The sequence below is a fragment of the Somniosus microcephalus genome, unplaced genomic scaffold (assembly GCF_052327205.1).
Source record: "Somniosus microcephalus isolate GS21.2 unplaced genomic scaffold, FLI_Smic_1.0 unresolved_chr1, whole genome shotgun sequence".
In the NCBI taxonomy this organism is placed as follows: Eukaryota; Metazoa; Chordata; class Chondrichthyes; order Squaliformes; family Somniosidae; genus Somniosus; species Somniosus microcephalus.
The window spans coordinates 4656733-4717680 of NW_028225179.1; the positions used below are offsets into that span (position 1 = coordinate 4656733).

At 48.7% G+C, this 60948-nt stretch overlaps 1 protein-coding gene across 1 annotated transcript; it reads left to right on the top strand.

Moving 5' to 3' along the window:
* The first annotated feature begins 48789 nt into the window (after window positions 1-48789).
* LOC147093329 (uncharacterized) lies at window positions 48790-52345 on the top strand. Its single transcript, XM_085974265.1, has one exon. The coding sequence runs from the start codon at window positions 49029-49031 to the stop codon at window positions 50571-50573; it is 1545 nt and encodes a 514-aa protein (XP_085830391.1). The 5' UTR covers window positions 48790-49028; the 3' UTR covers window positions 50574-52345.
* The last annotated feature ends 8603 nt before the right edge of the window (window positions 52346-60948 follow it).

The following is a 60948-nucleotide window of genomic DNA, read 5'->3' on the forward strand; positions in this document are numbered from 1 at the left end:
CCATGATCTCATTGAATGGCGGAGCAGGCTCGAGGGGCCGAATGGCCTACTCCTGCTCCTATCTTCTATGTTTCTAAGTTTCTATGTAATTTTACATTAAGTTTGAGAGTGATGTAGTACAATCTGAAACTCAGGTCTTCAATCTAAACAGAGGAAACTACAAGGGTATGAGGGACAAGTTGGCCATGGTAGATTGGGAGACTACACTAAAAGGTATGAAGGTGGACATACAATGGCTAACATGCAAGGAAATAATGCATAATTTGCAACAAACATATATTCCTCTGGGGCATAAAAACCCAAAAGGAAAAGTGATCCAACCATGGCTAAAAGAAATTAAACTGAGTATTAAGTCAAAGGAAGAAGCTTATAAAGTTGCCAGAAAAAGCGGTCAGCCTGAGGATTGGGATCTGTTTAGAAATCAGCAAAGGGGGACCAAGAAATTGATAAAAGGGAAAATGGAATATGAGCACAAACTAGCGAAAATATAAAAACGGATTGTAAAAGCTTCTATAGGTATGTGAAAAGGAAAAGACTGGCGAAGGTAAATGTAGGTCCTTTACAGTCAGAGACGGGAGAATTTATAATGGGGAATGAGGAAATGGCAGAGAAATTAAATAAATACTTTGTTTCTGTCTTCACGGAGGACACAAAAAACCTCCCAGAAATACGAGAAAACCAAGTGTGTGGCGAGAATGAGGAACTTAAAGAAATTATTATTTGTAAAAAAACAGTACTAGCAAAATTAATGGGACTAAAAGTCGATAAATCCCAAGGACCGGATGACCTACATCCTAGGGTTTTGAAAGAGGTGGCCATTGGGATAGTGGACGCATTGGTTGTCATCTTCCAAAATTCTATAGATTCTGGAACGGTTCCTGCAGATTGGAGGAGAGCAAATGTAACCCCGCTATTTAAGAAAGGAGGGAGAGGGGGAACTACAGACCTGTTAGCCTCACATCAGTAGTTGGGAAAATGCTGGAATCTATTATAAAGGATGCAATAACTGGGCACTTAGAAACTAATAGTAAGATTGGGCAGAGTCAACCTGGATTTATGAAAGGGAAATCCTGTTTGACAAACCTATTGGAGTTCTTTGAGGATGTAACTAGTGGAGTAGACAAAGGGGAACCGGTAGATGTGGTGTATCTGGATTTTCAGAAGGCCTTCGATAAGGTCCCACACAAGAGGTTGGTGAACAAAATTAGGGCACATGGAATTGGGGGTAATATACTAGCATGGATTGAGAACTGGTTAACAGACAGAAAACAAAGAGTAGGGATAAACGGATCTTTTTCAGGATGGCAGGCTCCGACTAGTGGGGTACCACAAGGATCGGTGCTTGGGCCCCAGCTATTCACAATCTATATCAATGATTTGGATGAGGGGACTAAATGTAATATTTCCAAATTTGCTGATGATACAAAGCTAGGTGGCAGTGTCAGTTGTGAAGAGGATGTGAAGAGGCTTCAAGGGGATCTCGACAGGCTCAGTGAGTGGGCGAGAACATGGCAGATGGAATATAATGTGGATAAATGTGAAGTTATCCACTTTGGTAGAAAAAACAGAAAGGCAGAGTATTTCCTAAATGGTGAAAGATTGGGGAATGCAGATGCTCAAAGGGACCTGGGTGTCCTTGTACATGAGTCACTGAAAGTGAATGTGCAGGTGCAGCAAGCCATTAGGAAGGCAAATGGTATGCTGGCCTTCATTACAAGAGGATTTGAGTACAGGAGTAAAGAAGTCTTACTCCAATTATATAGGGCCCTGGTGAGACCACACCTGGAGTACTGTGTACAGTTTTGGTCTCCTTACCTAAGGAAGGATATACTTGCCATGGAGGGAGTGCAACGAAGGTTCACCAGACTGGTTCCTGGGATGGCGGGACTGTCGTATGAGAAGAGATTGAGTAAACTAGGCCTGTATTCTCTTGAATTCAGAAGAATGAGAGGGGATCTCATTGAAGCATACACAATTATTACAGGGCTTGATAGGATGGATGCTGGGAGAATGTTTCCCTTGGCTGGGGAGTCTAGAACCAGGGGCCACAGCCTCAGGATAAAGGGTCGGCCATTCAGGACTGAGATGAGAAGAAATTTCTTCACTCAGAGGGTGGTGAATCTTTGGAATTCTCTACCCCAGAGGGCTGTGGAGGCTCAGTCATTGGGTATATTCAAAACAGAAGCCGATAGATTTCTGACTAGTAAGGGCATCAAGGGATATGGCGATAGGGCCGGTGAATGGAGTTGAGGCAGAAGATCAGCCATGATCTCATTGAATGGCGGAGCAGGCTCGAAGGGCCGAATGGCCGACTCCTGCTCCTATTTCTTATGTTCTTAAACCCTCATAAATCACTGGTTAGGCACCAGCTGGAGTATTGTGTCCAGTTCTGGGAACCACACTTTAGGAAGGATGTCAAGGCCTTGGAGAGGGTGCAGAGGAGATTTACCAGGATGGTTCCAGGGATGAGGGACTTCAGTTATGTGGAGAGACTGGAGAAGCTGGGGTTGTTATCCTTAGAGCAGAAGGTTAAGGAGAGATTTAATAGAGGCGTTCAAAATCATGAAGGGTTTGGATAGAGTAAATAAAGAGAAACTGTTTCCAGCGGCAGGAGGGTCGGTAACCAGAGGACACAGATTGAAGATAATCGGTAAAAGAACCAGAGGTGACATGAGGAAACAGTTTTTTACACAGCGAGTTGTTGTGATCTGGAACGCGCTGCCTGAAAGGGCGGTGGAAGCAGATTCAATAGTAACTTTCAAAAAAGAATTGGATCGATACTTTAAGGGGAAAAATTTGCAGGGATATGAGGGGAGTGAGAATAATTGGAGAGCTCGTTCAAAGACTCCAAGGGTTAAGTTACGAGGAGGGATTACACAAACTAGGGTTGTATTCCCTGGAATTTAGAAAGTTAAGGGGTGATCTGATCGAAGTTTTCAGGATATTAAGGGGAACAGATAGGGTAGATAGAGAGAAACTATTTCCGCTGGTTGGGGATTCTAGGACTGGGGGCATAGTCTAAAAATTAGAGCCAGACCTTTCAGGAGTGAAATTAGGAAACACTTCTACACACAAAGGGTGGTAGAGGTTTGGAACTCTCTTCCACAAACAGCAATTGATGCTCGATCAATTGTTAATTTTAAATCTGAGATTGATAGATTTTTGTTAACCAAAGCAATTAAGGGATATGGGCCAAAGGCGGGTGTATGGAGTGAGGCTGCAGACCAGCCATGATCTCATTGAATGGCGGAACAGGCTCGAGGGACAGAATGGCCTCCTCCTGCCCTGTATAGAAACATAGAAGATAGGAGCAGGAGTAGGCCATTCGGGCCCTCGAGCCTGCTCCGCCATTCGATGAGATCATGGCTGATCATCCAAACTCAGTACCCTGTCCTTGCTTTCTCCCCAGATCCCTTGATCCCTTTAGCCTTAAGAAATATATCTAACTCCTTCTTGAATATATTTAATGGATTGGCCTCAACTGCCTTCTGTGGTAGAGAATTCCACAGGTTCACCACTCTCTGGGTGAAGAAATTCCTCCTCATCTCTGTCCTAAAAGGCTTACCCCTTTTCCTTAGACTGTGACCCCTGGTTCTGGACTCCCCGGCCATCGGGAACATCATTCCTGCATCTAGTCTGTCTAGTCCTGTTAGAATTTTATAAGTTTCAATGAGATCCCCTCTCATTCTTCTAAACTCCAGCGAGTATAAGCCCAATCGACCCAATCTCTCCTCATACGTCATTCCTGCCATCCCAGGTATCAGCCTGGTGAATCTTCGCTGCACTCCCTCCATGGCAAGAACATCCTTCCTTAGATAAGGCAACCAAAACTGCACACAATACTCAAGATGTGGTCTCACCAAGGCCCTGTACAGCTGCAGCAAGACATCCTTGTTCCTGTACTCAAACCCTCTCGTTACGAAGGCCAACATACCATTTGCCTTCTTAACCGCCTGCTGCACCTGCATGCTTACCTTCAGCGACTGGTGCACAAGGACACCCAGGTCTCATTGCACTTCCCCTTCTCCCAATCTATTGCCGTTCAGATAATAATCTGCCTTCCTGTTTTTGCCACCAAAGTGGATAACCTCACATTTATCCACATTATACTGCATCTGCCATGTTTCTGCCCAATCACCCAACCTGTCCAAACCATACTGGAGTTTCTCGGCATCCTCCTCACAGCACACACGCCCACCCAGCTTTGTGTCGTCTGCAAACTTGGAGATATTACATCTAGTTCTCTCGTCTAGATCATTAATATATATTGTGAATAGCTGGGGTCTGAGCACCGATCACTGCGATATCGCTCTATAATTCTTTAAAATAGGCTTTGCTGACTCAGCAAACCTTATTTGCTTTGCTGTTTTTTGGCTGACTAAATAAAAGTGTTTTTTTGGCTGCAGGCAGGTATTTAATTGAGTTAGTTCAGGCTTGCTGTCAGTCCTGGCCCCGGTCCCGCCCCTTCCTGCACCTCATTGGCTGACACCGCTGTCAATCGACACCACGAGGGGGAAGGGAGGGTGATTGACAGGTGGCGATTGAGAGAAGCGCCTGCCCGCGCTGTGATTGGTGCAGGGGAAGGGAGGGTGATTGACAGGTGGTGATTGTTGAAGCGCCTGCCCGCGCTGTGATTGGTGCAGGGGAAGGTAAGTGGGCGTGTCCGGCCCGCGGGCCCACGTGGGGGAGTCCAAGGCTGGCTGGAGCGCATGCGTAGCCCGCCTCGCACCGTTGGGAAGCTTTTCAAATATTTCTTTTCCGAAACGAATTGAAAACACTCATTAATTCCCCCACCCTCCTCCCCTCTAAAGTGCGATTATTATTATTGTTGTTTTTCCTCAATTGTGTGGGGTGTCTTTTTTTTTACCTTGCGGTGGCGCGCGCCGATCCAACCGACCCCTTTGGCGTTGCGTGCTGGCGTCAGCACGTAATCGGAGGGGGTGATTGACGCGAGGCGCCCGCCAATCAGGAGCGGGGAAAGGGCTGGGACGACCGGGCGGGCTGACGGTCCTCCAACCAATGGCGGCGCGGGAGGGAGGGGCGCGGGACCTCGGTGGGCTGCGCGCGCCGCTTTCCTGCTTTCATTGTCTGCAGGAGCTGTTAAAGGGAAGGGGAGGAGGGGGTGGAAAAAACCCAGCTTGTGAGTGTTTATTCCTTTACATTACCTTTATTGCAAGGCTGTTCATCAACTGCATTCATTTAAAAATAAGTAAACCTTTTCTCTTTTATCCAGAACAATGAGTCCTGGTGCTGTGAACATTTTGGTGGGCAGCCACTTTTAAAGGGACAAAGGCCAGCATTCTTCCTCCTCTCTCTCTCTCTCTTGTGAGTATTTGTGGTGGGTGAGAGGGTGGGGGGGTGAGTCAAAGGGGACTGCGGCCCCTTTTCAACACAAAATATTGCTTGGCCATTTAAAGGGGAATGGGTGCTCCCCAGGTATTTAAAGGGGCAGTGCCTCTCTCTGTATCATGTGAGAGCAGGGAGGTTCTGCTTGAAATGCACAAAAACACCAGTTAGGCCACCGGCTAGAGTGCTGCGTGCAGTTCTGCTCACCCCATTGCAGGAAAGATGTGACTGTGTGCTCGAGACGGGAGATTTACGAGGATGTAGCCAGGACTAGAGAATTTCAGCTACAAGGAAAGATTGAATACATAGAAACATAGAAGATAATCTACATCCTAGGGTACTTAAGGAAGTGGCCCTAGAAATAGTAGATGCATTGCTGGTCATCTTCCAAAATTCGATAGACTCTGGAACAGTACCCATGGATTGGCGGGTAGCTAATGTTGCGCCACTGTTCAAAAAAGGTGGTAGAGAGAAAACGGGGAATTACAGACCGGTAAGCCTGACATCGGTAGTGGGGAAAATGCGAGAGTCCATTATAAAAGATGTAATAGCAGAGCACTTGGAAAACAGTGACCGGATCGGACAAAGTCAACATGGATTTACAAAAGGTAAATCGTGCTTGACTAATCTACTGGAATTTTTTGAGGATGTAACTGGTAAAATAGATAAGGGAGAACCAGTTGATGTGGTGTATTTGGACTTTCAAAAGGCTTTCGATAAGGTCGTGCATAAGAGATAGAAACATAGAAGATAGGAGCAGGAGTAGGCCATTCGGCCCCTCGAGCCTGCTCTGCCATTCAATGCGATCATGGCTGATCATCCAAATTCAGTGCCCGGTCCCTGCTTTCTCCCCATACCCCTTGATCCCTTTAGCCTTAAGAAATATATCCAACTCCTTCTTGAATATATTTAATGAATTGGCCTCTACTTCCTTCTGTGGTAGAGAATTCCACAGGCTCACCACTCTCTGGGTGAAGAAATTCCTCCTCATTTCTGTCCTAAAAGGCCTACCCCTTATCCTTAGACTGTGACCCCTGGTTCTGGATTCCCCGACCATCGGGAACATCCTCCCTGCATCCAGTCTGTCCAGTCCTGCCAGAATTTTATAAGTTTCAATGAGATCCCCTCTCATTCTTCTAAACTCCAGTGAGTACAAGCCCAATCGACCCAATCTCTCCTCATACATCATTCCTGCCATCCCAGGTATCAGCCTGGTGAATCTTGGCTGGACTCCTTCCATGGCAAGAATATCCTTCCTCAGATAAGGTGACCAAAACTGCACACAAGGACTGATCCCTGCGGTACCCCACTAATCACTGCCTGCCACTCGGAAAAAGACCCGTTTATTCCAACTCTTTGCTTTCTATCTGCCAACCAGTTCTCTATCCAAGTCAATACCTTGCCCCCAATCCCATGTGCCTTAACTTTACATGCTAATCTCTTAGGTGGGACCTTATCGAAAGCCTTCTGAAAGTCCAAATACACCACATCCACTGGTTCGCCCTTATCTATTTTACTAGTTACATCCTCAAAAAATTCCAGTAGATTAGTAAAGCACGATTTACCTTTTGTAAATCCATGTTGACTTTGTCCGATCCTGTCACTGTTTTCCAAGTGCTCTGCTATTACATCATTTATAATGGACTCTAGCATTTTCCCCACTACCGATGTCAGGATGACCGGTCTGTAATTCCCCATTTTCTCTCTACCGCCTTTTTTGAATAGTGGGGTGACATTAGCTACCCTCCAATCCATGGGTACTGTTCCAGATTCCATCGAAAACCCAGCAGCTTCTCCTCCATTTCCACTCCAGCTCAAACTGCTGCAACAAAAAGACCTACACAGGCGGCCAGGGACCGACTTCTGTCAGCCTGCAATAAAACTCTTCCCCACAGCCGCTGACTAATGGCGGCAGCAGCACCCACAATTCCCCGAGCCCCAGAAACCACTCTATGCAACGCGCTGATTTCCCCGCTGAGAGTGCGCATGCTCCCCGGGGCCGCGGGCCATTCTGGGAGCCTGGCTCCTGTCCTTTGCCCTGAGTCGGACTTGGTGGAACCGGCTGAAGAAACCGGGAAACAGCGGCGGCTCATGGGATTGGAATAAACGGGTCTTTTTCCGAGTGGCAGGTAGTGAGTAGTGGGGTACCGCAGGGTTCAGTCCTTGGACCCCAGCTATTCACAATATATATTAATGATCTGGACGAGGGAACTAGATGTAATATCTCCAAGTTTGCAGACGACACAAAGCTGGGTGGGCGTGTGTGCTGTGAGGAGGATGCCGAGAAACTCCAGTATGATTTGGACAGGTTGGGTGACTGGGCAGAAGCATGGCAGATGCAAAATAACGTGGATAAATGCGAGGTTATCCACTTTGGTGTCAAAAACAGGAAGGCAGATTATTATCTGAATGGCAATAGATTGGGAGAAGGGGAAGTGCAACGAGACCTGGGTGTCCTTGTGCACCAGTCGCTGAAGGTAAGCATGCAGGTGCAGCAGGCGGTTAAGAAGGCAAATGGTATGTTGGCCTTCGTAGCGTAAGGGTTTGAGTACAGGAACAAGGATGTCTTGCTGCAGTTGTACAGGGCCTTGGTGAGTTCACACCTTCAATATTGTGTGCAGTTTTGGTCGCCTTATCTGAGGAAGGATGTTCTTGCCATGGAAGGAGTGCAGCGAAGATTCACCAGGCTGATACCTGGGATGGCAGGAATGACGTATGAGGAGAGATTGGGTTGATTGGGCTTGTACTCGCTGGAGTTTAGAAGAATGAGAGGGGATCTCATTGAAACTTATAAAATTCTAACAGGACTAGACAGACTAGATGCAGGAAGGATGTTCCCGATAGCGGGGGTGTCCAGAACCAGGGGTCACAGTCTAAGGATAAGGGGTAAGCTATTTAGGACAGAGATGAGGAGGAATTTCTTCACCCAGAGAGTGGTGAACCTGTGGAATTCACTACCACAGAAGGCAGTAGAGGCCAATTCATTAAATATATTCAAGAAGGAGTTGGATATATTTCTTAAGGCTAAAGGGATCAAGGGATATGGGGAGAAGGCAGGGACAGGGTACTGAATTTGGATGATCAGCCATGATCTCATTGAATGGCGGAGCAGGCTCGAGGGGCCGAATGGCCTACTCCTGCTCCTATCTTCTATGTTTCTATGTGTCCCCAGGTATTTAAAGGGGCAGTGCCTCTCTCTTTCTGCATCATGTAAGAGCAGGGAGGTTCTGCTTGAACTGTACAAAAACACCAGTTAGGCCACCGCGTGCAGTTCTGGTCGTCCCCATTGCAGGAAAGATGTGACTGCTCGAGACGGGAGATTTACGAGGATGTTGCCAGGACTAGAGAATTTCCGCTACCAGGAAAGATTGGAGAGGCTGGGGTTGTTTTCTTTGGAACAGAGGAGGCTGAGGGGAGACCTGATTGAGGTGTATAACATTATGAGGGGCCGAGATAGTGGATAGGAAGGACTTATTTCCCTCAGCAGACAGATCAATAACCAGGGGGCAGAGATTTAAAGTAATTGGACGGAGGTTTAGAGGGGATTTGAGGAGAAATGTTTTCACCCGGAGGGTGGTGGGGGTCTGGAACTCACTGCCTGAAAGGGTGGTGGAGGCAGAGACCCTCATCACATTTAAAAAGTACTTGGATGTGCACCTGAAGTGCTGTAACCTACAGGGCTACGGACCAAGTGCTGGAAAGTGGGATTAGGGAGGAGAGCTCTTTGTCGGCCGGCACGGACATGATGGGCCGAATGGCCTCCTTCTGTGCTGTAAATATCTATAATTCTATGAATTGTAGTTAAAGGGACAGACACCCCACAAACTCCGTTCCCGAGCCACTGACTCCATCCTTCTCCCTAACATTGTCTGAGGCCGAACATAGAAACATAGAAGATAGGAGCATTCGGCCCCTCGAGCCTGCTCCGCCATTCAACGAGATCATGGCTGATCAACCAAACTCAGTACCCTGTCCCTGCCTTCTCCCCATATCCCTTGATCCCTTTAGCCTTAAGAAATATATCCAACTCCTTCTTGAATATATTTAATGAATTGGCCTCTACTGCCCTCTGTGGTAGTGAATTCCACAGGTTCACCACTCTCTGGGTGAAGAAATTCCTCCTAATTTCTGTCCTAAATGGCTTACCCCTTATCCTTAGACTATGACCCCTGGCTCTGGACTCCCCTGCCATCGGGAACAGCCTTCCTGCATCTAGTCTGTCTAGTCCTGTTAGAATTTTATAAGTTTCAATGAGCTCCCCTCTCATTCTTCTAAACTCTAGCGAATATAAGCCTAATCGACCCAATCTCTCCTCATACGTCATTCCTGCCATCCCAGGTATCAGCCTGGTGAATCTTCGCTGCACTCCTTCCATGGCAAGAACCTCCTTCCTCAGATAAGGCGACCAAAACTGCACACAATACTCAAGATGTGGTTTCACCAAGGCCCTGTACAACTGCAGCAAGACATCCTTATTCCTGTACTCAAACCCTCTCGCTATGAAGGCCAACATACCATTTGCCTTCTGAACCGCCTGCTGCACCTGCATGCTTACCTTCAGCGACTGGTGCACAAGGACACCCAGGTCTCATTGCACTTCCCCTTCTCCCAATCTATTGCCGTTCAGATAATAATCTGCCTTCCTGTTTTTGCCATCAAAGTGGATAACCTCGCTTTTATCCACATTATACTGCATCTGCCATGCATCTGCCCAATCACCCACCAGGTCCAATTCATCCTGGAGTTTCTCGGTCTCCTCCTCACAGCACACACGCCCACCCAGCTTTGTGTCGTGTGCAAACTTGGAGATATTACATCTAGTTCCCTTGTCTAGATCATTAATATATATTGTGAATAGCTGGGGCCCAAGGACCGATCCCTGCAGTACCCCACTAGTCACTGCCTGCCGCTCGGAAAAAGAGCCGTTTATTCCAACTGTTTGCTGCGGATATGCGGTCAGAAGCTCATTTCAGGGTCAAATATGGCACCAAGGTTGTGAACAGTGTGGTTCAGCCTCAGACAGATGTTAGGAAGAGGGATGGAGTCAGTGGCTCGGGAACAGAGTTTCTGGCAGGGACCGAAAACAATGGCTTTGGTCTTCCCAATATTTAATTGGAGAACATTTCTGCTAATCCAGAACTGGATGTCGGACAAGCAGTCTGACCATTTAGAGACAGTGGAGGGGTCAAGAGAAGTGGTAGTGATGTAGAGCTGGGTGTCGTCAGCGTACATATGGAAACTGTGGGGAAAAAATGGAATTAAAGTTCATCTTCAGAAAACAGAGAGACTGTTCAAGAAAGCCTGAAGTCTCTAAAAATGGACAGGTTCACAGTACAGAAATCTACACCAACAAGGAGACCGGTTAAGTAACGCCTTGATTTCAAAATTCTCATCCTTGTTTTCAAATCCCCTCCATGGCCCTCCTCGCCCCTCCCTATCTCTGTAATCTCCTCCAGCCCCACAACCCCCCTGAGATATCTGCGCTCCTCTAATTCTGCCCTCTTGAGGATCCCTAATTATAATCGCTCCACCATTGGTGGCCGTGCCTTCTGTTGCCTGGGCCCTAAGCTCTGGAATTCCCTGCCGAATGGCCGACTCCTGCTCCTATCTTCCATGTTTCTATGTTTAATGGAATGGGTGGACATGTGACAGATGAAATTTAACGCAGAAACGTGCAAAGTGATTCATTTTGGTAGGAACAAGGAGAGGCAATATAAACTAAAGGGTACAATCCTAAAGTGGGTGCAGGAACAGAGAGACCTGGGGGTATGTGTGCACAAATCGTTGAAGGTGGCAGGGCAGGTTGAGAAAGCGGTTAAAAAAGTATACGGGTTCCTGGGCTTCATAAATAGAGGCATAGAGGACAAAAGGAAGGAGGTGATGATGAACGTTTATAAAACACTGGTTCGGCCTCAACTGGAGTATTGTGTCCAATTCTGGGCACCACACTTTAGGAAGGATGTGAAGGCCTTGGAGAGGGTGCAGAAAAGATTTACCAGAATGGTTCCCGGGATGAGGGACTTCAGTGACGTGGATAGACTGGAGAAGCTGGGGTTGTTCTCCTTGGAGCAGAGAAGGTTAAGGGGAGATTGACCAGAATGGTTCCAGGGATGAAGGACTTCAGTGATGTGGAGAGACTGGAGAAGCTGGGGTTGTTCTCCTTGGAACAGAGAAGGTTGAGAGGAGATTGACCAGAATGGTTCCAGGGATGAGGGACTTCAGTGACGTGGAGAGACTGGAGAAGCTGGGGTTGTTCTCCTTAGAGCAGAGAAGGTTAAGGGGAGATTGAGCAGAATGGTTCCAGGGATGAGGGACTTCAGTGACGTGGAGAGACTGGAGAAGCTGGGGTTGTTCTCCTTGGAGCAGAGAAGGTTAAGGGGAGATTGAGCAGAATGGTTCCAGGGATGAGGGACTTCAGTGATGTGGAGAGACTGGAGAAGCTGGGATTGTTCTCCTTGGAGCAGAGAAGGTTAAGGGGAGATTGAGCAGAATGGTTCCAGGGATGAGGGACTTCAGTGATGTGGAGAGACTGGAGAAGCTGGGGTTGTTCCCCTTAGAACAGAGAAGGTTGAGAGGAGATTTGATGGAGGTGTTCAAAATCATGAGGGGTCTGGACAGAGCAGATAGAGAGAAACTGTTCCCATTGGCGGAAGGGTCGAGAACCAGAGGACACAGATTTAAGGGGATTGGCAGAAGGTCCAAAGGCGACATGAGGAAAAACTTTTTTACAGAGCGAGTGGTGAGGATCTGGAATGCACTGCCTGAAAGGGTGGTGGAGGCAGATTCAATCACCGCTTTCAAAAGGGAATTGGATAAGTGCCTGAAGTAAAGAAATGTGCAGGGTTACGGGGAAAGGGCGGGGAGTGGGACTAGCTGAGAGTCAGCACGGGCTCGACAGGCCGAATGGCCTTCTGTGCTGTAACCATTCTGATTCTATAGGAGCAGGAGTCGGCCATTCGGCCCCTCGAGCCTGCTCCGCCATTGAATAAGATCATCGACCCCCAACTCCACTTTCCCGCCCGATCCCCATATCCCTCGATTCCCCGAGAGCCCAAACACCTTTCGATCTCCGCCTTGAATCTACTCATCGATTGAGCCTCCACAGCCCTCTGGGGCAGAGAATTCCAAAGATTCACCGCCCTGAGTGAAGAAATTCCTCCTCACCTCAGTCTTAAATGGCCCACCCCTTATCCTGAGACTGTGACCCCTGGTTCTGGACACTCCAGAACTTCAGCCAGGCAAAGCCACCATCGGTCACTGCAAGAACGGTTAAATGTTTAAAAATGAAACAACAACAACAACTTGTATTTATATAGCGCCTTTAATGTAGTAAAACATCCCAAGGCGTTTCACAGGAGTATTATAAGAAAAAAAAATGACACCGAGCCACATAACAAGAAATTAGGACAGGTGACCAAAAGCTTGGTCAAAGAGGGAGGTTTTAAGGAGCGTCTTAAAGGAGGAAAGAGAGGTAGCGAGGCGGAGAGGTTTAGGGAGGGAATTCCAGAGCTTAGGGCCCAGGCGGCTGAAGGCACGGCCACCAATGGTGGAGTGATTATAATCAGGGATATTCGAGAGGCCAGAATTAGAGGAGTGCAGATATCTCAGGGGGTTGTGGGGCTGGAGGAGGTTACAGAGATAGGGAGGGGCAAGGAGGGCCATGGAGGGATTTAAAAACAAGGATGAGAATTTTGAAATTGAGGTGTTGCTTAACCGGGAGTCAATGTAGGTCAGCGAGCACAGGGGAGATGGGTGAACGGGACTTGGTGCGAGTTAGGACACGGGCAGCCGAGTTTTGAATGACCTCAAGTTCACATAGGGTGGAATGTGGGAGGCCAGCCAGGAGTGTGTTGGAATAGTCAAGTCTAGAGGTAACAAAGGCCCGGGTGAGGGTTTCAGCAGCGGATGAGCTGAGGCAGGGGCGGAGACAGGCGATGTTACCGAGGTGGAAGTAGGCAGTCTTTGTTAGTATGCCAGGGGACAGTGATGTGTGGATCCAGAGTGGTGATTCCACCCAAGTTAAGGGAGAGAGTGCTAAATGAGCTACATGAAGGTCATCTGGGGGGAGTGAAAATGAAAAGCCTTGCTAGGGCTTATGTGTGGTGGCCGGGAATCGATCAACAAATCGAAGACCTAACTAAGAGCTGCTTAGGATGCCAGAAGGTCCAAAATGCACCACCACAGGCCCCTCTACACCCATGGGAGTGGCCCTCCTCTCCATGGCAACGGGTGCACATTGATTTCGCTGGTCCATTCATGGACTCAATGTTCTTAATAGCAGTGGATGCTCATTCAAAGTGGCCTGAGGTGATAAAGATGTCTTCAACCACTACAGAGAAAACGATTGCAGTCCTACGGACCATATTTGCCAGAAACGGGTTGCCAGAGCAGATCTGCTCTGATAATGGACCACAGTTTGTGTCCGACGAGTTCCAAAAATTCATGAAAAGGAATGGGGTAAGGCATTACACATCCGCCCCGTATCATCCAGCCACCAATGGATTGGCTGAGAGGTTCGTACAAACCTTTAAGAAGGCGACAAAGGCCATGTGCGATGAGGAAATTCCACTACAGCATAAGATGGACAATTTCTTATTCGCCTACCGAAACGCGACACATGCAGTTACCAACCAGACCCCGGCCATGATGTTCTTTAACTGAATGTTGAGATCTCGTCTCGACTTGCTCAGACCAAATGTGCGAAGAAATGTTGAGGACAAACAATTCCAGCACATCAATGAGAAGCCGACAAGGAGCTTCAATGTAGGGCAACCAGTCTTGGCCCGGGACTATCGAACAGAGAAGTGGCAACCCGGAATGATATGTACAAGGCAGGGGCCATTAATGTACACAGTGGATGTCGGGGAGAACATTGTGAGACGCCACGTCGATCAGATCTTGGCATCACAGGAATGCGTCAACCCCATGTCTCGAGTACCTGGGGATGAACCCGACATACCGGTAGTATCTACTTCAGACCCAGTAGCAGTGGAACCCGATGAACTACCCGATGAAAGGGGGGCAGAATCGCCTCTGCACCAAGAACAAGAACCTCCGGAAAGGCGCTATCCCGAAAGGGTCAGGCTGGATGATACAGGGCGGACGTGTAATGCCTTACCCCATTCCTTTTCATAAATTTCCGAAACTCTTCGGACACAAACTGTGGTCCGTTATCAGAGCAAATCTGCTCTGGCAAGCCGTTCCTGGCAAATATGGTCCGTAGGACTGCAATCGTTTTCTCCGTGGTGGTGGAGGACATTTTGATCACCTCAGGCCATTTCGAGTGCGCATCCATGGCTATTAAAAACATTGAGTCCATGAATGGACCAGCAAAATCAATATGCACTCGTTGCCATGGAGAGGAGGGTCACTCCCATGGGTGTAGAGGGGCATGTGGTGGTGCATTTTGGACCTTCTGGCATCCTGAGCAGCTCTTTGTCAGGTCCTCGATTTGCTGATCAATCCCCGGCCACCACACATAAGCCCTAGCAAGGCTTTTCATTTTCACCCCTCCCAGATGGCCTTCGTGAAGCTCATTGAGCACTCTCTCCCTTAACTTGGGTGGAATTACCACTCGGGATCCACACATCAAGGTCCCCTGGCATACTGACAGCTGTTCTCTTCTGGATGAGAATGCTGGCAACAGTGAGTCGCCATGTGTTGGCCATCCCTTCACCGTCAAATCATATACCCGAGACAGTGTCGGGTTATTTCGGGTCTCCTTCTCTATACCGGCGTTAGTTACTGGCAAGCGTTCAATTATAGACGAATAAAATATTTCGACAGGGTCCACTGCTGGTGCTTCCTCCGCAGTAGGCAGTGGCAGGCGTGATAGCCCATCAGCGTTTCCATGCTGTTTCGTGCCCTTATACTCTATTTCATATTGGTTCGCCCCTAGAAAAAGGGACCATCTTTGTTGCCATTGCGCAGTCATCACCGGAACGCCCTTCTTTGGATTAAAGATGGAGACAAGTGGTTGGTGGTCAGTCAGCAAGGTGAACTTCTGCCCATGCAGATAGTGGTTGAACTTTTTCACTCCCCACACTATAGGCTGAGGGCCTCCCTGTCAATCTGGGCGTAGTTACGCTCTGCTGAGGTTAGTGACCGAGACGCAAAGGCTACTGGCCTCTCCAAGCCGTCCGGGAATTTGTGCGACAGCACCGCTCCAATACCATAGGGTGATGCATCACACGCCAACCGAATTGGTAGTGCTGGGTTGAAATGAGCCAACACCTCTTTTGATGTGATCAATTCTTTGCACTTCTGGAAAGCTCGTTTACATTCGTCATTCCACTTCCATGGTACCCCCGTTTGCAGTAGGGTGTTCAGTGGGTGTAGTACTGTAGACAAATTCAGCAAGAACTTATGGCAGTAGTTCACCAGCCCGAGGGACGACCTCAGTTGTGACACATTTTCCGGTGCTGGAGCCTTGACTACTGCCTCAATCTTTTCAGGGGACTTATGTAACCCCTCTTCATCAATAACGTGGCCACAATACGAGATCTGCTTCTGGAAAAACTCGCATTTGTGGCGATTAGCTCGGAGCCCATATTCCTTCAATCTAGTGAGTACCTGCTCCAGGTTGGCGAGGTGATCACTGTCATTTTCGCCCGTGACCAGGATGTCGTCCAAATAACACTGGGTCCCTGGAATCGCTTGCAGGACTTGATCCATTGCCCTTTGCCCTTTGCCAAATAGCCGGAGCTGATGCTACCCCGAACACCAGCCGGTTGTATTAAACATAGAAACATAGAGATAGGAACAGGAGTAGGCCATTCGGCCCTTCGAGCCTGCTCCGCCATTCAATGAGATCATGGCTGATCTTCGTCTGAGATCATAGCTGATCTTACCAGTTCAGTACCCCGTCCCCGCCTTTTCTCCGTAACCCTTAATCCCCTTAGCCTTCAGAAATATATCCAATTCTCTCTTGAAAATATTTATTGAATTAGCCTTCACAGCCCTCTGTGGCAGGGAATTCCACAGGCTCACCACTCTTTGAGTGAAGAAATTCTTCCTCATCTCTGTTTTAAATGATTTGCCCGCTATTTTTAGACTGTGGCCCCTGGTTCTGTGCTCCCCGGCCATTGGAAACATTCTCTCTGAATTCAGCCTGTCCAGGCCTGCCATAATTTTATATGTTTCGATGAGATCCCCTCTCAATCTTCTAAACTCCAGTGAGTACAAGCCCAAACTATTTAATCTCTCTTCGTAGGTCATTCCCGCCATTCCAGGTATCAGCCTGGTGAATCGCCGTTGCACTCTTTCCATGGCAAGAACATCCTTCCGCAGATGGGGCGACCAAAACTGTACACAATACTCCAGATGCGGTCTCACCAGCACCTTGTACAGCTGTAGTAAGGTATCCCTATTCCTATACTCGAACCCCCTTGATATGAAGGCCAACATACCATTTGCCTTCTTAATCGCCTGTTGCACCTGCATGCTCTCCTTCAGTGACTGGTGCACAAGAACACCCAGGTCCCTCTGCACTTCCCCATCTCCCAATCTATTGCCATTTAGATAATAATCTACCCTCCTGTTTTTACCCCCAAAGTGGATAACCTCGCATTTATCCACATTATAGTGCATCTGCCACGTATCCGCCCATTCCCCCAACCTGTCCAAATCGCACTGTAGCCTCCTGACATCCTCATCAGAGCCCACCCCTCCTCCTAGTTTAGTGTCGTCAGCGAATTTGGAAATATTGCATCCAATTCCCTGATCCAGATCATTTATATATATTGTGAACAGCTGGGGTCCCAGGACAGATCCTTGCGGCACCCCGCTGGTCACTGCCTGCCACTCCGAAAACGAGCCGTTTATTCCAACTCTCTGTTTTCTATCCGCCAGCCAGTTCTCTATCCACGTTAATACTTTGCCCCCAATTCCATGAGTAGAGACCTTTATGAGTGTTGATCATGAGGTACTGTTTCGAGGCTTCTTCTACCTCCATTTGCAGGTACGCCTGGGCCAGATCAATCTTAGTGAAGCGTTTTCCTCCAGATAGCGAGGCGAAAATATCTTCAATCCGCGGAAGCGGATATTGTACCGTGTGAAGGACTGGGTTCACTGTCACCTTAAAGTCCCCACAGATGCGAATCTTCTTTGGTTCCCCAGGCGTATTACTCAACGACCTCTTCATTACAGGAACGATGGGTGTAGCCCACTCGCTCCAGTCCACTTTGGACAGTACTCCAGAACGTTCCAAACCTTCCAGCTCTGCTTCAACAGCTGGGCGGATCGCATAAGGCACCGGTCTGGCCTTAAAAAACTTTGGGCTTGCATTTTCCTCTATTTTGATCGTCGCTGTTATGCCTTTTAGTGTTCCGAGTCCCTCCTGGAACACTTCTTGTGCGTCAGTTAGCATTTTTGACAGTCGTCCAGGTGTGACGTCGTCATCCTTTTTGGCATCTACCGTCAGCGCTTGTATGGAATGCCAATCTAATTGTATCTTCTGGATCCATTCACGTCCTAGTAGTGGTGGTCCTCCATCTGGCAATACATATAAGTCCATTTTTGGTGTTTCCTTGCTGTTGTATATCACGTTCACCCTTATTTTTCCTTTGGGGTAGACTTTTTGCCCCGTGTACGTCTTCAAGACAATCTCTGTATCGCTCAAGGGTATATTTGAGAATAGCCGCTTGTAGTCCCTTCGGTTTATGACTGTTAGGGCTGATCCTGTGTCCAGTTCCATTTTCACTTGGACTCCGTCTATCTTGAGCGTGACCCAGATAGTTTGGTGATCCTCCATTTTGGTTATATTATGTAGTTTCAGACAACCCAGCTCCTTGCTTCCGGAGTCTGTATCACTTTTCTGTTCGTCTGAACTACTCTCCGTCACCTTATGTACCTTTTTGTACTTCTCCTGTGGAGGTTTCTTGCTGCTGGTTTTCTTTCCCGACCTGCAGACTCTTATTATGTGTCCTACTTTTCCACACTGTCTGCACACTTGGTCCTTGAACCAACAATCCTTATGGTCGTGTGTTGTTCTGCCGCAGCGATAACACTTCACTGCTCCATATGACATTTCATTTGTGCCATATTCTTGCGGTCTCCGTTGTATCTCTGCAGCGCCCCGTGCGGCTGCTTCGTGTGATACTGCCATGTTGAAAGTCTTGTCCAGCGTAAGATCCTTTTCTGATAGAAGCCGTTTCTGGGTTCCTTCACTTTGAAGCCCACACACAAACTTGTCCCTTAAAGTATCTGCTAGTCCCGTTCCAAACTGGCAGTGTTTCGATAGCTTGCGTAGTTCCGTTAAATACTCAGCATTACTTTCGTCTTTATGCTGGTTCCTTTTGTGAAACTTAAATCTTTCTGCTATCAGCAGCGGTGTGGGGTTTAAGTGGTCCTGTAGGATTGTCACTATGCTTTCAAAATCCTTTTCCACTGGCTTCTCTGGGGTGACTAGGTTTCACAGTAAGCCGTACGTTTTTGCATCCATGGAATTCAACAATACCAGTGCTTTCCTGGCATCTGGCACTTCATTCACCTTGCAGTACACTTCGATGCGTTCTACATATGTCGCCCAATCTTCGACCTCATTGTCGAACGCTGTGACCCTGCCACTCTTCTGCATCCCTGGGTGTGGTTAGACTGGCTAAAAATGGCATCTCCCGCGCTCTCCCTTCTTCTCCGCTGGCTCAAAATGGCGTCTCCCGTGCTTTCCTTTCTTCTCCGCTGGCTCAAAATGGCGTCACCCGCGCTCTCCCTTCTTCTCCGTTGGCTCAAAATGGCGTCTCCCGCGCTTCCCTTTCTTCTCCGCTGCGGCCCAAATGGCGTCTCCCGTGCTTTCTTTTCTTCCCCCGCGGACGCTGCTCAGCCCTTGAAACCGGCCGCGCTCTGCCCGTTTTCCTGCGCGCTTCTCTCGTTGACGCCGCTCGGTCTTCAACCCCGGCTGCGCCCTGCGCGCTTCACCCTCTCTCGTTGACGCCGCTCGGTCTTCAACCCCGGCTGCGCCCTGTGCGCTTTACCCTCTCTTACCCGTCGTCATTGCTCGGCCTTTTTCTGTGCCGTCGGTCGGCTCCCGCCGCCGCTGTCCGGGAAGGGTCTGCGCCGTACCTGCTGCCAGCCCGCTGCGCTGGATCGTTGCGGCTGGAGAACCAAGCCCAGCTCTCTACAGCCTCCTCTGCGATGCTCAAGTTCTCCCTGGATGGTTGACGCCCGCACTGGTGGAATCGGCCGCCTTCTTCAGAGTTGCAGGTAGGTTCGAAACGACTCGTCGCCAATGTTAAATCTGGATATCTTTAGGTCGTGTGTCCTTCAAATAATCGACAGAGGCTGCAGGTAACAAACAACATGATGGATGAGGGTTGCTCTAAAACTAAACAGTACAGATCCCTACTCAGGGTTATATACAGGTGTGGTCACTGCCGGTACTACGTATACAGGAGCTGTAAAAAGTAGTTCTCCACTTAAAGGTACATACACTACAGACCCAATCTCTCCTCATACGTCATTCCTGCCATCCCAGGTATCAGTCTGGTGAATCTTCGCTGCACTCCCTCCATGGCAAGAACATCCTTCCTCAGATAAAGCGACCAAAACTGCACACAATACTCAAGGTGTGGTCTCACTAAGGCCCTGTACAACTGCAGCAAGACATCCTTGTTCCTCTACTCGAACTCTCTCGCTGCTGCCCAATCACCCAACCTGTCCAAATCATTCTGGAGTTTCTCGGCATCCTCCTCACAGCAGACACGCCCACCCAGCTTTGTGTCGTCTGCAAACTTGGAGATATTACATCTAGTTCCCTCATCAAATCATTAATATATATTGTGAATAGCTGGGGTCCAAGCACCGATCCCTGCGGTACCCCACTAGTCACTGCCTGCCACTCAGAAAAAGACCAGTTTATTCCAACTCTTTGCTTCCTGTCTGCCAACCAGTTCTCTATCCAAGTCAGTACCTTTCCCCCAATCCCATGTGCCTTAACTTTACACGCTAATTTCTTATGCGGGACCTTATCGAAAGCCTTCTGAAAGTCCAAATACACCACATCCACTGGTTCTCCCTTATCTATTTTACCAGTTACATCCTCTAAAAATTCCAGTAGATTAGTCAAGCATGTTTTACCTTTTGTAAATCCATGTTGACTTTGTCCAATCCTGTCACTGATTTCCAAGTGCTCTGCTATTACATCTTTGCTAATGGACTCTAGCATTTGAAAGAAGCTTGCATTGTGAAGCTTCTGGCCCTTTGCCAGGCCCGCTGCCTGCGGCCCCTCTCCCAGATTCCAGCCCCAGCTCTGTGCTGCCTGCGGCCCCTGTCCCAGATTCCAGCCCCAGCTCCGTGCTGCCTGCGGCCCCTCTCCCAGATTCCAGCCCCAGCTCTGTGCTGCCTGCGGCCCCTCTCCCAGATTCCAGCCCCAGCTCTGTGCTGCCTGCGGCCCCTCTCCCAGATTCCAGCCCCAGCTCTGTGCTGCCTGCGGCCCCTCTCCCAGATTCCAGCCCCAGCTCTGTGCTGCCTGCGGCCCCTCTCCCAGATTCCAGCCCCAGCTCTGTGCTGCCTGCGGCCCCTCTCCCAGATTCCAGCCCCAGCTCTGTGCTGCCTGCGGCCCCTCTCCCAGATTCCAGCCCCAGCTCTGTGCTGCCTGCGGCCCCTCTCCCAGATTCCAGCCCCAGCTCTGTGCTGCCTGCGGCCCCTCTCCCAGATTCCAGCCCCAGCTCTGTGCTGCCTGAGCTGCTCTCACCTGGGGACAGCGCGTCACAATCGGCCCCAGCTCACCTGAGCTGGAGAGGAGGCCCCGCCCCCTTGCCGCGCCGCCATTGGTTGGAGGACCAGGACGCCCAGTTTAGTCCTCCCACCTCAGCCCTCGTCCTATTGGTCAGAGCTCCTGTCATTCACAGGCCGGGTCGGGCCTACATCCACCTGATTGGGCCCCTTCTTCTGATGACGTCACAATCCGGCCCCAGCCTCAGCGCCGGGGAGGAAGGTCCCGCCCCCTTGCCGCGCCACCATTGGTTGGAGGACCAGGCCACCAGTTCAGTCCTCCCACCTCAGCCCTCTTCCTATTGGTCAGAGCTCCCGTCAGTCAGAATCACGTTGCTCCGGCTCACTCCGCCCCCCCGCGCGGTTCAATCCGCTCCGTTCGGTGTCCGCGGAGGTCCCGCCCGCCCGACCCTCAGGTTTGGTTTTTCTCGTATTTTACTTTATAATCTCGCTCTCCGCTCCCCCCTCACCTCGAGTTAAATCGATTCCCCAACACTTGACTTTACCCCGGCCGCTGATTCCACCTCTTCCCCCGGGCCCGGCCTTCGGTCAGCTCCCCGGAGGCCTCGCGCAGGCGCACTGGCAGCCTCGTGTTGTGGTGGGGCCGAATGAGCATGCGCGGCCCCGCCTCTCCACATTTAAAGGGACACCCACCCCCTCCACATTTAAAGGGAGACCCACCCCCCTCCGCATTTAAAGGGACACCCACCCCCTCCGCAATTAAAGGGACACCCACCCACCTCCACATTTAAAGGGACACCCACCCACCTCCACATTTAAAGGGACACCCACCACCTCCACATGTAAAGGGACACCCACCCCCCCTCCACATTTGAAGGGACACCCACCTCCTCTGCATTTGAAGGGACACCCACCCCCTCCGCATTTAAAGGGACACCCACCACCTCCACATGTAAAGGGACATCCACCCCCTCCACATTTTAAGGGACTCCCTCCCCCCCCCCCTCTCATGTCCTCTACTGTGGAGGAGGAATTCCTGGAGTGTTTACGGGATGGTTTCCTGGACCAATATGTCGAGGAACCAACCAGAGATCAGGCCATCTTAGACTGGGTATTATGTAACGAGAAAGGATTAATTAGCAATCTTGTTGTACGAGGCCCCTTGGGTTCGAGTGATCATAATATGATCGAATTCTTCACTAAGATGGAGAATGAAGTTGTTGACTCAGAGACTCGGGTCCTAAATTTAAATAAAGGAAACTACGATGGTCTGAGGAGCGAGTTGGGTAGGATTGATTGGGGAATGTCTCTCAAAGGGTTGACGGTGGATAGGCAATGGCAAACATTCAAAGACCGCATGGATGAAGTACAGAATTTGTTCACCCCAGTTTGGCATAAAAATAAAACAAAAATGGTGACTCAACCGTGGCTAACAAGGGAAATTCGGGATAGCATAAGATCCAAGGAGAGGACATATAAATTGGCCAGAAAAAGCAGTAAACCTGAGGATTGGAAGCAGTTTAGGATTCAACAAAGGAAGACAAAGGGATTAATTAAGAAAGGGAAAATACAATATGAGAGTAAGCTTGCAGGGAACATAAAAACTGACTGTAAAAGCTTTTATAGATATGTGAAGAGAAAAAGAACATAAGAAGTAGGAGCAGGAGTAGGCTATATGGCCCCTCGGGCCTGCTCCGCCGTTCAATAGGATCATGGCTGATCCGAACCTAGACTCACGTCCACTTCCCTGCCCGCTCCCCGTAACCCCTAATTCCCTTATCAGCTAGGAAACTGTCTATCTCCGTTTTAAATTTATTTAATGTCGCAGCTTCCAAAGCTATCTGAGGTAGCAAATTCCATAGATTTTCCACCCTCTGAGTGAAGAAGTTTCTCCTCATCTCAGTTTTGAAAGGGCAGCCCCTTATTCTAAGTTTATGCCCCCTAGTTCTAGTCTCACCCATCAGTGGAAACATCCTCACCGCATCCACCCGATCAAGCCCCCTCACAATCTTATATGTTTCGATAAGATCGCCTCTCATTCTTCTGAATTCCAATGAGTAGAGGCCCAACCTACTCAACCTTTCCTCATACGTCAACCCTGTCATCTCCGGAATCAACTGAGTGAACCTTCTCTGAACTGCCTCGAGAGCAAGTATATCTTTTCTTAAATATGGAAACCAAAACTGTATGCAATATTCCAGGTGTGGCCTCACCAGTACCCTGTATAACTGAAGCAAGACTTCCCTGCTTTTATACTCCATCCCCCTTGCAATAAAAGCCAAGATTCCATTGGCCTTCCTGATCACCTGCTGTACCTGCATACTAACCTTCTGTGTTTCATGCACCAGGACCCCCAGATCCCTTTGTACTGTAGCACTTTGCAGTTTCTCTCCATTTAGATAATAACTTGCTCTTTGATTTTTTCTGCCAAAGTGCATAACCTCACACTTTCCAACATTATATTCCATCTGCCAAATTTCTGCCCACTCACTTAGCCTGTCTATGTGCTTTTGCAGGTTTTTTATGTCCTCCTCACTCACTGCTTTCCCTCCCATCTTTGTATCGTCGGCAAACTTGGATATGTTGCACTCGGTCCCTTCCTCCAAATCGTTAATATAGATTGTAAAGAGTTGGGGTCCCAGCACTGACCCCTGTGGAAAACCACTAGTTACTGATTGCCAACCCGAGAATGAACCATTTATCCCAACTCTCTGTTTTCTGTTAGATAGTCAATCTTCCACCCGTGCCAGTATATTACCCCCAATCCCGTGATTTTTTATCTTGTGCAGTAATCTTTTGTGTGGCACCTTGTCAAATGCCTTTTGGAAGTCCAAATACACCACATCCACTGGTTCCCCTTTATCCACCCTGTTTGTTACATCCTCAAAGAATTCGAGCAAATTTGTCAAACAGGACTTCCCCTTTATAAAACCATGCTGACTCTGTCTGATTAAATTATGCTTATCCAAATGTCCTGTTACTGCTTCCTTAATAATGGACTCCAACATTTTACCAACCACAGCTGTTAGGCTAACTGGTCTATAGTTTCCAGCCTTTTGTCTACCTCCCTTTTTAAATAAGGGCGTTACATTAGCAGTTTTCCAATCTGCTGGGACCTTGCCTGAATCCAGGGAGTTTTGGAAAATTACCACTAATGCATCCGCAATCCCCACCGCTACCTCTCTCAAGACCCTAGGATGTAAGCCATCAGGTCCAGGGGATTTATCCGCCTTAAGTCCCATTATCTTACGGAGTACCATTTCCTTAGTGATTTTAATTGTGTTTAGCTCCTCCCCCCTTATAGCCTCCTGTTTGTCCAGTGTTGGGATATTTTTAGTGTCCTCTACTGTAAAGACTGATACAAAATATTTGTTCAGCGTTTTTGCCATCTCCATGTTCCCCACTACTAATTTCCCGGTCTCGTCCTCTAAGGGACCAACATTCACTTTAGCCACCCTTTTTCTTTTTATATAACTGTAGAAACTCTTGCTATCTGTTTTTATATTTTTTGCTAGTTTACTTTCATAATCTATCTTCCCTTTCTTAATTAATCTTTTAGTTATTCTTTGCTGGCTTTTAAATGCTTCCCAATCTTCTATCCTCCCACTAGATTTGGCTACTTTATATGCCCTTGTTTTCGGTCGGATACTATCCTTTATTACTTTACTTAGCCACGGATGGCTGTCTTTTCTTTTACGCCCCTTTTTCCTCAGTGGAATATATTTTTCTTGAAAGTTGTGAAATATCTCCTTGAATGTACACCACTGCTCATGTACCGTCTTACACCTTAATCTATTTTCCCAGTCCACTTTAGTCAACTCTGCTCTCATACCTTCACAGTCTCCTTTATTTAAGCTTAGTACGCTGGTTTGAGATCCAACTCTCTCACCCTCCAACTGAATTTGGAATTCAACCATGTTATGGTCACTCATTCCAAGGGGATCCTTTACTAGGACATTTTTTATTAATCCTGTCTCATTACACAGGACCAGATCTAAGATTGCCTGTCCCCTGGTTGGTTCTGTAACATACTGCTCAAGGAACCCATCCCTAATGCACTCTAGGAACTCTTCCTCAAGGCTGCCCTGCCCAATTTGATTTGTCCAGTCAATATGAATGTTAAAATCTCCCATGATTATAGCTGTTCCCTTATTACAAGCCCCAACTATTTCCTGATTTATACTCCGACCAATAGAGTTGCAACTGTTAGGAGGCCTATAGACTACGCCCACTAGTGACTTTTTCCCCTTATTATTCCTTATTTCTACCCAAACCGTTTTAATATCCTGATCCTTTGACCCAATATCATTTCTCACTATTGCAGTGATTCCATCCTTTATTAACATAGCCACCCCACCTCCCTTTCCTTCCTGTCTGTCCTTCCTAATAGTCAAATACCCCTGGATGTTTAATTCCCAGTCATGGTCACCCTGCAGCCATGTCTCCGTAATGGCCGCCAGATCATACCCATGTGTAGTTATTTGTACCGTCAACTCGTCTGTTTTGTTACAAATGCTGCGTGCATTCAGATAAAGAACTTTTAAATATGTTTTGCGACAATTTATTCCTGCTTTTACCCCCTTTACTACTTTACCTTTATATATTCTGTCCCTTCCTGACACGCTCTGGTTTTTAATTCCCCCACTGCTACCTTGCTCTATTGCCTTCTCCGCTGACATTTTTATTTTTCGCTCTCTTGAAACCTCCCCCCCACTAATTAGTTTAAAGCCCTCTCTCCAACCCCAGTTATTCGATTCGCCAGGATTCTAGTCCCAGCACTGGCCAAGTGAAGTCCATCCCAACGGAACAGCTCTCTCCTGTCCTGGTACTGGTGCCAGTGTCCCAAGAAGCAAAACCCATTTCTCCCACACCAGTCTTTGAGCCACGCATTTAACTCTCTGCTTTTATTTACCCTAGCCAAATTTGCTTGTGAGGGCAGGTACAGCATGGGTTAGATACAGAGTAAAGCTCCCTCTACACTGTCCCATCAAACACTCCCAGGGCAGGTACAGCACGGGTTAGATACAGAGTAAAGATCCCTCTACACTGTCCCATCAAACACTCCCAGGGCAGGTACAACACGGGTTAGATACAGAGTAAATCTCCCTCTACACTGTCCCATCAAACACTCCCAGGGCAGGTACAGCACGGGTTAGATACAGAGTAAAGCTCCCTCTACACTGTCCCATCAAACACTCCCAGGGCAGGTACAGCACAGGTTAGATACAGAGTAAATCTCCCTCTACACTGTCCCATCAAACACTCCCAGGGCAGGTACAGCACAGGTTAGATACAGAGTAAAGCTCCCTCTACACTGTCCCATCAAACACTCCCAGGGCAGGTACAGCACGGGTTAGATACAGAGTAAATCTCCTTCTACACTGTCCCATCAAACACTCCCAGGGCAGGTACAGCACGGGTTAGATACAGAGTAAATCTCCCTCTACACTGTCCCATCAAACACTCCCAGGGCAGGTACAGCACGGGTTAGATACAGAGTAAAGCTCCCTCTACACTGTCCCATCAAACACTCCCAGGGCAGGTACAGCACGGGTTAGATACAGAGTAAAGCTCCCTCTACACTGTCCCATCAAACACTCCCAGGGCAGGTACAGCACAGGTTAGATACAGAGTAAAGCTCCCTCTACACTGTCCCATCAAACACTCCCAGGGCAGGTACAGCACGGGTTAGATACAGAGTAAAGCTCCCTCTACACTGTCCCATCAAACACTTCCAGGGCAGGTACAGCACGGGTTAGATACAGAGTAAAGCTCCCTCTACACTGTCCCATCAAACACTCCCGGGGCAGGTACAGCACGGGTTAGATACAGAGTAAAGCTCCCTCTACACTGTCCCATCAAACACTCCCAGGGCAGGTACAGCACGGGTTAGATACAGAGTAAAGCTCCCTCTACACTGTCCCATCAAACACTCCCAGGGCAGGTGCAGCACGGGTTAGATACAGAGTAAAGCTCCCTCTACACTGTCCCATCAAACACTCCCAGGGCAGGTACAGCACGGGTTAGATACAGAGTAAATGCTGGAAATACTCAGCAGGTCCGACAGCGTCTGTGGAGAGAGAAACAGAGTTAACGGTTCAGGTCTGGGACCCTTTGACAGAACTGGAAAAAGCTGGCGATGGAACAGGTTTTTAAGCAGGGGCTGGGCAATAAATGCTGGCCTTTGCCAACGACACCCAGATCCCAGGGAAAGTTGCCTTGGGGCAGGGAAAGGGGGGAGGGGAGGAAAGAACAAAAGGGAATGTCTGTGATCGGATGGAAGGCAGGAGAGATTAGGAGATGGTGCGAGGCTAAAGGAGATGGTAATGGGACAAGTTAAACAAAAGATGGCTCTCGATGAAGTGTAAATGGCTCTCCCATTACCATCTCAATCAATTTTCTCCCTCTATTATTTTTTTAGTCATCCTTTGCAAGTCTCTGAAAAATTTCCCAATCTTCTGGCCTATCACTAATCTTCACAACATTGTATGCCTTTTCTTTCAATTTGATCCCCTCCTTAACTTCCTTCGTTCATCCTTCTCAGAGTCTTTCTCACTGGAATATATCTTTGCTGAGAGTTATGAAATATCTCCTTAAAAGTCTGCCACTGCTTATCTACCATCTTACCTTTCAATCTATTTTCCAGTCCACTTTCGCCAACTCTGTCTTCAAACCCTTGTAATTGCCTTTATTTAAGTTTAAGACACTAGTTTCAGACCCAAGTTTCTCACAATCAAACTGAATGTGAAATTCTATCATGTTATGAGCAGGTTCCCTAGAGGCGGTTATGAAGGCAACTGGTATGTTGGCCTTCATAGCGAGAGGGTTTGAGTACAGGAACAAGGATGTCTTGCTGCAGTTGTACAGGGCCTTGGTGAGACCGCACCTTGAGTATTGTGTGCAGTTTTGGTCGCCTTATCTGAGGAAGGATGTTCTTCCCATGGAAGGAGTGCAGCGAAGATTCGCCAGGCTGACACCTGGGATGGCAGGCATGACGTATGAGGAGTGATTGGGTTGATTGGGCTTGCACTCGCTGGAGTTCAGAAGAATGAGAGGGGATCTCATTGAAACTTATAAAATTCTAACAGGACTAGACAGACTAGATGCAGGAAGGATGTTCCCGATGGCCGGGGAGTCCAGAACCAGGGGTCACAGTCTAAGGATAAGGGGTAAGCCATTTAGGACTGAGATGAGGAGGAATTTCTTCACCCAGAGAGTGGTGAAGCTGTGGAATTCTCTACCACAGAGGGCGGTGGAGGCCAGTTCATTAAATATATTCAAGAAGGAGTTGGATATATTTCTTAAGGCTAAAGGGATCAAGGGATATGGGGAGAAGGCAGGGACAGGGTACTGAATTTGGATGATCAGCCATGATCTCATTGAATGGCGGAGCAGGCTCGAGGGGCCGAATGGCCTACTCCTGCTCCTATCTTCTATGTTTCTAAGTTTCTATGTAATTTTACATTAAGTTTGAGAGTGATGTAGTCCAATCTGAAACTCAGGTCTTCAATCTAAACAGAGGAAACTACAAGGGTATGAGGGACAAGTTGGCCATGGTAGATTGGGAGACTACACTAAAAGGTATGAAGGTGGACATACAATGGCTAACATTCAAGGAAATAATGCATAATTTGCAACAAACATATATTCCTCTGGGGCATAAAAACCCAAAAGGAAAAGTGATCCAACCATGGCTAAAAGAAATTAAACTGAGTATTAAGTCAAAGGAAGAAGCTTATAATGTTGCCAGAAAAAGCGGTCAGCCTGAGGATTGGGATCTTTTTAGAAATCAGCAAACGGGGACCAAGAAATTGATAAAAGGGAAAATGGAATATGAGCACAAACTAGCGAAAATATAAAAACGGATTGTAAAAGCTTCTATAGGTATGTGAAAAGGAAAAGACTGGCGAAGGTAAATGTAGGTCCTTTACAGTCAGAGACAGGAGAATTTATAATGGGGAATGAGGAAATGGCAGAGAAATTAAATAAATACTTTGTTTCTGTCTTCACGGAGGAAGACACAAAAAACCTCCCAGAAATACGAGAAAACCAAGGGTGTGGCGAGAATGAGGAACTTAAAGAAATTATTATTTGTAAAAAAACAGTACTAGCAAAATTAATGGGACTAAAAGTCGATAAATCCCAAGGACCGGATGACCTACATCCTAGGGTTTTGAAAGAGGTGGCCATTGGGATAGTGGACGCATTGGTTGTCATCTTCCAAAATTCTATAGATTCTGGAACGGTTCCTGCAGATTGGAGGAGAGCAAATGTAACCTCGCTATTTAAGAAAGGAGGGAGAGGGGGAACTACAGACCTGTTAGCCTCACATCAGTAGTTGGGAAAATGCTGGAATCTATTATAAAGGATGCAATAACTGGGCACTTAGAAACTAATAGTAAGATTGGGCAGAGTCAACCTGGATTTATGAAAGGGAAATCCTGTTTGACAAACCTATTGGAGTTCTTTGAGGATGTAACTAGTGGAGTAGACAAAGGGGAACCGGTAGATGTGGTGTATCTGGATTTTCAGAAGGCCTTCGATAAGGTCCCACACAAGAGGTTGGTGAACAAAATTAGGGCACATGGAATTGGGGGTAATATACTAGCATGGATTGAGAACTGGTTAACAGACAGAAAACAAAGAGTAGGGATAAACGGATCTTTTTCAGGATGGCAGGCTCCGACTAGTGGGGTACCACAAGGATCGGTACTTGGGCCCCAGCTATTCACAATCTATATCAATGATTTGGATGAGGGGACTAAATGTAATATTTCCAAATTTGCTGATGATACAAAGCTAGGTGGCAGTGTCAGTTGTGAAGAGGATGTGAAGAGGCTTCAAGGGGATCTCGACAGGCTCAGTGAGTGGGCGAGAACATGGCAGATGGAATATAATGTGGATAAATGTGAAGTTATCCACTTTGGTAGAAAAAACAGAAAGGCAGAGTATTTCCTAAATGGTGAAAGATTGGGGAATGCAGATGCTCAAAGGGACCTGGGTGTCCTTGTACATGAGTCACTGAAAGTGAATGTGCAGGTGCAGCAAGCCATTAGGAAGGGAAATGGTATGCTGGCCTTCATTACAAGAGGATTTGAGTACAGGAGTCTTACTCCAATTATAAAGGGCCTTGGTGAGACCACACCTGGAGTACTGTGTACAGTTTTGGTCTCCTTACCTAAGGAAGGATATACTTGCCATAGAGGGAGTGCAACGAAGGTTCACCAGACTGGTTCCTGGGATGGCGGGACTGTCGTATGAGAAGAGATTGAGTAAACTAGGCCTGTATTCTCTTGAATTCAGAAGAATGAGAGGGGATCTCATTGAAGCATACACAATTATTACAGGGCTTGATAGGATGGATGCTGGGAGAATGTTTCCCTTGGCTGGGGAGTCTAGAACCAGGGGCCACAGCCTCAGGATAAAGGGTCGGCCATTCAGGACTGAGATGAGAAGAAATTTCTTCACTCAGAGGGTGGTGAATCTTTGGAATTCTCTACCCCAGAGGGCTGTGGAGGCTCAGTCATTGGGTATATTCTAAACAGAAGCCGATAGATTTCTGACTAGTAAGGGCATCAAGGGATATGGCGATAGGGCCGGTGAATGGAGTTGAGGCAGAAGATCAGCCATGATCTCATTGAATGGCGGAGCAGGCTCGAAGGGCCGAATGGCCGACTCCTGCTCCTATTTCTTATGTTCTTAAACCCTTATAAATCACTGGTTAGGCACCAGCTGGAGTATTGTGTCCAATTCTGGGCACCACACTTTAGGAAGGATGTCAAGGCCTTGGAGAGGGTGCAGAGGAGATTTACCAGGATGGTTCCAGGGATGAGGGACTTCAGTTATGTGGAGAGACTGGAGAAGCTGGGGTTGTTATCCTTAGAGCAGAAGGTTAAGGAGAGATTTAATAGAGGCGTTCAAAATCATGAAGGGTTTGGATAGAGTAAATAAAGAGAAACTGTTTCCAGCGGCAGGAGGGTCGGTAACCAGAGGACACAGATTGAAGATAATCGGTAAAAGAACCAGAGGTGACATGAGGAAACAGTTTTTTACACAGCGAGTTGTTGTGATCTGGAACGCGCTGCCTGAAAGGGCGGTGGAAGCAGATTCAATAGTAACTTTCAAAAAAGAATTGGATCGATACTTTAAGGGGAAAAATTTGCAGGGATATGAGGGGAGTGAGAATAATTGGAGAGCTCGTTCAAAGACTTCAAGGGTTAAGTTACGAGGAGGGATTACACAAACTAGGGTTGTATTCCCTGGAATTTAGAAAGTTAAGGGGTGATCTGATCGAAGTTTTCAGGATATTAAGGGGAACAGATAGGGTAGAGAGAGAGAAACTATTTCCGCTGGTTGGGGATTCTAGGACTGGGGCCATAGTCTAAAAATTAGAGCCAGACCTTTCAGGAGTGAAATTAGGAAACACTTCTACACACAAAGGGTGGTAGAGGTTTGGAACTCTCTTCCGCAAACAGCAATTGATGCTCGATCAATTGTTAATTTTAAATCTGAGATTGATAGATTTTTGTTAACCAAAGCAATTAAGGGATATGGGCCAAAGGCGGGTGTATGGAGTGAGGCTGCAGACCAGCCATGATCTCATTGAATGGCGGAACAGGCTCGAGGGACAGAATGGCCTCCTCCTGCCCTGTATAGAAACATAGAAGATAGGAGCAGGAGTAGGCCATTCGGGCCCTCGAGCCTGCTCCGCCATTCGATGAGATCATGGCTGATCATCCAAACTCAGTACCCTGTCCTTGCTTTCTCCCCAGATCCCTTGATCCCTTTAGCCTTAAGAAATATATCTAACTCCTTCTTGAATATATTTAATGGATTGGCCTCAACTGCCTTCTGTGGTAGAGAATTCCACAGGTTCACCATTCTCTCGGTGAAGAAATTCCTCCTCATCTCTGTCCTAAAAGGCTTACCCCTTTTCCTTAGACTGTGACCCCTGGTTCTGGACTCCCCGGCCATCGGGAACATCATTCCTGCATCTAGTCTGTCTAGTCCTGTTAGAATTTTATAAGTTTCAATGAGATCCCCTCTCATTCTTCTAAACTCCAGCGAGTATAAGCCCAATCGACCCAATCTCTCCTCATACGTCATTCCTGCCATCCCAGGTATCAGTCTGGTGAATCTTCGCTGCACTCCCTCCATGGCAAGAACATCCTTCCTCAGATAAGGTGACCAAAACTGCACACAGTACTCAAGGTGTGGTCTCACCAAGGCCCTGTACAACTGCAGCAAGACATCCTTGTTCCTGTACTCAAACCCTCTCGCTACGAAGGCCAACATACCTTTTGCCTTCTTAACCGCCTGCTGCACCTGCATGCTTACCTTCAGCGACTGGTGCACAAGGACACCCAGGTCTCATTGCACTTCCCCCTCTCCCAATCTATTGCCGTTCAGATAATAATCTGCCTTCCTGTTTTTGACACCAAAGTGGATAACCTCACATTTATCCACATTATACTGCATCTGCCATGCTTCTGCCCAGTCACCCAACCTGTCCAAATCATCCTGGAGTTTCTCGGCATCCTCCTCACAGCACACACTCACCCAGCTTTGTGTCGTCTGCAAACTTGGAGATATTACATCTAGTTCCCTTGTCTAGATCATTAATATATACTGTGAATAGCTGGGGTCCAAGGACCGATCACTGCGATATCGCTCTAGAATTCTTCAAAATAGGCTTTGCTGACTCAGGAAACCTTACTTGCTTTGCTGTTTTTTGGCTGACTAAATAAAAGTGTTTTTTTGGCTACATGCAGGTATTTAATTGAGTTAGTTCAGGCTTGCTGTCAGTCCTGGCCCCGGTCCCGCCCCTTCCTGCACCTCATTGGCTGACACCGCTGTCAATCGACACCACGAGGGGGAAGGGAGGGTGATTGACAGGTGGCGATTGAGAGAAGCGCCTGCCCGCGCTGTGATTGGTGCAGGGGAAGGGAGGGTGATTGACAGGTGGTGATTGTTGAAGCGCCTGCCCGCGCTGTGATTGGTGCAGGGTAAGGTAAGTGGGCGTGTCCGGCCCCCGGGCCCACGTGGGGGAGTCCAAGGCTGGCTGGAGCGCATGCGCAGCCCGCCACGCACCGTTGGGAAGCTTTTCAAATATTTTTTTTTCCGAAACGAATTGAAAACACTCATTAATTCCCCCACCCTCCTCCCCTCTAAAGTGCGATTATTATTATTGTTGTTTTTCCTCAATTGTGTGGGGTGTCTTTTTTTTTACCTTGCGGTGGCGCGCGCCGATCCAACCGACCCCTTTGGCGTTGCGTGCTGGCGTCAGCACGTAATCCGAGGGGGTGATTGACGCGAGGCGCCCGCCAATCAGGAGCGGGGAAAGGGCTGGGACGACCGGGCGGGCTGACGGTCCTCCAACCAATGGCGGCGCGGGAGGGAGGGGGGCGGGACCTCGGTGGGCTGCGCGCGCCGTTTTCCTGCTTTCATTGTCTGCAGGAGCTGTTAAAGGGAAGGGGAGGAGGGGGTGGAAAAAACCCAGCTTGTGAGTGTTTATTCCTTTACATTACCTTTATTGCAAGGCTGTTCATCAACTGCATTCATTTAAAAATAAGTAAACCTTTTCTCTTTTATCCAGAACAATGAGTCCTGGTGCTGTGAACATTTTGGTGGGCAGCCACTTTTAAAGGGACAAAGGCCAGCATTCTTCCTCCGCTCTCTCTCTCTTGTGAGTATTTGTGGTGGGTGAGAGGGTGGGGGGGTGAGTCAAAGGGGACTGCGGCCCCTTTTCAACACAAAATATTGCTTGGCCATTTAAAGGGGAATGGGTGCTCCCCAGGTATTTAAAGGGGCAGTGCCTCTCTCTGTATCATGTGAGAGCAGGGAAGTTCTGCTTGAAATGCACAAAAACACCAGTTAGGCCACCGGCTAGAGTGCTGCGTGCAGTTCTGCTCACCCCATTGCAGGAAAGATGTGACTGTGTGCTCGAGACGGGAGATTTACGAGGATGTAGCCAGGACTAGAGAATTTCAGCTACAAGGAAAGATTGAATACATAGAAACATAGAAGATAATCTACATCCTAGGGTACTTAAGGAAGTGGCCCTAGAAATAGTAGATGCATTGCTGGTCATCTTCCAAAATTCGATAGACTCTGGAACAGTACCCATGGATTGGCGGGTAGCTAATGTTGCGCCACTGTTCAAAAAAGGTGGTAGAGAGAAAACGGGGAATTACAGACCGGTAAGCCTGACATCGGTAGTGGGGAAAATGCGAGAGTCCATTATAAAAGATGTAATAGCAGAGCACTTGGAAAACAGTGACCGGATCGGACAAAGTCAACATGGATTTACAAAAGGTAAATCGTGCTTGACTAATCTACTGGAATTTTTTGAGGATGTAACTGGTAAAATAGATAAGGGAGAACCAGTTGATGTGGTGTATTTGGACTTTCAAAAGGCTTTCGATAAGGTCGTGCATAAGAGATAGAAACATAGAAGATAGGAGCAGGAGTAGGCCATTCGGCCCCTCGAGCCTGCTCTGCCATTCAATGCGATCATGGCTGATCATCCAAATTCAGTACCCGGTCCCTGCTTTCTCCCCATACCCCTTGATCCCTTTAGCCTTAAGAAATATATCCAACTCCTTCTTGAATATATTTAATGAATTGGCCTCTACTTCCTTCTGTGGTAGAGAATTCCACAGGCTCACCACTCTCTGGGTGAAGAAATTCCTCCTCATTTCTGTCCTAAAAGGCCTACCCCTTATCCTTAGACTGTGACCCCTGGTTCTGGATTCCCCGACCATCGGGAACATCCTCCCTGCATCCAGTCTGTCCAGTCCTGCCAGAATTTTATAAGTTTCAATGAGATCCCCTCTCATTCTTCTAAACTCCAGTGAGTACAAGCCCAATCGACCCAATCTCTCCTCATACATCATTCCTGCCATCCCAGGTATCAGCCTGGTGAATCTTGGCTGGACTCCTTCCATGGCAAGAATATCCTTCCTCAGATAAGGTGACCAAAACTGCACACAAGGACTGATCCCTGCGGTACCCCACTAATCACTGCCTGCCACTCGGAAAAAGACCCGTTTATTCCAACTCTTTGCTTTCTATCTGCCAACCAGTTCTCTATCCAAGTCAATACCTTGCCCCCCAATCCCATGTGCCTTAACTTTACACGCTAATCTCTTATGTGGGACCTTATCGAAAGCCTTCTGAAAGTCCAAATACACCACATCCACTGGTTCGCCCTTATCTATTTTACTAGTTACATCCTCAAAAAATTCCAGTAGATTAGTAAAGCACGATTTACCTTTTGTAAATCCATGTTGACTTTGTCCGATCCTGTCACTGTTTTCCAAGTGCTCTGCTATTACATCATTTATAATGGACTCTAGCATTTTCCCCACTACCGATGTCAGGATGACCGGTCTGTAATTCCCCATTTTCTCTCTACCGCCTTTTTTGAATAGTGGGGTGACATTAGCTACCCTCCAATCCATGGGTACTGTTCCAGATTCCATCGAAAACCCAGCAGCTTCTCCTCCATCTCCACTCCAGCTCAAACTGCTGCAACAAAAAGACCTACACAGGCGGCCAGGGACCGACTTCTGTCAGCCTGCAATAAAACTCTTCCCCACAGCCGCTGACTAATGGCGGCAGCAGCACCCACAATTCCCTGCGCCCCAGAAACCACTCTATGCAACGCGCTGATTTCCCCGCTGAGAGTGCGCATGCTCCCCGGGGCCGCGGGCCATTCTGGGAGCCTGGCTCCTGTCCTTTGCCCTGAGTCGGACTTGGTGGAACCGGCTGAAGAAACCGGGAAACAGCGGCGGCTCATGGGATTGGAATAAACGGGTCTTTTTCCGAGTGGCAGGCAGTGACTAGTGGGGTACCACAGGGTTCAGTCCTTGGACCCCAGCTATTCACAATATATATTAATGATCTGGACGAGGGAACTAGATGTAATATCTCCAAGTTTGCAGACGACACAAAGCTGGGTGGGCGTGTGTGCTGTGAGGAGGATGCCGAGAAACTCCAGTATGATTTGGACAGGTTGGGTGACTGGGCAGAAACATGGCAGATGCAAAATAACGTGGATAAATGCGAGGTTATCCACTTTGGTGTCAAAAACAGGAAGGCAGATTATTATCTGAATGGCAATAGATTGGGAGAAGGGGAAGTGCAACGAGACCTGGGTGTCCTTGTGCACCAGTCGCTGAAGGTAAGCATGCAGGTGCAGCAGGCGGTTAAGAAGGCAAATGGTATGTTGGCCTTCATAGCGAGAGGGTTTGAGTACAGGAATAAGGATGTCTTGCTGCAGTTGTACAGGGCCTTGGTGAGTTCACACCTTCAATATTGTGTGCAGTTTTGGTCGCCTTATCTGAGGAAGGATTTTCTTGCCATGGAAGGAGTGCAGCGAAGATTCACCAGGCTGATACCTGGGATGGCAGGAATGATGTATGAGGAGAGATTGGGTTGATTGAGCTTGTACTTGCTGGAGTTTAGAAGAATGAGAGGGGATCTCATTGAAACTTATAAAATTCTAACAGGACGACACAGACTAGATGCAGGAAGGATGTTCCCGATAGCGGGGGTGTCCAGAACCAGGGGTCACAGTCTAAGGATAAGGGGTAAGCTATTTAGGACAGAAATGAGGAGGAATTTCTTCACCCAGAGAGTGGTGAACCTGTGGAATTCACTACCACAGAAGGCAGTAGAGGCCAATTCATTAAATATATTCAAGAAGGAGTTGGATATATTTCTTAAGGCTAAAGGGATCAAGGGATATGGAGAGAAGGCAGGGACAGGGTACTGAATTTGGATGATCAGCCATGATCTCATTGAATGGCGGAGCAGGCTCGAGGGGCCGAATGGCCTACTCCTGCTCCTATCTTCTATGTTTCTATGTGTCCCCAGGTATTTAAAGGGGCAGTGCCTCTCTCTTTCTGCATCATGTAAGAGCAGGGAGGTTCTGCTTGAACTGTACAAAAACACCAGTTAGGCCACCGCGTGCAGTTCTGGTCGTCCCCATTGCAGGAAAGATGTGACTGCTCGAGACGGGAGATTTACGAGGATGTTGCCAGGACTAGAGAATTTCAGCTACCAGGAAAGATTGGAGAGGCTGGGGTTGTTTTCTTTGGAACAGAGGAGGCTGAGGGGAGACCTGATTGAGGTGTATAACATTATGAGGGGCCGAGATAGTGGATAGGAAGGACTTATTTCCCTCAGCAGACAGATCAATAACCAGGGGGCAGAGATTTAAAGTAATTGGTCGGAGGTTTAGAGGGGATTTGAGGAGAAATGTTTTCACCCGGAGGGTGGTGGGGGTCTGGAACTCACTGCCTGAAAGGGTGGTGGAGGCAGAGACCCTCATCACATTTAAAAAGTACTTGGATGTGCACCTGAAGTGCTGTAACCTACAGGGCTACGGACCAAGTGCTGGAAAGTGGGATTAGGGAGGAGAGCTCTTTGTCGGCCGGCACGGACATGATGGGCCGAATGGCCTCCTTCTGTGCTGTAAATATCTATAATTCTATGAATTGTAGTTAAAGGGACAGACACCCCACAAACTCCGTTCCCTAGCCACTGACTCCATCCTTCTCCCTAACATTGTCTGAGGCCGAACATAGAAACATAGAAGATAGGAGCATTCGGCCCCTCGAGCCTGCTCCGCCATTCAACGAGATCATGGCTGATCAACCAAATTCAGTACCCGGTCCCTGCCTTCTCCCCATATCCCTTGATCCCTTTAGCCTTAAGAAATATATCCAACTCCTTCTTGAATATATTTAATGAATTGGCCTCTACTGCCCTCTGTGGTAGTGAATTCCACAGGTTCACCACTCTCTGGGTGAAGAAATTCCTCCTAATTTCTGTCCTAAATGGCTTACCCCTTATCCTTAGACTATGACCCCTGGCCCTGGACTCCCCTGCCATCGGGAACAGCCTTCCTGCATCTAGTCTGTCTAGTCCTGTTAGAATTTTATAAGTTTCAATGAGCTCCCCTCTCATTCTTCTAAACTCTAGCGAATATAAGCCTAATCGACCCAATCTCTCCTCATACGTCATTCCTGCCATCCCAGGTATCAGCCTGGTGAATCTTCGCTGCACTCCTTCCATGGCAAGAACCTCCTTCCTCAGATAAGGCGACCAAAACTGCACACAATACTCAAGATGTGGTTTCACCAAGGCCCTGTACAACTGCAGCAAGACATCCTTATTCCTGTACTCAAACCCTCTCGCTATGAAGGCCAACATACCATTTGCCTTCTGAACCGCCTGCTGCACCTGCATGCTTACCTTCAGCGACTGGTGCACAAGGACACCCAGGTCTCATTGCACTTCCCCTTCTCCCAATCTATTGCCGTTCAGATAATAATCTGCCTTCCTGTTTTTGCCATCAAAGTGGATAACCTCGCTTTTATCCACATTATACTGCATCTGCCATGCATCTGCCCAATCACCCACCAGGTCCAATTCATCCTGGAGTTTCTCGGTCTCCTCCTCACAGCACACACGCCCACCCAGCTTTGTGTCGTGTGCAAACTTGGAGATATTACATCTAGTTCCCTTGTCTAGATCATTAATATATATTGTGAATAGCTGGGGCCCAAGGACCGATCCCTGCAGTACCCCACTAGTCACTGCCTGCCGCTCGGAAAAAGAGCCGTTTATTCCAACTGTTTGCTGCGGATATGCGGTCAGAAGCTCATTTCAGGGTCAAATATGGCACCAAGGTTGTGAACAGTGTGGTTCAGCCTCAGACAGATGTTAGGAAGAGGGATGGAGTCAGTGGCTCGGGAACAGAGTTTCTGGCAGGGACCGAAAACAATGGCTTTGGTCTTCCCAATATTTAATTGGAGAACATTTCTGCTAATCCAGAACTGGATGTCGGACAAGCAGTCTGACCATTTAGAGACAGTGGAGGGGTCAAGAGAAGTGGTAGTGATGTAGAGCTGGGTGTCGTCAGCGTACATATGGAAACTGTGGGGAAAAAATGGAATTAAAGTTCATCTTCAGAAAACAGAGAGACTGTTCAAGAAAGCCTGAAGTCTCTAAAAATGGACAGGTTCACAGTACAGAAATCTACACCAACAAGGAGACCGGTTAAGTAACGCCTTGATTTCAAAATTCTCATCCTTGTTTTCAAATCCCCTCCATGGCCCTCCTCGCCCCTCCCTATCTCTGTAATCTCCTCCAGCCCCACAACCCCCCTGAGATATCTGCGCTCCTCTAATTCTGCCCTCTTGAGGATCCCTAATTATAATCGCTCCACCATTGGTGGCCGTGCCTTCTGTTGCCTGGGCCCTAAGCTCTGGAATTCCCTGCCGAATGGCCGACTCCTGCTCCTATCTTCCATGTTTCTATGTTTAATGGAATGGGTGGACATGTGACAGATGAAATTTAACGCAGAAACGTGCAAAGTGATTCATTTTGGTAGGAACAAGGAGAGGCAATATAAACTAAAGGGTACAATCCTAAAGTGGGTGCAGGAACAGAGAGACCTGGGGGTATGTGTGCACAAATCGTTGAAGGTGGCAGGGCAGGTTGAGAAAGCGGTTAAAAAAGTATACGGGTTCCTGGGCTTCATAAATAGAGGCATAGAGGACAAAAGGAAGGAGGTGATGATGAACGTTTATAAAACACTGGTTCGGCCTCAACTGGAGTATTGTGTCCAATTCTGGGCACCACACTTTAGGAAGGATGTGAAGGCCTTGGAGAGGGTGCAGAAAAGATTTACCAGAATGGTTCCCGGGATGAGGGACTTCAGTGACGTGGATAGACTGGAGAAGCTGGGGTTGTTCTCCTTGGAGCAGAGAAGGTTAAGGGGAGATTGACCAGAATGGTTCCAGGGATGAAGGACTTCAGTGATGTGGAGAGACTGGAGAAGCTGGGGTTGTTCTCCTTGGAACAGAGAAGGTTGAGAGGAGATTGACCAGAATGGTTCCAGGGATGAGGGACTTCAGTGACGTGGAGAGACTGGAGAAGCTGGGGTTGTTCTCCTTAGAGCAGAGAAGGTTAAGGGGAGATTGAGCAGAATGGTTCCAGGGATGAGGGACTTCAGTGACGTGGAGAGACTGGAGAAGCTGGGGTTGTTCTCCTTGGAGCAGAGAAGGTTAAGGGGAGATTGAGCAGAATGGTTCCAGGGATGAGGGACTTCAGTGATGTGGAGAGACTGGAGAAGCTGGGGTTGTTCCCCTTAGAACAGAGAAGGTTGAGAGGAGATTTGATGGAGGTGTTCAAAATCATGAGGGGTCTGGACAGAGCAGATAGAGAGAAACTGTTCCCATTGGCGGAAGGGTCGAGAACCAGAGGACACAGATTTAAGGGGATTGGCAGAAGGTCCAAAGGCGACATGAGGAAAAACTTTTTTACAGAGCGAGTGGTGAGGATCTGGAATGCACTGCCTGAAAGGGTGGTGGAGGCAGATTCAATCACTGCTTTCAAAAGGGAATTGGATAAGTACCTGAAGTAAAGAAATGTGCAGGGTTACGGGGAAAGGGCGGGGAGTGGGACTCGCTGAGAGTCAGCACGGGCTCGACAGGCCGAATGGCCTTCTGTGCTGTAACCATTCTGATTCTATAGGAGCAGGAGTCGGCCATTCGGCCCCTCGAGCCTGCTCCGCCATTGAATAAGATCATCGACCCCAACTCCACTTTCCCGCCCGATCCCCATATCCCTCGATTCCCCGAGAGCCCAAACACCTTTCGATCTCCGCCTTGAATCTACTCATCGACTGAGCCTCCACAGCCCTCTGGGGCAGAGAATTCCAAAGATTCACCACCCTCTGAGTGAAGAAATTCCTCCTCACCTCAGTCTTAAATGGCCCACCCCTTATCCTGAGACTGTGACCCCTGGTTCTGGACACTCCAGAACTTCAGCCAGGCAAAGCCGCCATCGGTCACTGCAAGAACGGTTAAATGTTTAAAAATGAAACAACAACAACAACTTGTATTTATATAGCGCCTTTAATGTAGTAAAACATCCCAAGGCGTTTCACAGGAGTATTATAAGAAAAAAAAATGACACCGAGCCACATAACAAGAAATTAGGACAGGTGACCAAAAGCTTGGTCAAAGAGGCAGGTTTTAAAGAGCGTCTTAAAGGAGGAAAGAGAGGTAGCGAGGCGGAGAGGTTTAGGGAGGGAATTCCAGAGCTTAGGGCCCAGGCGGCTGAAGGCACGGCCACCGATGGTGGAGTGATTATAATCAGGGATATTCGAGAGGGCAGAATTAGAGGAGTGCGGATATCTCAGGGGGTTGTGGGGCTGGAGGAGGTTACAGAGATAGGGAGGGGCGAGGAGGGCCATGGAGGGGTTTAAAAACAAGGATGAGAATTTTGAAATTGAGGTGTTGCTTAACCGGGAGTCAATGTAGGTCAGCGAGCACAGGGGAGATGGGTGAATGGGACTTGGTGCGAGTTAGGACACGGGCAGCCGAGTTTTGAATGACCTCAAGTTCACATAGGGTGGAATGTGGGAGGCCAGCCAGGAGTGCGTTGGAATAGTCAAGTCTAGAGGTAACAAAGGCCCGGGTGAGGGTTTCAGCAGCGGATGAGCTGAGGCAGGGGCGGAGACAGGCGATGTTACGGAGGTGGAAGTAGGCAGTCTTTGTCAGTATGCCAGGGGACAGTGATGTGTGGATCCAGAGTGGTGATTCCACCCAAATTAAGGGAGAGAGTGCTAAATGAGCTACATGAAGGTCATCTGGGGGGAGTGAAAATGAAAAGCCTAGCTAGGGCTTATGTGTGGTGGCCGGGAATCGATCAACAAATCGAAGACCTAACTAAGAGCTGCTTAGGATGCCAGAAGGTCCAAAATGCACCACCACAGGCCCCTCTACACCCATGGGAGTGGCCCTCCTCTCCATGGCAACGGGTGCACATTGATTTCGCTGGTCCATTCATGGACTCAATGTTCTTAATAGCAGTGGATGCTCATTCAAAGTGGCCTGAGGTGATAAAGATGTCTTCAACCACTACAGAGAAAACGATTGCAGTCCTACGGACCATATTTGCCAGAAACGGGTTGCCAGAGCAGATCTGCTCTGATAATGGACCACAGTTTGTGTCCGACGAGTTCCAAAAATTCATGAAAAGGAATGGGGTAAGGCATTACACATCCGCCCCGTATCATCCAGCCACCAATGGATTGGCTGAGAGGTTCGTACAAACCTTTAAGAAGGCGATAAAGGCCATGTGCGATGAGGAAATTCCACTACAGCATAAGATGGACAATTTCTTATTCGCCTACCGAAACGCGACACATGCAGTTACCAACCAGACCCCGGCCATGATGTTCTTTAACTGAATGTTGAGATCTCGTCTCGACTTGCTCAGACCAAATGTGCGAAGAAATGTTGAGGACAAACAATTCCAGCACATCAATGAGAAGCCGACAAGGAGCTTCAATGTAGGGCAACCAGTCTTGGCCCGGGACTATCGAACAGAGAAGTGGCAACCCGGAATGATATGTACAAGGCAGGGGCCATTAATGTACACAGTGGATGTCGGGGAGAACATTGTGAGACGCCACGTCGATCAGATCTTGGCATCACAGGAATGCGTCAACCCCATGTCTCGAGTACCTGGGGATGAACCCGACATACCGGTAGTATCTACTTCAGACCCAGTAGCAGTGGAACCCGATGAACTACCCGATGAAAGGGGGTCAGAATCGCCTCTGCACCAAGAACAAGAACCTCCGGAAAGGCGCTATCCCGAAAGGGTCAGGCTGGATGATACAGGGCGGACGTGTAATGCCTTACCCCATTCCTTTTCATAAATTTCCGAAACTCTTCGGACACAAACTGTGGTCCGTTATCAGAGCAAATCTGCTCTGGCAAGCCGTTCCTGGCAAATATGGTCCGTAGGACTGCAATCGTTTTCTCCGTGGTGGTGGAGGACATTTTGATCACCTCAGGCCATTTCGAGTGCGCATCCATGGCTATTAAAAACATTGAGTCCATGAATGGACCAGCAAAATCAATATGCACTCGTTGCCATGGAGAGGAGGGTCACTCCCATGGGTGTAGAGGGGCATGTGGTGGTGCATTTTGGACCTTCTGGCATCCTGAGCAGCTCTTTGTCAGGTCCTCGATTTGCTGATCAATCCCCGGCCACCACACATAAGCCCTAGCAAGGCTTTTCATTTTCACCCCTCCCAGATGGCCTTCGTGAAGCTCATTGAGCACTCTCTCCCTTAACTTGGGTGGAATTACCACTCGGGATCCACACATCAAGGTCCCCTGGCATACTGACAGCTGTTCTCTTCTGGATGAGAATGCTGGCAACAGTGAGTCGCCATGTGTTGGCCATCCCTTCACCATCAAATCATATACCCGAGACAGTGTCGGGTTATTTCGGGTCTCCTTCTCTATACCGGCGTTAGTTACTGGCAAGCGTTCAATTATAGACGAATAAAATATTTCGACAGGGTCCACTGCTGGTGCTTCCTCCGCAGTAGGCAGTGGCAGGCGTGATAACCCATCAGCGTTTCCATGCTGTTTCGTGCCCTTATACTCTATTTCATATTGGTTCGCCCCTAGAAAAAGGGACCATCTTTGTTGCCATTGCGCAGTCATCACCGGAACGCCCTTCTTTGGATTAAAGATGGAGACAAGTGGTTGGTGGTCAGTCAGCAAGGTGAACTTCTGCCCATGCAGATAGTGGTTGAACTTTTTCACTCCCCACACTATAGGCTGAGGGCCTCCCTGTCAATCTGGGCGTAGTTACGCTCTGCTGAGGTTAGTGACCGAGACGCAAAGGCTACTGGCCTCTCCAAGCCGTCCGGGAATTTGTGCGACAGCACCGCTCCAATACCATAGGGTGATGCATCACACGCCAACCGAATTGGTAGTGCTGGGTTGAAATGAGCCAACACCTCTTTTGATGTGATCAATTCTTTGCACTTCTGGAAAGCTCGTTTACATTCGTCATTCCACTTCCATGGTACCCCCGTTTGCAGTAGGGTGTTCAGTGGGTGTAGTACTGTAGACAAATTCAGCAAGAACTTATGGCAGTAGTTCACCAGCCCGAGGGACGACCTCAGTTGTGACACATTTTCCGGTGCTGGAGCCTTGACTACTGCCTCAATCTTTTCAGGGGACTTATGTAACCCCTCTTCATCAATAACGTGGCCACAATACGAGATCTGCTTCTGGAAAAACTCGCATTTGTGGCGATTAGCTCGGAGCCCATATTCCTTCAATCTAGTGAGTACCTGCTCCAGGTTGGCGAGGTGATCACTGTCATTTTCGCCCGTGACCAGGATGTCGTCCAAATAACACTGGGTCCCTGGAATCGCTTGCAGGACTTGATCCATTGCCCTTTGCCCTTTGCCAAATAGCCGGAGCTGATGCTACCCCGAACACCAGCCGGTTGTATTGGTAGAGACCTTTATGAGTGTTGATCATGAGGTACTGTTTCGAGGCTTCTTCTACCTCCATTTGCAGGTACGCCTGGGCCAGATCAATCTTAGTGAAGCGTTTTCCTCCAGATAGCGAGGCGAAAATATCTTCAATCCGCGGAAGCGGATATTGTACCGTGTGAAGGACTGGGTTCACTGTCACCTTAAAGTCCCCACAGATGCGAATCTTCTTTGGTTCCCCAGGCGTATTACTCAACGACCTCTTCATTACAGGAACGATGGGTGTAGCCCACTCGCTCCAGTCCACTTTGGACAGTACTCCAGAACGTTCCAAACCTTCCAGCTCTGCTTCAACAGCTGGGCGGATCGCATAAGGCACCGGTCTGGCCTTAAAAAACTTTGGGCTTGCATTTTCCTCTATTTTGATCGTCGCTGTTATGCCTTTTAGTGTTCCGAGTCCCTCCTGGAACACTTCTTGTGCGTCAGTTAGCATTTTTGACAGTCGTCCAGGTGTGACGTCGTCATCCTTTTTGGCATCTACCGTCAGCGCTTGTATGGAATGCCAATCTAATTGTATCTTCTGGATCCATTCACGTCCTAGTAGTGGTGGTCCTCCATCTGGCAATACATATAAGTCCATTTTTGGTGTTTCCTTGCTGTTGTATATCACGTTCACCCTTATTTTTCCTTTGGGGTAGACTTTTTGCCCCGTGTACGTCTTCAAGACAATCTCTGTATCTCTCAAGGGTATATTTGAGAATAGCCGCTTGTAGTCCCTTCGGTTTATGACTGTTAGGGCTGATCCTGTGTCCAGTTCCATTTTCACTTGGACTCCGTCTATCTTGAGCGTGACCCAGATAGTTTGGTGATCCTCTATTTTGGTTATATTATGTAGTTTCAGACAACCCAGCTCCTTGCTTCCGGAGTCTGTATCACTTTTCTGTTCGTCTGAACTACTCTCCGTCACCTTATGTACCTTTTTGTACTTCTCCTGTGGAGGTTTCTTGCTGCTGGTTTTCTTTCCCGACCTGCAGACTCTTATTATGTGTCCTACTTTTCCACACTGTCTGCACACTTGGTCCTTGAACCAACAATCCTTATGGTCGTGTGTTGTTCTGCCGCAGCGATAACACTTCACTGCTCCATATGACATTTCATTTGTGCCATATTCTTGCGGTCTCCGTTGTATCTCTGCAGCGCCCCGTGCGGCTGCTTCGTGTGATACTGCCATGTTGAAAGTCTTGTCCAGCGTAAGATCCTTTTCTGATAGAAGCCGTTTCTGGGTTCCTTCACTTTGAAGCCCACACACAAACTTGTCCCTTAAAGTATCTGCTAGTCCCGTTCCAAACTGGCAGTGTTTCGATAGCTTGCGTAGTTCCGTTAAATACTCAGCATTACTTTCGTCTTTATGCTGGTTCCTTTTGTGAAACGTAAATCTTTCTGCTATCAGCAGTGGTGTGGGGTTTAAGTGGTCCTGTAGGATTGCCACTATGCTTTCAAAATCCTTTTCCATTGGCTTCTCTGAGGTGACTAGGTTTCGCAGTAAGCCGTACATTTTTGCACCCATGGAATTCAACAATACCAGTGCTTTCCTGGCATCTGGCACTTCATTCGCCTTGCAGTACACTTCGATGCGTTCTACATATGTCGCCCAATCTTCGACTTCATTGTCGAACGCTGTGACCCTGCCACTCTTCTGCATCCCTGGGTGTGGTTAGACTGGCTAAAAATGGCGTCTCCCGCGCTCTCCCTTCTCCGCTGGCTCAAAATGGCGTCTCCCGCGCTCTCCCTTCTCCGCTGGCTCAAAATGGCATCTCCCGCGCTTCCCTTTCTTCTCTGCTGCGGCCCAAATGGCGTCTCCCGCGCTTTCTTTTCTTCCCCCATGGACGCTGCTCAGCCCTTGAAACCGGCCGCGCTCTGCGCGTTTTCCTGCACGCTTCTCTCGTTGACGCCGCTCGGTCTTCAACCCCGGCTGCGCCCTGCGCGCTTCACCCTCTCTCGTTGATGCCGCTCGGTCTTCAACCCCGGCTGCACCCTGTGCGCTTTACCCTCTCTTACCCGTCGTCGCTGCTCGGCCTTTTTCTGTGCCGTCGGTCGGCTCCCGCCGCCGCTGTCCGGGAAGGGTCTGCGCCGTACCTGCTGCCAGCCCACTGCGCTGGATCGTTGCGGCTGGAGAACCAAGCCCAGCTCTCTACAGCCTCCTCTGCGATGCTCAAGTTCTCCCTGGATGGTCGACGCCCGCACTGGTGGAATCGGCCTTCTTCTTCAGAGTTGCAGGTAGGTTCGAAACGACTCGTCGCCAATGTTAATCTGGATATCTTTAGGTAGTGTGTCCTTCAAACAATCGACAGAGGCTGCAGATAACAAACAACAGGTGTTTACTGGATGAGGGTTGCTCTAAAACTAAACAGTACAGATCCCTACTCAGGGTTATATACAGGTGTGGTCACTGCCGGTACTATGTATACAGGAGCTGTAAAAAGTAGTTCTCCACTTAAAGGTACATACACTACAGACCCAATCTCTCCTCATACATCATTCCTGCCATCCCAGGTATCAGTCTGGTGAATCTTCGCTGCACTCCCTCCATGGCAAGAACATCCTTCCTCAGATAAAGCGACCAAAACTGCACACAATACTCAAGGTGTGGTCTCACCAAGGCCCTGTACAACTGCAGCAAGACATCCTTGTTCCTGTACTCGAACCCTCTCGCTACTGCCCAATCACCCAACCTGTCCAAATCATTCTGGAGTTTCTCGGCATCCTCCTCACAGCACACACGCCCACCCAGCTTTGTGTCGTCTGCAAACTTGGAGATATTACATCTAGTTCCCTCGTCAAATCATTAATATATATTGTGAATAGCTGGGGTCCAAGCACCGATCCCTGCGGTACCCCACTAGTCACTGCCTGCCACTCAGAAAAAGACCAGTTTATTCCAACTCTTTGCTTCCTGTCTGCCAACCAGTTCTCTATCCAAGTCAGTACCTTGACCCCAATCCCATGTGCCTTAACTTTACACGCTAATCTCTTATGCGTGACCTTATCGAAAGCCTTCTGAAAGTCCAAATACACCACATCTACTGGTTCTCCCTTATCTATTTTACCAGTTACATCCTCAAAAAATTCCAGTAGATTAGTCAAGCACGATTTACCTTTTGTAAATCCATGTTGACTTTGTCCGATCATATCACTGTTTTCCAAGTGCTCTGCTATTACATCTTTTCTAATGGACTCTAGCATTTGAAAGAAGCTTGCATTGTGAAGCTTCTGCCCCTTTGCCAGGCCCGCTGCCTGCGGCCCCTCTCCCAGATTCCAGCCCCAGCTCTGTGCTGCCTGCGGCCCCTCTCCCAGATTCCAGCCCCAGCTCTGTGCTGCCTGCGGCCCCTCTCCCAGATTCCAGCCCCAGCTCTGTGCTGACTGAGCTGCTCTCACCTCGGGACAGCGCGTCACAATCGGCCCCAGCTCACCTGAGCTGGAGAGGCCCCGCCCCCTTGCCGCGCCGCCATTGGTTGGAGGACCAGGCCGCCCAGTTCAGTCCTCCCAGCTCAGCCCTCTTCCTATTGGTCAGTGCTCCCGTCAGTCAGAATCACATTGCTGCGGCTCAATCCGCTCCGTTCGGCGTCCGCGGAGGTCCCGCCCGCCCGCCCGACCCTCAGGTTTGGTTTTCCCGTATTTTACTTTATAATCTCGCTCTCCGCTCCCCCCTCACCTCGATTTAAATCGATTCCCCAAACACTTGACTTTACCCCGGCCGCTGATTCCGCCTCTTCCCTGGGCCCGGCCTTCCGTCTGCTCCTGGGAAGCCCCGCACAGGCGCACTGGCAGATTGGTGTTGGGGTGAGGGGGCCGAATGAGCATGCGCGGCCCCGCCTCTCCACATTTAAAGGGACACCTGCCCCCTCCACATTTAAAGGGACACCCGCCCCCCTCCACATTTAAAGGGACTCCCTCCCCCCCTCGTGTGTTTTTCTGATTAAAGGGACTGTAACAATCCCCCAGCCACCGCACTTTAGCAAGGATGTGAAAGACATTGAGAGCCAGCCAGTGGCTCCGTTGGAAGCACCCTCGTCTCTCAGTCAGAAAGTTGTGGGTTCAAAGTCCCCACTCCAGGGACTCGAGCACATAAACCTAGGCTGACGCTCTGGGGCAGTGCCGAAGGAGTGCCGCGCTGTCGGAGGGGCAGTACTGAGGGACCGCCGTGCTGTCGGAGGGTCAGTACTGAGGGAGCGCCGCGCTGTCGGAGGGTCAGTACTGAGGGAGTGCTGCACTGTCGGAGGGGCAGTACTGAGGAAGTGCCGCACTGTCGGAGGGCCGTCTTTCGGAAGAGACGTTCAGGTGGACATAAAAGATCCCATTATTTTGAAGAAGGGCAGGAGAGTTATCCCCGGTGTCCTGGCCATTATTTATCATGTAAATTGGCTGCAGTGTTTCCCACATTACAACAGCAACTACACTTCATAAAGTAATTCATTGGCTGTAAAACCGTTGGTCGTGAAAGGCGCTGTATAAAGGCCAGTCTTTCTTTCTTTTCTCTCCTGTATTTACATTAATTAATTACTTATATAAACCTCTTTTACTGTCTCTTGCAAGGGGAGAATTGCAGACGGGCAGCTTAACGCAAACTTCACACGAAGATCTGACAGAGTCACTCGATTCATCAGGACCTGAATATCATCGACATATGGAAGCGGAAAGCAGCAATCAGACTGCGGGCAAACTGCACACGTGTCTTGTGTGTGGCCGTGGATTCAACCGAACGAGCAGCCTGGGGAGGCACAAGTGTAACCAAAGCAAGGAGAGTCTATGCAAATGTCGGGAATGCGGGAAGGGATTCAGTTGCCTCTCCGAGCTGGAGACTCATCAACGCAGTCACTCCGTGAAATGGCCATTCACCTGCTCCGTGTGTGGGAAGGGATTCGCTCATTCAGGCTCCCTGTGGAGACACCGGCGAGTTCACACTGGGGAGAAGCCGTTCGCCTGCTCTCTCTGTGAGAAGAGGTTTAACCAGTCTTGCAACCTGTTGATACACGAGCGTGTTCACACCGATGAGAGACCTTTTCAGTGCTTCGACTGCAAGAAGGGCTTCAGAAGATCCAGCGAACTGATACAGCACCACCAGCGAGTTCACACCAGGGAGAGGCCGTTCACCTGCTCCGTGTGTGGGAAGGGATTCACTCTCTCCTCCACCCTGCTGACACACCAGCGAGTTCACACCGGGGAGAGGCCGTTCACCTGCTCTGAGTGCGGGAAAGGGTTCACTCTCTCCTCCACCCTGCTGACACACCAGCAAGTTCACACCGGGAAGTGGCCGTTCTCCTGCTCCGAGTGCGGAAAAAGATTCACTCGTCCCTCCTCTCTGCGGGAACACCAGCTGGTTCACACTGACGAGAGGCCATTCTCCTGCTCCGAGTGCGGGAAAGGATTCACTCGTCCCTCCACTCTGCGGGAACACCAGCGAGTTCACACTGACGAGTGGCCGTTCACCTGCTCCAAGTGCGGGAAAGGTTTCACTCGTCCCTCCGCTCTGCTGATACACCAGCGAGTTCACACTAACGAGAGGCCATTCTCCTGCTCCGAGTGCGGGAAAGGATTCCGTCGTTCATTCCATCTGCAGACACACCAGCGAGTTCACACTGACGAGAGGCCATTCACCTGCTCCGAGTGCGGGAAAGGATTCACATGTTCCGACTCCCTGCGGGAACACCAGCGCGTTCACACTGACGAGAGGCCGTTCACCTGCTCCGAGTGCGGGAAAGGTTTCACTCGTCCCTCCGCTCTGCTGATACACCAGCGAGTTCACACTGATGAGAGGCCATTCTCCTGCTCCGAGTGCGAGAAAGGATTCCGTCGTTCATTCCATCTGCAGACACACCAGCGAGTTCACACTGACGAGAGGCCGTTCACCTGCTCCGAGTGCGGGAAAGGATTCACACGTTCCGACTCTCTGCGGGAACACCAGCTGGTTCACACTGATGAGAGGCCGTTTAAATGTTCCGACTGCGACAAGAGTTTCAAATGCTCCAAGGGCCTGGAGATACATCGACGCATCCACACCGGGGAGAGGCCGTTCAGCTGCTCTTGCTGCGGGAAGAGGTTTGCCCACTCATCCGGTCTTTGGAAACACCAGCGCACTCATACTGGGAAGATGCCGTTCCCCTGCTCAGTGTGTGAAAAGGGATTCACCAGTTCAACTCACCTGCTGAGACACCAGCGAGTTCACACCTGAGCGCACTAGTCCCATTCTGCTGTTAATCACATGAAGGACTGTTCTGTGTTAATAATGGCAATTAGGGGGCTGGGGGGGCGGTGGGGCGGTTTGAAGATGCTGATAACCCCAGTAACTAGGCTGGAGTTTAAGAGGGTCAGCCTCGGCTCAGTGGGTGACACTCTCACCTCTAGAGTCAGAAGATTGTGGGTTTGAGTCCCACTCTGGAGACTTGAGCACGTAATCTAGGCTGACACTCCGGGGCAGTACTGAGGGAGAGCTGCTCTGTCAGAGGTGCCATCTTTACGATGCGATGTTAAACCGCTGCCCCGTCTGCCCTCTCGGGTGGGTGTAAAAGATCCCGTGGCCGCTATTTTGAAAAACGGAAGGGAGAAAGGATCTCGACTTGGAAGATCAGGAAGTAGATGTGAAACTGTAATGTCACTCGAAATGATTGTAAGACTGAATTTAACTGTGACTGTAATAATTTTATTTTGTAGGTAACAGAGCGTGAGAAAACCCAGTCCGAATCCAGTATGAGGTGATTTTGGTGGTGCCTCCTGTGTCACTACCACCACAACTACCATGCTTTACGGGTCTAACAGGACCTGTCCCTGTGGTAAACCACTGTCATACCTGTCTGTGTCTGTATGTGTATTCCACTAGGTACAGGTCTGGACATGCCTCGGCTGACGGTTGAGCGAGTAACAATCAGGCTTTTATTAACTAAAGAATGAAGGTCTAGTCTCGAGTGGTCGACCCGTCCAGAATACTAAGGGACTGGGAGGTGGTCACTTATATACCTGGAATAGTGGGAGGAGTCAGCCGAGGCATGTCCAGACCTGTACCTAGTGGAATACACATACAGACACAGACAGGTATGACAGTGGTTTACCAGCTCATAAACGATGAGCCCCGGTCGCTATGGATATAGCTGGGGAAACCGAACAGGGTGAAGAGGCTGTTCAGAGATTTAATGACCGTGGCACTGGTCATGTCCGGGCAGGGGATAGCGAACGGAAACCGGGAGTACTCGTCAATGATGTTGAGGAAGTACACATTGCGGTCGGGGGAGGGGAGAGGCCCTTTGAAATCGACGCTCAGGCGTTCGAAAGGGCGAGTGGCTTTTATCAGATGGGCTCTGTCTGGTCTATAAAAATGCGGTTTGCACTCAGCGCAGACTTGGCAGTTCTTGGTCATGGTCCTGACCTCCTCGATGGAGTAAGGCAGGTTGCGGGCCTTGATGAAGTGGAAGAACCTGGTGACCCCCGGGTGGCAGAGGTCATTGTGGAGGGCCCTCAGCCTATCGATCTGCGCGCTGGCGCAGGTGCCACGCGATAGGGCGTCTGGGGGTTCATTGAGCTTCCCAGGCCGGTACAAGATCTCGTAATTGTAGGTGGAAAGTTCGATTCTCCACCTCAAGATCTTGTCATTTTTGATTTTGCCCCTCTGCTTGTTGTTGAACATAAAAGCAACTGAACGCTGGTCAGTGAGCAGGGTAAATCGTTTTCCGGCCAGGTAGTGCCTCCAATGACGCACAGCCTCCACGATAGCCTGGGCCTCCTTCTCGACCGCGAAGTGTCTGGTCTCCGGGCCCTGGAGGGTTCGTGAGAAGAATGCCACAGGTCTCCCCGCCTGATTAAGGGTGGCGGCCAGAGCGAAGTCGGATGCATCGCTTTCCACCTGGAAGGGGATGGATTCGTCCACTGCGTGCATGGTGGCTTTGGCAATGTCTTCCTTGATACGGTGGAAGGCTAAGCGGGCCTCTGCCGTCACGGGAAAAGAGGTGGACTTGATCAGCGGACGGGCTTTGTCTGCATAGTAGGGGACCCACTGAGCGTAGTAGGAAAAAAACCCTAGGCACCTCTTCAGAGCTTTTAGGCAGTGGGGCAGTGGGAGTTCCATAAGGGGACGCATCCGGTCCGGGTCGGGACCGATGACCCCGTGTTCCACAACACAGCCAAGGATGGCGAGGCGGTCTGTGCGGAATATGCACTTCTCCTTGTTATATGTCAGGTTCAGGAGTTGGGCGGTGCGGAGGAATTTCTCGAGGTTTGCGTCATGGTCCTGCAAGTCATGGCCGCAGATGGTCACATTATCTAGGTAAGGGAAAGTGGCCTGCAGCTCGTTTTGATCGACCATCCGGTCCATCTCCCTTTGGAAGACAGAGACCCCGTTGGTAACGCCGAAGGGAACCCTAAGGAAGTGATAGAGGCGGCCGTTTGCCTCAAAAGCAGTATACTGGCGGTCTTCAGGGCTGATGGGGAGCTGGTGGTACGCTGATTTCAGGTCAATGGTCGAAAAGACGCGGTACTGCGCGATCTGGTTGACCATGTCAGCTATGCGGGGGAGTGGGTAGGCGTCCAGCAGGGTGTAGCGGTTTATTGTTTGGCTGTAGTCGATGACCAGGCGTTGTTTCTCGCCGGTCTTAACGACCACAACCTGGGCTCGCCAGGGGCTGGAGCTGCCCTCAATAATCCCCTCCTTCAGGAGCCGTTCCACTTCGGTTTTGATGAAAACCCTGTCCCCGGCACTGTATCGCCTGCTCTTTGTGGCGATGGGCTTACAGTTGGGGGTGAGGTTAGCAAACAGTGGGGGGGGGTGGGACTCTGAGTGTGGAGAGGTTGCATCTGGTGCGCGGCGGGCAATTTGGAGGCTGCTGGCTGCGGACTGTGAGTGGGGGGAGGGGGCCACCGTACGCCATTGTAACGCTTTTGAGGTGGCACTGGAAATCCAACCCCAGTAGAATGGCAGCGCAGAGGTCGGGCAGGACCAGGAGTTTAAAATTATTGAACACAGTCCCGCCTACTACTAGTGTCACCACGCAGTAGCCGCCAATGTCCGCTGACTGGGACTCGGAGGTCATAGAAATCCGCTGGTGCGCAGGCAGGACTGGGAGAGAGCAACGCCGCACCGTGTCGGGGTGGATGAAGCTCTCTGTGCTCCCGGAGTCAAAAAGGCAGTTTATTGCATGGCCGTTTACCTTAACGTCCATTTTGGACCGAGCTAGCTGGTGCGGTCTCGTTTGGTCCAGCGTCACAGAGGCCAGTGTAGGGGTCGGTGTGTCGCTGCGAGTATCAGATGGGGGGGGGGGTTGGCGGTCTGCTGCGTCCCGGCTGGTGTCCAAGATGGCGGCGTCCATGATTCCCATGTGGCTGGAGTCGTCCAAGATGGCTGCTGCTGCGGTGGTTCGCACATGGCTGGGGAGGCCCAAGATGGCGGCCCGCACGCGGCGCTGTTGGGGGCCCAAGATGGCGGCTCGCACGGCCCACACGCAGCGCTGCTGGCGTTTGGGGTGGCTTTGGCCTTGCAGACGCTGGCGTAGTGTCCCTTTTTCCCGCAGCCCGAGCAGGTCGCATTCTTCGCCGGGCAGCGCGCTCTGGGGTGTTTGGCCTGGCCACAGAAGTAGCATTTCTGGCCTTGGGATACTGCTGTCTGGCTTTGGGACACTGCTGCGGTAGTTGGGCCGTTGTTGGGCTGTGGCTGGGGTGGCACGGTGCTGTGGGGCTGTCCTACCGTGTCCCAGGTTGTCGTTCCCCGCGGCGTCCACGGTGCAGAGGAGTAGGCATCCATGCCCTGGAAGGCTGCGTCCAGCGTTAGTGCGATGTCGGAGGCTTTGTCGAGGGTGAGGTCACTCTGCTCCAGCAGTCGCTGTCGGGTGTAGTTGGACCTGTGGCCCGCTACGAAGGCATCCCGGATCAGTTCCTCCGTGTACTTAGTGGGCGTTACCGCCTTACACCCACAGGCCCGGCCAAGCACGGACAGTGCTTGGAGGTATTCCTCAGTCGATTCCCCAGGTTGTTGCTTGCGACTCCCCAGAAGGTGCCTAGCGTATACTTCGTTCACAGGGCGCGTGTACTGGGTCTTGAGGAGCTGGAGGGCGGCTGTGTACGAGGTCGCGTCCCGGATGACTGAGTACACTCGGTGGTTCACCTTGGAGAACAGGACAGACAGTTTGTCCGCATCCGTTTCGACCGCAGTGGAGGCAGTCAGGAATGTCTCGAAGCACGTGAGCCAGTGAGCAAACTTGGTGGAAGCGTCCGCTTCCCGACTGTCCAGGTCCAGGCATGCTGGTGTGAGGATCTTCTCCATTATAAAAAATTTAGTTAATAAAATTGATGCGCCATCAATTACTCAAAAGACTGAGGTTGAGCGAGTAACAATCAGGCTTTTATTAACTAAAGAATGAAGGTCTTGTCTCGAGTGGTCGACCCGTCCAGAATACTAAGGGACTGGGAGGTAGTCACTTATATACCTGGAATAGTGGGAGGAGTCAGCCGAGGCATGTCCAGACCTGTACCTAGTGGAATACACATACACATACAGACAGGTATGACAGTGGTTTACCACAGTCCCATCAACCAACACGTTTTTAAGTAGGAGCTGCACAGTTATGTGGCACAATTCAGACCCGACATTCCCCTATTGTTTGAGGGTTTCAGTGAGCTCATGATACGACTGAACGCCTCCCTAAAGCATTTTTTGTGTTTTGGAGCAAGACAACTGGAGAATAGATATTGAAATTGAAAGCATAAGGGACAACACACACTGGTGGGATATTGGGCTTAATACATCAGCATGCCCTTAGGCTCGTATTATTTCACACGCTCTGGTTGTTCTCCAACTTGAAATGATTTTGTATTTGAGATATGTAACCCATGTAGTAAAACTTTGAACTATGTAAGATCAGAAGTTTGTTTAAGATCTACCCAGTTAAACACAAATGTCACAAGGTAGGGAGTCAAAAATTGTTAGGACTAATAAGACAACATAGGGACAAACATGGAAATTCCTCATTGGATTAGGATAATTTCCCATGTACTGGTCATAGCCCAACTTGTAGTAATGATGTGCTTACTACACCTGCTACCTGAAACACCTAAAGTCCAATGCCCAATCACATTTAAATATGATCACAGCCCAGAACATGTTAGAGTTACATAAACGGAAGAAAAATAATCCATATGTAAGATTTTAGTTTTGAGGGGTCAGCAAATGCCTCGCCCTCAAGGTCGGGATATGTAGGATAGGGTGCACCTGTAGGATTTAGTAAACATTATTAAGATTCGATAACCACTCTAATATAACTAAAATATGTGAAATTGTATGTTAAGATCCAAAAAGCCTGTATAAAATGGAGAATGACTGAGAGCAAAGCAGGATGGGATTATGCCAACCTGACTAAAAAGCTCTGTTTAAAATTACTGAAGTAATGGAATGTTGTGCTAAGTTTATGGAGACGAGGAATTCAGCAATATTATGCTTAAAGAGATAAAAACTAGAGAGATAGATAAGAGTTGGAGACGTCCTTCATTGGTCCAGCTATCGGATGGACCGACTGTTTTGTCAACATTCTAGGGAGTGTTCTGTGAAAAGTGAACATCTGAGATAAGGGTACTTTGTTATGCATGGAGAAAAAGTCAGAAGGATCAAACAAGGTCATAAGGTGGGTAACGAGGGAAGCAAGACTTTTTACCAGGTGTTAGAGGGTTAATTACTGCCACGTAGGCAAAACAAGAGGGAAAAGGGTATAAAGATACAGTTTTTGATCATCGAAAGCAGCGTACCGTGTAACCAGAGATTGATAGGAGCTTCGGTCAACAGAACACAGCAAGATCCCAAGTAAGCGCGCATGGGTCAACGGAACACAGCAAGATACATCAGGAGACTTGCGCCACGCTCACTCGGAAGGAACGCCGGGGTTTGAACGAACAGACTGTGACTATCTTCTTGTTAAGTATTACTTCTTTATACTGGATTTTTAATGCTTAATAAACCTGTTTTACTGATACACAATATACCTGTACCCAGAGTGGTTTGTGTAGTCACGGACTGTTTTACTGATACACAGTATACCTGGACCCAGAGTGGTTTGTGTAGTCACGGACTGTTTTACTGATACACAATATACCTGTACCCAGAGTGGTTTGTGTAGTCACGGACTGTTTTACTGATACACAATATACCTGGACCCAGAGTGGTTTGTGTAGTCACGGACTGTTTTACTGATACACAATATACCTGTACCCAGAGCGGTTTGTGTAGTCACGGACTGTTTTACTGATACACAATATACCTGTACCCAGAGTGGTTTGTGTAGTCACGGACTGTTTTACTGATACACAATATACCTGTACCCAGAGCGGTTTGTGTAGTCACGGACTGTTTTACTGATATACAATATACCTGTACCCAGAGCGGTTTGTGTAGTCACGGACTGTTTTACTGATACACAATATACCTGTACCCAGAGTGGTTTGTGTAGTCACGGACTGTTTTACTGATACACAATATACCTGTACCCAGAGTGGTTTGTGTAGTCATGGACTGTTTTACTGATACACAGTATACCTGTACCCAGAGTGGTTTGTGTAGTCACGGACTGTTTTACTGATACACAATATACCTGTACCCAGAGTGGTTTGTGTAGTCACGGACTGTTTTGCTGATACACAATATACCTGTACGCAGAGTGGTTTGTGTAGTCACGGACTGTTTTGCTGATACACAATATACCTGTACGCAGAGTGGTTTGTGTAGTCACGGACTGTTTTACTGATACACAATATACCTGTACCCAGGGTGGTTTGTGTAGTCACGGACTGTTTTACTGATACACAATATACCTGTACCCAGAGTGGTTTGTGTAGTCACGGACTGTTTTACTGATACACAATATACCTGTACCCAGGGTGGTTTGTGTAGTCACGGACTGTTTTACTGATACACAATATACCTGGACCCAGAGTGGTTTGTGTAGTCACGGACTGTTTTACTGATACACAATATACCTGTACCCAGAGTGGTTTGTGTAGTCACGGACTGTTTTACTGATACACAATATACCTGGACCCAGAGTGGTTTGTGTAGTCACGGACTGTTTTACTGATACACAATATACCTGTACCCAGAGTGGTTTGTGTAGTCATGGACTGTTTTACTGATACACAATATACCTGTACCCAGAGTGGTTTGTGTAGTCACGGACTGTTTTACTGATACACAATATACCTGTACCCAGGGTGGTTTGTGTAGTCACGGACTGTTTTACTGATACACCATATACCTGGACCCAGAGTGGTTTGTGTAGTCACGGACTGTTTTACTGATACACAATATACCTGTACCCAGAGTGGTTTGTGTAGTCACGGACTGTTTTACTGATACACAATATACCTGTACCCAGAGTGGTTTGTGTAGTCACGGACTGTTTTACTGATACACAATATACCTGTACCCAGAGTGGTTTGTGTAGTCACGGACTGTTTTACTGATACACAATATACCTGGACCCAGGGTGGTTTGTGTAGTCACGGACTGTTTTACTGATACACAATATACCTGGACCCAGAGTGGTTTGTGTAGTCACGGACTGTTTTACTGATACACAATATACCTGTACCCAGGGTGGTTTGTGTAGTCACGGACTGTTTTACTGATACACAATATACCTGGACCCAGAGTGGTTTGTGTAGTCACGGACTGTTTTACTGATACACAATATACCTGTACCCAGAGTGGTTTGTGTAGTCACGGACTGTTTTACTGATACACAATATACCTGTACCCAGAGTGGTTTGTGCAGTCACGGACTGTTTTACTGATACACAATATACCTGGACCCAGGGTGGTTTGTGTAGTCACGGACTGTTTTACTGATACACAATATACCTGGACCCAGAGTGGTTTGTGTAGTCACGGACTGTTTTACTGATACACAATATACCTGTACCCAGAGTGGTTTGTGTAGTCACGGACTGTTTTACTGATACACAATATACCTGTACCCAGAGCGGTTTGTGTAGTCACGGACTGTTTTACTGATACACAATATACCTGTACCCAGAGTGGTTTGTGTAGTCACGGACTGTTTTACTGATACACAATATACCTGTACCCAGAGTGGTTTGTGTAGTCACGGACTGTTTTACTGATACACAATATACCTGTACCCAGAGTGGTTTGTGTAGTCACGGACTGTTTTACTGATACACAATATACCTGTACCCAGAGTGGTTTGTGTAGTCACGGACTGTTTTACTGATGCACAATATACCTGGACCCAGAGTGGTTTGTGTAGTCACGGACTGTTTTACTGATACACAATATACCTGGACCCAGAGTGGTTTGTGTAGTCACGGACTGTTTTACTGATACACAATATACCTGTACCCAGAGTGGTTTGTGTAGTCACGGACTGTTTTACTGATGCACAATATACCTGGACCCAGAGTGGTTTGTGTAGTCACGGACTGTTTTACTGATACACAATATACCTGTACCCAGAGTGGTTTGTGTAGTCACGGACTGTTTTACTGATGCACAATATACCTGGACCCAGAGTGGTTTGTGTAGTCACGGACTGTTTTACTGATACACAATATACCTGGACCCAGAGTGGTTTGTGTAGTCACAGACTGTTTTACTGATACACAGTATACCTGGACCCAGGGTGGTTTGTGTAGTCACGGACACATTATTATAAGAGCTGTTGAAAGCTACATCAGTCATCGGGAAAATGCTGCAATCCATTGTTAAGGAAGTGGTATCAAGTCACTTAGAAAATCATAACATGATTCGGCAGAGTCAACATGGTTTTATGAAAAGGAAATCGTGTTTGACAAATTTATTAGAGTTTTTTGAGGATGTAACTAGCAGGGTAGATAGAGGGGAACCAGTGGATGTAGTATATTTGGATTTCCAAAAGGCTTTCGATAAGGTGCCACATCTTATTACATAAGATTAGGGCTCATGGGGTTGGGGTAATATAGTAGCATAGATAGAGGATTGGTTAATGGACTGAAAACAGAGAGCAGGGATAAACAGATCTTTTTCAGGTTGGCAGGCGGTATCTAGTGGGGTGCCGCGTGGATCAGTGTTGGGGCCTCAGCTATTTACAATCTATATTAATGACCTGGATGAAGGGTCCGAGTGTAATGTATCCAAGTTTGCTGATGATACAAAGCTGGGTGGGACAGTAAGCTGTGAGGAGCCTTTGGACCTTCTGACAATCACCTTAAATCTGTGTCCTCTGGTTCTTGAGCCTTCCGCCAATGGGAACAGTTTCTCTCCATCTACTCTGTCCAGAGCACCTCACGATTTTGAACACCTCCATCTAATCTCCTCTCAACCTTCTCTGCTCTAAGGAGAACAAGCCCAGCTTCTCCAGTCTCTCCACGTAACTGAAGTCCCTCATCCCTGGTACCATTGTGGTCAATCTCCCCCTAACCTTCTCTGCTCTAAGGAGAACAACCCCAGCTTCTCCAGTCTCTCCACATAACTGAAGTCCTTCATCCCTGGTACCATTGTGGTCAATCTCCCCCTAACCTTCTCTGCTCTAAGGAGAACAACCCCAGCTTCTCCAGTCTCTCCACATAACTGAAGTCCTTCATCCCTGGTACCATTCTGGTCAATCTCCCCTTAACCTTCTCTGCTCCAAGGAGAACAACCCCAGCTTCTCCAGTCTCTCCATGTAACTGAAGTCCCTCATCCCTGGTACCATTCTGGTCAATCTCCCCCTAACCTTCTCTGCTCTAAGGAGAACAACCCCAGCTTCTCCAGTCTCTCCACATAACTGAAGTCCTTCATCCCTGGTACCATTGTGGTCAATCTCCCCCTAACCTTCTCTGCTCCAAGGAGAACAACCCCAGCTTCTCCAGTCTCTCCACATAACTGAAGCCCCTCATCCCTGGTACCATTCTGGTAAATCTTTTCTGCAGCCACTCTAAGGCCTTCACATCCTCCCTAAAATGCGGTGCCCAGAATTGGACACAATAAGAAAGAAAGATAGACTTGTATTTATAAGAACATAAGAAATAGGAGCAGGAGTCGGCCATTCGGCCCTTCGAGCCTGCTCCGCCATTCAATGAGATCATGGCTAATCTTCTGCCTCAACTCCATTCACCGGCCCTATCGCCATATCCCTTGATGCCCTTACTGGTCAGAAATCTATCGACCTCTGTTTTGAATGTACCCAATGACTGAGCCTCCACAGCCCTCTGGGGTAGAGAATTCCAAAGATTCACCGCCCTCTGTGTGAAGAAATTTCTTCTCACCTCAGTCCTGAATGGCCTACCCTTTATCCTGAGGCTGTGGCCCCTGGTTCTAGACTCCCCAGCCAAGGGAAACATTCTCCCAGCATCCACCCTATCAAGCCCTGTAATAATTGTGTCTGCTTCAATGAGATCCCCTCTCATTCTTCTGAATTCAAGAGAATACAGGTCTAGTTTACTCAATCTATTCTCATACGACAGTCCCGCTATCCCAAGAATTAATCTTGTGAACCTTCGTTGCACTCCCTCTATGGCAGGTATATCCTTCCTTAGGTAAGGAGACCAAAATTGTACACAGTACTCCAGGTGTGGTCTCACCAAGGCCCTATATAATTGGAGGCAGC

What these genes read in the sequence shown, in the direction of transcription:
- LOC147093329 (XM_085974265.1), top strand. Translation starts at nt 49,029, where the DNA reads ATGGAAGCGGAAAGCAGCAATCAGACTGCGGGCAAACTGCACACGTGT.